Source organism: Mytilus trossulus, chromosome 8 (genome assembly GCF_036588685.1).
Source record: "Mytilus trossulus isolate FHL-02 chromosome 8, PNRI_Mtr1.1.1.hap1, whole genome shotgun sequence".
Lineage (NCBI taxonomy): Eukaryota > Metazoa > Mollusca > Bivalvia > Mytilida > Mytilidae > Mytilus > Mytilus trossulus.
The window spans coordinates 8,655,841-8,725,228 of NC_086380.1; the positions used below are offsets into that span (position 1 = coordinate 8,655,841).

Consider the following 69,388-nt stretch of genomic DNA (forward strand, 5'->3'; position numbering starts at 1 on the left):
TATTACAATGATTTCCAATTTCATTTTTTTTAAATTATTACATTGTCATCTTTTATTTTACATTGTTTACGAGTGAAATGTCGTATTCATTTAAAAAGCTACAGTACATGAACAGCACTCTGCACTTCAACGCAAAGCTTGATGAATTTTAGTTTACGCCGTATTTTATTTTTCTCAAGAAATCTTTTTTTCATCTTTCTCAAGTAAAACATAACTTTGAGTTTTCTATTCTGAATGACAAAATCTCGGAAAAATTTGGTAAAGAATTAATTACAATTTGCATTCTAATGCAATAATAAATCATTACGCATTTGTTCTCGCTGTTCCTTCCTGCATGTATTGACGATAATTTCAATAAAACGGAAACTTAAGTGAGTATGGTCTATACTGATCAAAATAATTGCATTTCTTTTATGATAGACCAAGAGGACAAAAAAGAACTTTTATAAGATTTGAATTCTTGTTTCTGTTAATGTTTTTTTTTATGAATTGTTTTGCCGATTCCCGCCGTGCCTTTCCTTTCCAGACGGCCGTAGCAATTCCAATGGTGATTCCGTTATGACGTCGTTGAAACAACGTTCAATTACGGGAAACAATAGACGACGTTTACGTTTGTTATTACCCCCCCTGTTGGATATGCCCTTAAACGGGAAAACCAACGGTCTAATTTATATAAAAAGACGAAAAACTAGAAACAAACGACAACTACTGTACATCAGATTCCTGACTTAAAGAATTGAGAATAGAAACGGGTAATGTGTCACAGAGGCCACAACCCGATCAAAGTGAAATTAAAAACGAATGCCCCCAATAACTATAGTCTTCAAATCCCGCAACCACATTATGTTTCATTAGAATCTGACATGTTGGCTTCCCAATGAAATCCAACACCAATGAGCACACGTGTTTCCTTCGACAACAATGCGTAGGGATGAAACGCGTAATTTAACTCGTATTTTCAAGGTAGTAGCACACAAATGTAAAATGTTAATGGAATACTTCTTTTATTTAATTTAATATGGTTGAAACAGGCTTAATCGTCCGCCCATGGTACAATGTATGCATATTAACATTTAACAAACACAGAACTGATTAGTAATTTCATAAAATCACTGATTTTGACTAGGTATTTTACAAAATTACGGAAATAATAAGGATCTTTTGTTAAGATTCACTGATTCAATCCAGTGAAAGTGTAAAAAAACAGTTGTATTCATTTAAGAATTCTTTGTACATGTTAAAAAGTAAATATAAGTTAAACTCAAGAAGGTTGAGTTAATTGACCCTTATAATTAAAATAAGTGAGCAATTTTCATCAAACAACTGACATACTGGAGAATATAGTTCAGGCCTATAAGTCGTTTGATCAAGAAAGAGCAAACGTCCTAACAAAAGTTCCTTTAAAAAATTGAAGCAAATTTAAAAATTAAATATGGAACCTGAAAAAGTTATGTCTAAAAAGCCACAGAAAGAAGACAAAATAGACTCTGCTAATTTTTTTCTTATACAATGTTAATATATAACAAAGATAGTTGTAGTGATAGTCGATGGGAGGGAGGAAACACATACGGAAATAGTAAGAAATTGATTCGATTAGAATGTTGGATACTGTGGCAAATGTTAAATGCATGTATGGAAAAGGGTATGTTGCTGCGGCCAGAAAATTGACAAACAAAAAAAACAAATACATGTTGTATTATTGATTTGCAGCTTAAAAAGGTATCTATATTAACACAATAATATATAAGGAAAAAAACTATGTCAGGTAAAAATAATTTGCTTTGTAGTTGCCTTTCTTCTTTGGTCATAGATCAGATACTGTCATATACATGTATTTTATCACAAAGTTTCTATACTTTCTCCTTTCTATAGATACACATCAAATGAAAAGTAATATATGTAGTTAATGTTGTTACATCTATAAAAGTTCTTGAATTAGGAAATGTTACACCATAGTAAAAATAAACGGTATTCATTGGATTGTAGATTACAAATAAATAATTTGCATGAATCATTTCGATCATAATATAAAAAAATACGGCAATTGCAAATACTGCAGCGAAGATAGTGTGAATGGGACTTTTCCTATTTTAGCCCCTGTGAGATCAAACTGGAGTATTGATTGCATGAAATGTTTCTTTTAAAAGAGTGTCTAGGAAAAAATATATTTGATACAATTGTTGTTGCTGTCTTATTTGGTGTCTAATCGATCCACAGTTGATGGGTCGAGTGAGCCAACATGTTAACTTGCTGACATTTACAAATGTCAAAATAATGGAATAGAATAAATAGCATTTACCTAATTTTAATGTGTCATTTCTTATATATGAATTCGGTGCAATCACTAGTTCAATACTCACTTATAAAAGATTGAAAGCAGGAGTTCTGTATGTACTTGGATATGAGGAACCTAACCGTATATTCAGATTCTGTTCATGTATATGTATATAGAATTAATGAATTCGAAATCACCCCTTCGTACATTATACCATCACGAGTTATACTCCTCATTTTGTAAATACAATCTCGTTCCCCTTTCACAAATTATGACCTATCAAACGATACTATTTACTGGATGTTTAATACACGAATAACACGACGGCCGGTCACATGTTGAACATGATCTGCTCACCATTCCACATCACTTGAGACCACTCCCATTTTTTTTATGGGGATCGTATTACTCAGTCTTTAGTGTTCTATGTTGAGTCATGTGTACTATTACGTTTATGTATGTCTGTTTTCTTATTTAGCCTAGGCGTTGTCTTCGATCTGTGTAGACTGTTTATTTGTTATCTTTTGCCCTAGCTCTTTCTTGAACTATAAAAGATGTAAAATATGAATTTTTGCTACATATTTGGCACCTTCATTCTATATCAGAAACATATGCTGTGTAAAACATTTAATTATAATCAACATTAAGAACTTTGAATGATGTGTCCGCAGTTACCCATATTCTCGATCGCCGGTCGTATAAAGCTGCGCCCCGCCTTTGGGAAGCATATGGTAAATACTCAAAACGGGGTGGTATAGAAACTTGTGAACAAAGTTTATGCAATTTTGTATTGTACGCTTGACAAAAGTGTACCAGATTTATTTATTAGGAGTATCTTACATTTAATTCAGATAACATATCAGTATCTCCTATTATATCATCATGTTTAAGTTCAATCTTGATTTTTAGTATTTGTAACAAGTTGATCATGATCATATTATGTTTGTTTATTGGACACGAACAATACAAATATCAGAAGTTTTTTCTCTTAGTTTTTGTAGGTATTATGAAAGCTTTCCTGATTATACTACTTTCCTTTTGTAAAATAAATTGTTTAACATTCTCCTATACAGTAAGATATAATTTTTATCCCGCCTTGCTCTACTCGCCTCAATTTTTAAGATACAAATCCTATGTTTAACATGTGCTTCGAGGAGATTTGTTTTTCATCTAAACTTTAAATCAAAAAAGATCAATGAGACCACTAGTGTCATATTCAAATTATTTTTTTTTGAACGCGCACAATTTCGAAACTTGAGTTTCTAGATCCCCTTTTGATGCAATATTTTATATCTAAAATATAAAAAAATAAATTATATAGAAGATGTGGTATGAATGCCAATGAGACAACTTATCCAAATTACAATTTATAAAAGTAAACCATTATAGGTCAATGTACGGCCTTCAACACGGAGCCTTGGCTCACATCGAACAACAAAATATAAAGGGCCTCAAAATTACTAGTGTAAAACCATTCAAACGGGCAAATCAAAAGTCTAATCTATATAAAAAAAAAAGAAACGAGAAAGACGTATCAACTTCATAAACAAACAACAACTTCTGTACATCAGAGTCCTGACTTTGGAAAGGTGCAAACATTTGTAGCAGGATTGAACGTGTCAATGATACCAAACCGTCTCCCTTTTCTGAAACAATAGTATTACATAACAAGTTAGAAAAACACACGATAAAATATCAATTGAAAGGCTTAAATCATCACAAAACATAAATTAACAAACTATGAACGAATTAATATGATCTGCAAATACATAGTAATAAAATTATTAGGGACACACATTCAAAGCCAAAAGCAAACAAACATGTATATTCATTTTGTTTTATAACGAACAAGAGTATTAAGGAATGTTTTTTCGTGAGTAGGGTATTGAAATGTTTATATTTTCCGAAAAAAAGGTAGGGTCGTGAATTTATTTTCCCGCTTCAAGTCGAGGGCTTGAAAATATGTGATGAATTGTAAGGATTCCTCCCAGGTCCTCCAAGTAAAAGAAAATTGTTAGTCCTCTCTACAAATAAGGTATCAATATAATAGGCATTAAACCAACAAAGTTGTAATAATCCAAATTGTCCAAAGAGAATATTCAGACTTTTTATTTTCCATACCCAAACTTTCTTTTTTTAATTCTATTATAGTTTTCAGAAAAAAATGCAAAGGAATAAAAAAAACGTTGTAAACTGAATCTCCCCGAACTGGACCGTAATTAAGAAATACAAATTTTTTCAAGAGTATACAATTTTGGTAAGCTTCCAGGGTCAAATATTTACAAAACATTATTCTTTACTTGAATAAAATGTGTTAAAATTGTGTAAACATTAGATACTCGAGTCTTTATCCTAAATCATTAAGTAATTTTCTATAGCCGGTGAGGGGTAACTATTGTGGCATTGCTGTAGATTGTGTTTACTCATGGCTCACCATTTCATCTAATACAACTTCTACACATAACTATTATATAAATCAATTACTCCGACAGGTATTCATCGTCCATAAGAAAAATCTAGACCGACCAAATTATCATTTTGTGTACATCTTTATAGCTTAATGTTTGTAACAGAGTAAAAAACAAAATATATTGTTTTATGTACTAAATGATTAAATTACACAAAGAAAAAAAATGCAAAGTGTAGTTGAACTTCTGAGATAGTTTATAATGGTCTATCTAGGCGAGGGAGTTTTTACCATATCACTGGTAACTGACTAACAACAAGGTCAACAATGATATAATTTCTCCTGCCAGTTGTGTTTTTCGATGCATATGGTGTGCATTTCCCTAAGTTATTTAGAATAGCTAAAATGGAATGCTCTCTAAATGGTCAAAACCTACTCGTAATTAATTTATGAGTTTAGACCAACTCTAATTTATCATTTGCAATATAACTGATTGAATGTTTAAATAATAGGTTAACATTTGTAAGAAAGCACATAAATCGGCGAAAACCTTCGAAAATGTGTTTTAAAATCATCAAATCTCTAATTCTACTCTATAAAATGTTTGTTGATAACTAAATTGCCCTTTACCGATACAAAATAAAGATAGGGTCACCGATTTTAATTTGTTTTGACGGTAAACCTTATTTAAAGTGGTATATTGTATGAAAACATATAATAATACGTCGAAATTATCTTTATGTCATCGCGTTGCAGGCGATAAAACGTTGATTTTGGACGTTTTCATTAAAAAAAAAGGTAACACATTGATGAATAGACAATTAGCGAATTCGGTGACCATATGAATACGTTTATTAAAACAGAATTCAATGTTTCAACAAAATATAGTTTTAAAAACAATGGATGGAGTAGAATTAAAGATTGGACGATTTCAAGACAAATTTTTAAAAGTTTTTCGCCGATTGTATGTGAATTCTATACAAATATTCACCCATGATGAGAAAAATCAATCTGTAATCTTTGGGACTATTAAAGATATAAATATTTCAGTTTTCCAACGAGCAAAGGTGCGAGCACAATTTTAGCATAATCTGCGGCAAAACAAATAAAAGCTTGTGTTATCCTTTACCTGTTATCTTCAAGAAGGTGTTTCAGATTTCAAAATATATAAATAAAACAAACTTAAAATCAAATCAAATTTGGTGAACTCTTTTAAACTGTATTGAAGGTTTATTAGAGAAATTAATTATAATTGGAAAAATCTGAGACATCATTTGGCAGGTGCAACTATATTGCACCACAACATTTCAAATATTTTTAGACACAATGAATAACAAACAAGATAATTTCATACAAGTGTTGACATCACAATCTATCAACTTATTACTTAATGTAATAATTATGTCATTAAGAATTATCACCATTTGAAAGAATAATCTTTCATTTTTTTTTTTTTGGTACCTCATTATTAAATGTTTAAAAGCTCAATGAAGACAATAATATCAGCTTAAAGTGATTGAGGCTTGAAAAACTTTGTATTGTGCTACCTTAATATAAAAATATATGCACATCATAAATGTTTATTTGCACCACATATAAAAAATCTTTGAACATATATGTAAATTTGCACTTCTAGAGGTATGTTTGCACATCATATCAGGATAATTGCTCTTCATATAAAATTGTTTGCACATTATATAATGACAAGTGCATATCATATAAAGCTGGTAAATGCAGATCATATAAAGCCTATAAGAAAAATAGGCATAAAAAGACGGTTTGGTGTTCTATATTATAGCAATTATTTTTAAAAAAGGGGTAAATATTTGAAAATCATGGTACAAATCTTGGATTAAAAAAATAATTGATTCAACAATAATTGTCAGCATTGATATATTAAGGTTTTCGAGATACAGTTAAAAGGCAAGGTTTAAAATCATGTTTTACATTCGTAATCTTTGGTTCAAGATGACTGTTTAAGTCACTCTGCGACTGACTGATTCCGAAATGAATAATTAAAAAAAGAATATCTTACGTTATTACTAGCTCCAACACTTCTTATATTTTTTTGTATTTGAGGTAGTGAGTACGTTAAAAAAAAATGGTTCGTAGAAAATTATTCCCTAAACCCACTTGGGTTCGATAACATTAGATTGCCCACAAAGAGAATTGAATTATATCACCACCACATTTTTATATGGTACCGACCAAACTCATTGTTTCTTGTTGATTATTGTTGAGTATGTACAGAGATTTATATACCTATATGAAGTTATTTTCTTTCAGAACGACAGGTCATTCTTTTTCAGAATCAACCCGGACGATACCATGTTTCAATGAAATATGCTCAAAGGCATAAAATAATGACCTGTGTGAGTTCAATATTTTCCTTGATAAAAATGCAATCGATAATCTACTTAAAAATTTTATTCGTCTGATAGTTTTTGTTGCCGATTTGGAAATTTATTTTTTAAAGTTCAATCGATGATAGATGTAAAAGAAACCTTCATTGCCCGCATTTTAATTTTAGAAACAAATAACGTGAAGTTCGGGGTGTCAGGATTGCTCAAAGAAAGACCTCCCTACAGTCGGTCTTTTATTTGATCAATCCTGACATCCCTCGGTGTGTTGTACGACAAGAAAAACCTTAAAATATGCATTATCTATAACATATCGTTTTTTGGCATTACAACTACGGTCAAAATAAACAACACTCTGTTTTTTGTCAATTCCTTTTCTCAAGTATTTTGTGGCATCTTATGCACATTCACTTTACCAATGAATACTACATTGTATTATGTTATTGAATTCGAATCTGTTCATGTGTTGTATTATGACTATTAAATATCAATTGTATTTTAGCATGATGCAGATTTTCATGGTCATTAGTTGTATCTTTGGTCTGATGAGATGTTTTGTCTTTGGAAAGGAAATATCACTACGAGAGAATTGGAAAAGACAAATCAAGGTCGGGTTAGCAGATGGAAAGCATATTGTTGATTTGTTTAGTACCGAACCGAGGTCAAAGATTTTTAATCGAATCAACTTACTGACAAATTTTGTCGGTACTATTGATAGCCTTGCTGCATTTATTCAGGAGTATGATCCAAAAACCGAACAAGAAACGTTTAAAAAATTGAAGAAGACATTTACAGATATAAACGGAAAACTTGAATTGACAAGCGACAGGAGGTTTAGCCAGGATTTTAGGGAAATTTACTTCGAATTAAGAAGCATTGAATTTAGTTTTGTCATCTTAAACAAATTTTTGGAAAAACTTGAGGAGTTGGAATGTATAAGTCAAGCTGAATGTGAAACAGGCATGCAATGGACTATTAAGCTGTTTAAAAATGATTTTGATATAGAAGATCAATATAGGCACATCTTTCAGGCAACATTAAATGGAACAAGGTTTTAAAAGATGTCGTTAATTCAGCAAGTAATAGAAACGTCAGATTGCAATGAAAAGACAATTTTGAAGTTTGGGACTAATTTACTTTTGACTTTTTTTAAAGCTGAACAAATCATGCTTGTGTATGGTAAGCTAGCTAAAACGAACACTAATTCCATATCACAGATACATAAATGGACTAAGAACATGTATAAATTCAGAAGGGCTTTACTAGGAGTTGTAGAAGAATGTTCCTCTAAGAATGTGTGTAAAAAACAGTGTAACAAAGGTAAATGTATCCACCTCTCAAAGGTAAATCGAAACATGTGTTCCTGTCCAAATTACTTTGATGGAGACAACTGTCAAATCAATAATCAAGTTATATTAGCTAGGGATACTGTAGCAATTTTATCAACCTTGAATCAGGTCCCTAAAGTAGGACCTATTATCGATACGAAATTGCAATCCAATTTTTTAACTGCATCAATGAAGTGCGTTAGTTTTGCTTATGAAATGATTCAAAAAGCAAGCTTGAAGAATATAGACAAGCATGTTTTGACAAGTTTTGACCTTGGATCCTTTTATAATACATATCTTAGCTTGTACTACTTGATCAAAGATGCAAGGAAATTAATTAAATGTGACGAAACTGTAAAAACGGGGTATATTAAATCGAAATTAATACATACTGTGTATCATTTAACTAGGGCTCTATTCAAAATGAACTCGTACTTTAATTACCGACAATCTGACAATACATTCCAACCAGAATCATTGTTGGCTAGAGTTATCGATATCAATAAGAACGAGGCTTGCTCAAAACATTTCAGAGCCAAAATTGACAATCTTTGGATACAGTTTCATCTTGCACAGGCAAATGGGTTTTCCATCTTATTGCAAGTCCGTCATATATTGGATAATTATTCTCCCACTGTTATCAGCATATTTAAGCAGCGCACTAACAAACAGATTAAATTTACAACTGAATCTACATGTAGTGCATCAATAAAGCATTCCGCAAATGTTCATTGTGAACAATTTCATCTAATGAAGAATATTAACATTGAAAATATTTGCGTAAAAGGATACGCTCGCAAAGGCACTCGTTTTATCAAATGCCAAAATATAACCTCTGCATGTATACCTTGCACATGTAATACAAAAGGAGCAATATCAACAATATGTAATTCAGAAAATAGGCAGTGCCAGTGTAAAGATAATTTTCAAGGAAAGAATTGCGATATAAATATAGATCAAAACTGTAAGTTAAGTGACTGGACAACTTGGTCTGTTTGTAGTAAAGCATGTGGAATTGGGGGAGAGCAGACGCGCACTAGACATATAGTACTACAAAAAAAGGGCCATGGAAAACAATGTACAGATCATAAGGTGGACAACAAAAAATGTTTCAAACTATGTTGTTCTGGTACTTTTGAGTGTAAAGACAGTTCAAAATGTTTCATAGGAAGTAAATGCCAACCTTGTTACTGTAACCAAAAGGGATCAACATCTGGCATATGTCAACCTATAAATGGTGCTTGTTCATGTAAAACAGATTATGACGGAAGGCGTTGCCAAGGTATTTATCTCATATTTACAAGAGTGTACGCATTTCAATATCTATCATAAGAAAAGAAATCGAATTAATTTATTACTGCAACTGACAACTTTTGATTGTTGATATCGATAAGTTTATTGTTTTTTTTTTTTTATCATATACAGGTTTTTGTTTTCCGAATGAATTAAAAAAGAGGAAAATTTGAAAAATGTGTATAAAGCTTGTATGAATAAGCCTACCAAGTTATCCAATTGTTTTCAGATAGAAGTAGTGAAAGCCAATCAATACTCGTTTTAATGAGATGTTACTAAGAATGTCGGAAAATATTACCTAGGTTTTTTTTTAAATATTTTTAGAATTAAAAAGTTCAAATAAAACTAATGAATAAATATAATTAATCTGGTTTTTGATTTTTATAAATAAAAATCTTATTTTTCCATATCAATCTCCAATTATACATTAGTTTAGGAAATGTAATATTATTATACATATAATATTGGAAAGATTTCCTAAGTGAAAATTTTCAATTTTCAATTTCCCCAGTAATAAAAACACAAAAACAGATCCAGAATATATTCTAATCTCACTTTTAAAACATGTAATCTATTGTCCCAGATATATTGTTTTACGTTTTAAAGGATTGAAGAAAAATATAACGTGAGTTGTATCACTAACATCGAACATATTTCGTAAACAAGATAAAGACATAGTTGTAAGGTAATGGATCTTTATTGGTTCTTTACCATCTAAGACTTTATCTGGCATTATCAAACTGTTGATGACACCTCTAAAATAATTAAAATATTTTTTTTTTGTAAATAGATAACACACACAAGAAATATCCACAAGTAAAGTATTACGTATGTCTTCAAGACCTCTCAGTAAACAAAATGTTATCCAAACACACTTACTGTTGTAATAACTCATTTTAAAAGGTATTTTAACTGACCAACATACTTCTTCTTTACCAAATGTGAATTTATATGTAGGCTACATGATCATGATGGTTATATGAGCCCTATAAAAATTCACAACATATATAGTATGTGTGTTTGGATATCATTTTTTTTACTATGATGTCTTGACGACATACATTATACTTTACTTGTGTATCATTCTTATACCAGTTGGACGGCAAACGATTTAATGGCTTCTAATGTCAAGACATTGGTCACGTGATAAAAGGTCAGAGTTTACGATCTTTTGGTAAACGTGCATACCTCGTGATTTTTGGACTCGTATTGTCTGATTTGTACTCGTACATTAATAAAAGCCAAAGTATTCAATTCAAGATTGAATTAGCTTCCTTATTTTATATAATTATTATTAAAAAGTGTTGTTATAATGTTATGTGACGAAGTCTAAAAAGTGTGGTACTGTGTGTACTGGGGTATTATGTTCGTGCGATGGTAATGTTATAATCTCCACTCGATACAGTATAAGTTTGTCTCTTGACGTTTACCCAACACAGACGATGAATGCCAAGTACATGCACTCTTTACAAGATAATCCAGTGGTTCTGGTAACGTGTAAGTCCTGGACACCTTGGTCACATAAAAGTTTATGGATCCCTGTATAGTTAGACAATTTGCTTAAATAAATCACACTGTAAGGTTGATATTTGTATTAGCATCAAACATATAACAGAGTTCACAATAATAACAGATAGTAAAAGATATTCCACTCCGTAGACTTTATACTACAACTTGACTTCTCGACTAACTACTCAAATCACCTGTCTCTGATTCTCCGATCCTTCCATTTCCTATATCACTCTCTCTCTCTCCTTTTATACCACAACTCCATTCTAGATCTTTCCAATAATCTGATGAAATATGTAAACTAAACGATAACAAACTCGCTGATGAAATGTTTCTGATGTAACACTTGTATATAAAATATAACACTAGGGCACCAGTAATAGGGCACTAGGGCGAATGACCTAAATAAACCTCTAGCATAAGCCATTAACATAAATACATGGTTAGTCACAAAAAGGAATGTAAATGTATTACTTTTTGGAATGATCCTGATGAAATCATGAAAATGCTGACTATAAGAGTCAAGTAAATGATAATAACATAACTAGATGAATTATAAAACATTGCTGAGGACAAAATTCATCACACAGCCCCCTACTTAGCATTGAACTTCCACTGTTCAATAAAAATATAATGCGTATCAAAAATGTGCATATAAAAATGTGAAAAGTACTCAAAATATTCAAAAACGGATATATCTTAGTTGCCCGCATTTGTGCGATAATACTTGGGACGGTTAAACTTTTAACTTTGAAAAATATATGTAGAAAAATCAACCTTAGAAAAATATAAAAAAACACAACCTGAACACAAATATGACTCGACTAGATTATACATACATCTTGCTTAGTGTACCAGAAAAAAAAATTGGACACAGAGCACACAAACACAATTTGGCACTTTTAAAATAAATGGCACAAGACTGCGATTATCTTTTTCGCATAATAATAATAATAAAAAAAACAAACATAAAATGACTATACCTATACAATCATGACAGAATATATTTATTAAAAGTTAGAGACAATGTCTAGCTCCAGAGGTAGGGCTGTACACTGAAAAATAGGCACCAGCAAAAGGGCTATCAAAAATGACAATGATATTTAATACAATAATATCTACATGAGGGTACCAGTATTAGGACCTTCACATTACTAAAAAACAAATAAAAATACTTAAAACCTGTAAATTACATGTACAAAAGAAAAATAACTGAATAAATGTTATATCGTGTCTTCTAGTCTGACTCAATGTCATCATCACTGTCTTCGTCAACCACTCGTACCGTTACTGTGGATGGAACCTTCCTGATTTCTTCTAGGTGAGCGAACATCTCATCTGCCGAATTGACAACAAAATCCTCCCAATTGAAATTGTTCATGTCTATATGGCTGCTAGTTGCCATCCTTTGTTCTCGCACAGTTACAAGTTCTCCTTTGTCATGATCCCAATAGGTCTTTTTAATAAGATTCAATGAGATTATATCAACTTTCATCTCTTTCTGTCCGGCTGACGTACCATTGTTATTTATGTCTTGAATAACTTCATTTACCTCGTGTTTAACCTTCTTTGAACTGCTCGGGCCAGCGGAATTAGCTTCTATTGTTACTTTTATTTCCTCTCCCTCAGTTTTTACATTCCTTTCCTGGGCTTCCTCGCACTTGACTACCCCTCGAACGGGATCTAGTTTCTCTCTAGGAATTAAATCAAACGTAGCATTTGAAACAAATCCTTTTGCTTCCGACTCACTGTATTTGTGTGTACAGCAAAGATGTACTTGCAGATACTCGCGTCTATAAAAATATCTGCGACAACCAATTTCAGGACACACAGTTGCTCTGACATTTTCCTCATGATGCGAATTAATGTGTCTATTCAAATTACGTTTGTTTGCAAACTGTTTACCACAATCGGGACACAGAACTGGCATTTTCACAACTTCTTTTGTCAATTCAAGAACAAAATCTGCCAAATGTGGTGGAAGTTTTACTGTCCTTTTCCCAAATCTTTGCGCAATCGTTCTGCGCAATCCATCCGGTGCTTCACTAACTGAGGAACGTATACGGGCACTTGACTCCGGGTGGATTTCTGGAGTACTCGGGCAAATCTCTGGATTTTCATTGGGCTGATTTCCCGCTTCAGAGGGCGGAGTTAATATGATTTCAGCATCATTCCCACGGTCAAATGACCTAGATTCATTTAAAGTTGCATAATCTTCTAAACTGGGAAAGTCTACCATTCCATCTGATCTGGGGTGGAGTGGAGTTGTCCTCGTCTTTTTCACCTCCATCAGTTTACAAAGTTCTTGAAAAAGAAGGCTCTCATATTGTCTCCCTTGGTCAGAATGTAGCTGCATCGGGCAACCGTATCGTTTTATCCAGCATAGGCACTGGCGTCGGTGTCAAGTATGAAATCGTTTCCACCTACTTGTGGGAATGCTAAAATTGGCGCTGACATTAGTTTGTTCTTTAACTCTAGGAAACTGTCCTCACAGTCCTGATTCCAATGGAACTTTTTGTCTTTCTTGGTTAAATCAAATAGTGGCTTAGCGATCCTGGAAAATCCTTGAATGAATTTGCGATAGTATGATGCAAGTCCAACAAAACTACGTACTTGAGTCACATTCTTTGGACTCTGTATTTCCTTTACTGCTTTTACTTTAGCTGGGTCTGTCTGTACACCTTCCTTGGAAACAACGTGTCCCAGAAACGATATTTCTTCCTGCATCAGGTGACATTTCTTAGGTTTTAGTTTCAATCCTGCATCGGATAATTTCTCGAATACTCTTTCTAAGTTTGTCAACTGGTCGCTAAACGATTTCCCAAATACTACAATATCATCAAGGTATAATACGGCTATCTTCCATTGCAGTCCTGATAATGTTCGTTCGATCAATCGCTGGAAGGTACCTGCAGCGTTACAAAGTCCAAATGGCATTGTCGTAAATTGGTATAAACCACCACAAGGTGTCGCAAAGGCAGTCTTTTCTTGGTCCTCCTGCTCCATTGGTACTTGGTGGTAGGCCATGTCGAGATCTAACGAAGAATACCATTCGGCTCCCTCTAATGTATCTAAGTTTTCATCTATCCTAGCCAAAGGATAAGCGTCTTTTATAGTCTTCTCGTTTAATTTGCGATAGTCCACACACATCCTCCAGCTTCCGTCCTTCTTCTGGACCATCACTGTCTGTGAAGACCAGGGACTATTAGACTTCTCTATCAAGCCTTTTTCCTCCAACTTCTTAACTTCCTCCTCCAGGGCTTGCCTTTTATATATGGGTATCCGTCTAGGTGGTTCTCGTATAGGTCTCTCATCGTTCAGTTTGATCTTGTGGGTTTCCATGTTGGTCCGTCCAACTTCGCCTGGGCGGGCAAAACAATTCTGGTTAGTAATCAAGAACTTTTTGAATTCTTCCTTCTGGCTTTCTGTCAGATGAGTACAGCCTTTCTGATAAACAGGAATCATGTGTTCTGGCATTCCTTTTCCATCGGCTGCTGTAACAACTTCACCAACTCCAATACTATCTCCTGGACCATCTTCTAACTTTAAAATCGGCCCTATTCGTTGTACCGGTGTAAAGATGGCCATGTGTGTATGTTTATAGACAGTAACATCACTTGGTCCAGGATTATACACCCTTGCATATACTGTAGCATTAGCTGCATCCACCAATGTCTTAGCTAACGCAAGGCCATAACGCTCCAGAAAAGGGCGCTCAGGCGTTAGTACTCCCACTGAGCTAGAGATACTGTGACTACTTTTTCGAGCTGTAAGCCCTGACTTTATCACAGCCTCATGTCCCGATGGTACCATTACAGTCTCTAGGGCAATAACCCTACTTGCCCTGCTGCTCCGGTCGGGTCCTTCAAAAGGTATCCGACTGCCTTTAATCACAAAACATGCTTCATCATGGTCCCAATTGCACCTGTAGGTGGTTATAAAGTCTTCTCCGATCAAGTTGTTCCTTACTCCACCAACATTGACCTCATGCTCGAAAACACATTCCCCAAAAGTTATGTGCATTAATGCTCTGCCAAAACATTCCAATCTGTCTCCGTTAGCCGTTACATAGCTACTATCCATAGGGGCTAACACTGGTTTATCCACCAACATACTGTATGTTTACTTGGTAATAAATGTGCTCCTAGCACCAGTATCTATCTTCCATTCCATTGGTACGCCTTCTATCTGGCCAAGTACTACCATAGTAGAAATACTCGCAACTTTTACTTGAGGTTCGCAATCTTCTGAACCCCTATCTATGGCTCCATTGCGCCTTTTAAAGTTAATTTCTTCATTACTAGAACTGTCATTTTTCTTACTTTCAATTTTCCGTTTGGGCCTGTTCCACTTCCTGTGAAACTTCGTCACTTGCACCTCTCCTCTATTAGACCTGCAAGGCGAGACCGATACCTGGCCCTCGGTACCGGCCTGCATTAGTTTAAAGGTTTCATCCCGGAGTCACCAGTAGGTTCTACATTAGGGTTGCTGGTCTCCGGTCGATCTCTTATACGGGCAAAATCGGTTCTTCCACCTCGTCCAAACTGCCTGTTGTACGGGCGTGACCTATACCCTCTATTCTGCTCAGGCGGGTAACTTCTGTGGTGCGCACCATAAACATAACCTCTATTTCCACGACTAGCGACATCCTCCCTTGGGGATTCGCCAGCGTTATTTATCATTTCCGTCCTATTACCCCCGCCTGCTACTTCATACACATTTCTGTTCACCGGCTTATCCTTAGCCAACTCCTTCTCTCCTACCCGCAGGCACTCTTCTTGCATAGCATTAATTACAGCTCCTTGAGGAGTCCTTGGTCGTGTTCTCTTTACAGCCAATCTAAAGTCATCGGACTGTCCACATTTATCTAAGAATGCTTTAATGGCATTTTCCTCTACTATGTCAGGGTTATCTGGGTAGGCTCTCCTATACAAATCTTCCAATGCCTGGCCAAAATCACGTAGGGATTCTCCAGGTTGTCGTTTCCTCAGCTTTGCTTCAGCTATATAGTTCTTCTTCATTGCTGTATGCCCAAATCTATCCCCCATCTTTTTCTTCAATCTGTCATAATCTCTTTGGATCACTAAGGGAGTACCATACGCGAAAGTCTCCGCTTGTCCGCGCAGTGTACTGAGTAACACTCTTCTGGACTTCTCTGGTCTCCAGGAATTCAGTTCAGCTAAGTTCTCGAAGTACTGCAAAAACTCGTTCCATACGTCTGAGTTTGCTCCACTAAAGGTTCGCCTTACTGGATATTCTTGTACATGAACAGCTCTCGATACACTCGGCTCCGGTTCAACTCGGGAAGATCGGGCTTGGTCGGGCTCTGCGATTACGTCTGGCCCATGCCCGTCTTGGTAAGTTGGCTCCGGACTAATGTGCTGTCTAGTGGTTGGACTCTTCTGGTTGTCGGGCATCGTCTGAATTTCCTCAAAGGTACAGTCAAGATTCCCCGTCGGTGATCCCGGTTCGCACCAATAATTAGGGCTTAAGGAATCAACCTCCGAGGCTCTGGCCTTGACTTCTGGACATCGTGAACTCCAGGTTAAAGGATCCTGTCCTCTATACACAGCGTCATCCTGGTTTTCGTCTCCGTCATAGGGCATTTCTTGATAGGAGGACATATGGTAGCCCTTCCGTCTACTTTGGTCTCTCTTGCAGGATCTCCACATGACTTTAACCAAAATCATGCCAACCATCACTGCAATAATTGCCAGGAGGCCCTTCATAGCATACTCCTGGGAAATCTGGACTGCCCTGTTCTCTGGGAAGTTTACCCACGCAAAAGCTATACAGCCACAAACCATGATCAGGAAACTAATCCACCATAACCAAAATCTTCCCCAACCATTGCCTTCTGGTTCGTCGTCGGATCCGTCGTCCCTCATAGAAAAAGCACGCTGATCTACTTCATTCGTTGTTAGGGTAGGTTCTCCATTTTGACGTCTAGGTCGAAACTGGCTCCTTCCCATCCGAACTCCTGTAGAGGCCCAAGGTGACGGCAACTCCCCAATACCAGAATCATGAGTGAAAAGTCTACTTCTTACCTCATCAGGTGTTTTTGTCTGAGTGGAATTCCTTCTAGTAACCCTTGGTGTATCCATTATGAAGATAAAGTTCAACACTAAAACGTTATATAGCAGAATTGTCAAGTCACACAGAAATCCAACCGCTGCCACCAATGTGACGAAGTCTAAAAAGTGTGGTACTGTGTGTACTGGGGTATTATGTTCGTGCGATGGTAATGTTATAATCTCCACTCGATACAGTATAAGTTTGTCTCTTGACGTTTACCCAACACAGACGATGAATGCCAAGTACATGCACTTTTTACAAGATAATCCAGTGGTTCTGGTAACGTGTAAGTCCTGGACACCTTGGTCACATAAAAGTTTATGGATCCCTGTATAGTTAGACAATTTGCTTAAATAAATCACACTGTAAGGTTGATATTTGTATTAGCATCAAACATATAACAGAGTTCACAATAATAACAGATAGTAAAAGATATTCCACTCCGTAGACTTTATACTACAACTTGACTTCTCGACTAACTACTCAAATCACCTGTCTCTGATTCTCCGATCCTTCCATTTCCTATATCACTCTCTCTCTCTCCTTTTATACCACAACTCCATTCTAGATCTTTCCAATAATCTGATGAAATATGTAAACTAAACGATAACAAACTCGCTGATGAAATGTTTCTGATGTAACACTTGTATATAAAATATAACACTAGGGCACCAGTAATAGGGCACTAGGGCGAATGACCTAAATAAACCTCTAGCATAAGCCATTAACATAAATACATGGTTAGTCACAAAAAGGAATATAAATGTATTACTTTTTGGAATGATCCTGATGAAATCATGAAAATGCTGACTATAAGAGTCAAGTAAATGATAATAACATAACTAGATGAATTATAAAACATTGCTGAGGACAAAATTCATCACAGTTATAAATTCACGAGTGAAGTGAAAACATTTTTCTGAAAATTTGCGTACAAAATGTAGGTCCACGGAAAATCCTTAACTATTCCTTAAATAGGTTTGGTAACGTGTTGAGGGGTATAAAATATGAAGTAAAACCATTTTTTGGTTGCTAAATCACTCTATCAGATCACAAAAACCCCGGATACGCAATTGTGTCAGATTATTCGTAGCGAAGCGGAGATCAAAGGGAGATTACTCGGTACGCGCATCGTAGGATATTGCAAGTTCACAACAGTAAATTCCAGTAAAATTATTGATTGCAGATACATTTTGAAGATTTCGTGAATGACTTTTCAATATTCCATGTTCCTCTACTGTTGTTACATTAAAATAGTCATGGAAAGGTTGAATATGACATTTTTTTCACGTACTTTCAGGTTATTGAACACTTCCAAAGAAGACATTAATACATAATGTGGCATTTTACTGACTTTTCTCTGAAACTTGGATTTTAATATTGTATATTCTCAAACACCCTTTTGGTAGATAGAAGGACACAAGAGAGGTTTATCAGTCATTTGTCAGCAGAACTTGTGTTGCAACAGAACCATTTATATTGAACTTTTCATTACATTAAAACAAAAGGAAACATAGTCTTCAAAATTTTGAACATTGCCATTGAATGAAAATAAAATCAATTTGATGTGGACAGCAGTACATGTACAATTTTTGTTTTATTATACCTGCTTTAAAATACAGTGGCGGATCCCAGGGGGTCTGGTGATTGGAACCTCCTCTTTTTATGGAAGATTAATGCATTTGAATGGGATCATATAGTTGGAACCCTCCTTTTTATCCTTGGTTGAGAATACCACCACCCATGTTTAAAATTATCTGAATTCCCCCTGAGATAAGAAACTATATAAGATGTACAAGTTCTGTTGCTTGCCTTAATCAAGAGAAAAAATCTAAACATCAAAAGAACCAGAAAGGGATTCAAAACATAATAATCAACACAAGATTACTGAACAAAAGCTGTATTGCAATCTGATATCATGCAGTTATCATAATCATTATTGCTATTATATGTATTATTTCAAGTTTTGCTTTGTTTTTTTTCTTCTTCTTATATTTGAATTCATAAGTCCTGCAACCAACTGTTGAGTCCTTTCAATTAAATTATTGATTGAATTATAAGCTAAGCTGACCAGTAAATAAAGTTTGAAAATGCTAAGTTGAAATACAATAGTGGTATTAAGTCATAAAATATACTGAATCAACTTCAAATTTAATCCAAATTCATATTTACCTGATCTAAAATGCATAGTCAATTGAACTTCAAAAACAATAACCTGAGACTACTACAATGTATAACATAGATATTGGTCACTTCCCATGTTATAGTGGTCAAAAACAAAACTGACTTAAATACAGTATGTTCAGAAATTTTTTAAAGAATGGACAACAATGATTTATTTATTTTTCTGATATCAGAAATAATTTCATAGTATCAAATCAGAATGCAAGTTCTATTTATTGAGATAATCAATTTAATCGCATTACTTACTTTAATAAAAACCTAATGATACTATCTGAATTAAGTCATGACTTAGCTTGTCAACATTTCTCTTACTTTAAATACTTAAGTTAACCTGTTAGTACTAAAATAAAGAGATGTGGTATATGATGAGATACGATAATAGAATGAACTTCAAAACAGTGTAACTGTGGCCATTGATTGACACATCAAATTCATCCATTGACTGGGACAATTTACGTGAACGTTTGTCTGTAACGACCACTGTTAACGACGTACCTACGATAGACATTTAAACTGTGGGGTCACCAAAGGTTTCTTAACGCCTTTAATTATAAAATAATTCGAAAAATTAATCAGGAATAACCTTTATGTTTTGATTTATATAATTGGTATAAATCAAACATCGTTTTATTTCTGATTAATTTTTCGAATTACTTTATTAAGATGTTGAGAACCTTTGGTGACCCCATAGTTTAAGTGTCTTTAAAAAGTACATAGTGAGCAGTGGTCGTTACATACAAACGTTCACCTAAATTGTCCCAGTCAATGGATGAATTTAATGTGTCAATCGATGGCCACAGCCACACTGTTTTGAATTTCATTCTATATTTTTATTCCAATTTAAGGGCCCATGACGAGCAGAGTAATTCATTACAATGATGTTTTATAATTGACACAATAATTTTGATATAAATCATATTAATATGAATATAACCATCTCGATTTTTAGATTTTAAACCACAGCCAGATTAGAGCTACACATATAGTAGAAAAATTAAAGGCATAACAATCAAATATATTATTAAAGGCAAATATTCTCAACATCTTAGATAAAACAGTGTCTGTACTATACTGACATTTTTCTCAGTTCAAAACATTTATCATTGTTAAAGTTTTATTAATATAAGTTGCAACACTTTTCAAGTCCTCTAGGGTTTCTTGAATGAAAAGGCAAGTTTGTATAGCTTTTCAAAATTTTTACAACCTATTAATATATTATCATAAAATTCTTTTTGTTAAAAAAGTTATGAAAGGGACACTGAATTTAAATATGGGATAACAGTCTAGAACTATCCACCAGAGTCCAAGTGTCTGTTAGCAGTTAAATTACAAGTCACCTTACAGACATCAACAATGAATACATTTCAAATTCATTGTTTTTAAGCAAATGAGGAAAAAAAGAGTCATACTAGCTTTTGTCTTATTACATGTACAAGAGAATATAAGAAATAATAATATAAATAAGGAAATAACTTAGACAAAAAAGACAGGACTTATCCACTGGACTATATGTAAAGTATTCCCTTACTAATCATTAGAAGAGCTGCTGTATACTTAGAAAAAGGATGTTGAGGACTTGGCCCATCAATCAGCATTAATTTTTAGACACTATATATATATATAGTGTGGTAAATATTGCAATCTGCCCTATTTATTCCAACCTATGAGATGATAAGTATTAAAATAGATATCCTAGGGTGGGAATTAAACCCATGTATGTCCATTTACTCTATATTGTTCTTCATGTACATACATTGTACATGTTAAATATAGCAAATGCAAAAACAAAATATGCTGTAATGTAAATATTAGGTTTCAAATATTATACGGTAATTTGTAAACATCATTACAGCCTCATTTTTTAAAGACCTAGTAAAGGAAGTTCCTAGACCTTAGACGTATTTCTTAGGCAAGTGTATTATATAACTCTTAAAAGTATCACACGACAGTGGCGGATCCAGGGGGGGGGGTTCCGAGGGTTGGAACCCCCCTTTTTTGGCCGATCAATGCATTTGAATGGGAACATATAGTTGGAACCCCCCCCCCCCCCTTTACTCTGGGTTGGGACCCCCCGTCCCCCTCTTTTTAAAATGGCTGGACCCGCGCCTGCATGATAATGGTAATTGCTAAGTATTTAGTAACAACAACTTGCAATTTAGGTAAACAAACATCAACAATCCCACGGTCCAGGTGTTTGTCTCAAAACGACCCATCAGGCTAACTTACACGAATTTTTGCTAAAGCAGACCATTAAATATGTCTGGTTACCTTATAAGTTCTATAAAGAATGCATTTGCTGTAATGACTTGTGTATACATGGATATATAATGAAGATAGCATTGATTTTTTACCGTAAATTTTGAATACACAACATTCCCGGGGTATCCCCACAAAACACATCGCTACTTTGTAATGATGGCTGGTAACGTGTAGCCACTTTCTTACGGTAAATGTAATTGGATGATTTTCAAAGATCAATAATAAAAATTGCTAATAAATGATTGGATACGAAAATGTGTCAGATTATAAATAGATGAAAAAATGTAAACATTGAAATCCGCCATTTTGACGTAGGAAACAAACTAATTTTCGATCTTGGATTAAAGGACATTGCGCACATTGCCAGCTTTTCATGCATAACCAGTCATCTGCAAATATATCTTTCAATTTGTTTTTTACACTTACTTTTCTATGTTTAAGTTAATTTAATGTTTTAATTTACTACAGAACGGGACATCGTTCTCAAAGATGCCGTAGAAAAAAATATAGGTGGCGCTGTTTGAGGGCGTAAATATTTTACATACTGGTCCTTTTTGTGTCGACAAGTTGACCTTTATCTGTCAGATTCAGGCGTTTGCCGTCCAACTGATACCTTTGACAGGTATGTCCTTCCACAAAATGCTTAAAGTTTAATAGATGAATCTTTCTCTCGCCATGTATATCCAGAATTTTTCAATGTTAGGTAATAAAAACAGCATACATAATGAATAATAGAGATGTGCCATTTTGTACATAATACAAAGGGAAACTTCGTTCAAAGCAATCTTATTTATTATTTTATTGCATTTAATAGAAAATGGAGATAATGTGGCCGAGATTTTTGCAGATATTTCAGCGATTTTAATACAAAGGTTTTCGTTATGAAATTATAGACATAAATTACACATTTGCTTGCTTATATAATGATGTGCTAGCATTTATTATTTACAAAAAGTCTAGGACTTTACATTTCAAAACAATTCGTGCTGGTCATAACGTTGAGCGCACCATTGAAGGTGTACTTAAATTGGTCCATATCTATATTTGTTTAACCACAACGTTTATTTGTCCGTCTGTCATAGTAAATTAAAATTAGGAGCTGTGGTGTGATTCCCAATGAGACAACTAGCCATGAGTTCAATTGAAGTTGGTGTAAGCAAATGTAGGCAATCGTAGAGCCTTCCACAATGAGAAAAACCCATATAGTCGGCTTTAAAAGGCCCCGAGAAGAACAATATATAACAATTCAATCGAGAAAACTTACGCCCTAAGTTTTGCGTTTTAAGGTCAAGATCGGAACAAATTGCGAGTCAAAGAGGAATGATTTGTTATTAGTGCGCACATCTTTAAGAGTAAATAATGTCCATGAAAAACCTTATTTAATTCTGATTAAGTTTTGCATTAAAACACAAAATCTGATCAACTACAAATCATAGAGGAATGATATCTTTAGATCGTACATCTGTGATAACAGCAAAGGGCCTTGAAACAAAGTTGGTCACCTCGACCTATAAGTTACGCATGAATAATTATGATTAAAATTTGCGTAAAGGTCCAGATGAAATCAACTACAAGTAAAAGATGAATGATACTAGTTAATGAGCACTTCTTTGATACGAATGAAGGTCCACACAGGTCCTCTTCTTGTTCTTCTTGTTCTTATTCTTGTTCTTATTCTTGTTCTTCTTCTTCTTGTTCTTCTTGTTCTTCTTTCAATTTACATTGCAGTTAAAAATAGCAACTTTGTTTTCTGCATCTCACACTGGAATGTGTCAATTGAATTGAATTGCACGCTACGGTAGTTGATGGCAGGCTGATCCATAATCTGATGGTGTATGGGAAGAACGAGTTCTAGTATAGTTGCGTTATTTTAAATGGAACAAGAAATCTTGCGTTGTGTCCTTTTTTATCACTTTTCTCATCACTTGGCGTCCGTCGTTTGACGTCCGTCGTTCGTCGTCCGGCGTCGTCTGTTAACTTTTACAAAAATCTTCTACTCTTAAACTACTTGGCCAAATTTAACCAAACTTATCTACAATCATCATTGGGGTATCTAGTTCAAAACATGTGTCCGGTGACCCGGTCAGCCAACCAACATGGCCGGCATGGCTAAAAATAGAACATAGGGGTAAACTGTAGATTTTGGCTTATAACTCTAAAACCAGAGCATTAAAAGCAAATCTGACTAGTTAAAATTGTTTATCAAGTCAAGATATATCTGCCCTGAAATTTTCAGATGAATCGGACAACCGGTTGTTGTTTGCTGCCCCTGAATTTTAAGGAAATTTTGCTGTTTTTGGTTATTATCTTGAATATTATTATATTGATGAAATGAAAACAGTTTTAAAATGTTCAGCAAAGTAAGATCTACAAAAAAGTCACATGACTAAAAATAGTCAGTTGACCCCATGAAGGAGTTATTGCCCTTTATAGTAAATTTTACCATTTTTTCTTAAAATTTTATTATCTTTTACAAAAATCTTCTCCTCTGAAACAACTGGGCCAAATTTAACCAAACTTTGCCAAAATCATCATTAGGGTGTCTAGTTCAAAAATGTGTCTGGTGAACCTGCTTGCCAACCAAGAAGGCCGCCATTGCTAATAGATCATAGGGGTAAATGTAAATTTTGGCTTATAACTCTGAAACCAAATCATTAAATGCATATCTGACATGGGTACAATTGTTAATCAAGTCAAGATCTAACTGCCCTGAAATTTTTACATGCATCGAACAACCGGTTGTTGGGTTACTGCCCTAGAACCTGTAATTTTAAGGAAATTTTGCTGTTTTTTGGTTATTATCTCCAATATCATTATAGATAGTGATTATCTGTAAACAGCAATGAAGTACAGCAAAGTAAGACCTTTTTACAAAATTCTTCTGTTCTGAAACTACTAGGCAAAACTTAACCAAACTTTGCCAAAATCATCATTGGATATCTAGTTTTAAAAAATGTGTCCAGTGATCCAGCATGCCAACCAAGATGGCGGCCATGGCTAAAAGTAGTACATAGGGATAAAATGTAACAGTTTTCATAAATTTTGGTTAATTTTTACAAAATGTTTTTTTCTGTAACTACTGGGCAAAGTGCATCATAGATAGATATATTGTTAACAGCAAGGTGTTCAGTAAAGTAATATGGCGTCACAGGGGTGGGCCAATATCTACGAACACATCATCATCACCAAAACACAATTTTGTCCTAAATCCATCTGTGTCCTTTGTTTAATATGCACATAGACCAAGGTGAGCGACACAGGCACTTTAGAGCCTCTAGTTGGTTGCTGCTGTTGATTGTGCGGTACATTATTATGACTTTGTTTGTAGCTCTGCATTCTTGCAGGGTTGCTCATTGCAGTTGGTGTAATAGGTTTGTTACACTGGTGGTTCAATGGTAGTCATCAGTAACAAATCTTGTTGCCCTACGTTGTACTATTGCAAGGTTATGAATGTTGTTGGTAGTGTGTGTGGATCCCAAATGATGCTGGCACAATCCATCTGTGGTCTCACAGAAGTCTTGTAGCAGAGTTCCTTGGTCTTGCGTGGGTATTAGTATATATTTCTGTGAAAAAAAGCCCTAGTGTTGTTGGATTTCCTTACTACTTGGTCTATGTGGGTACATCATTTCAGTTTTTGGTGGATGTTAGCTCCCAGATATTTTGCAGATTCTACTTTCTTTAAGACGTGGTTATAGATGTTACATGGTCGTCATTTATATAGAAGGAATATGTTGGGACCCACGACGCTGATCTTAGGAACTCCTGATTGGACAGCTAGGTGCAGTGTTGAATCTTTCGTTTTCGAGGACGACTTCCTGTGTTCTTTCGTTTAGAAAGTCTTTATACAGCTATTAAGACTTCCCGTATTACATAGGGATGTAATTTATGCATTTTAAAGTCGTCTATATATGTGGTACCTAGTCGAAATGCCTTGGAGAAGTTCAAAAGAATGACATCTGTTTTTGGCAAGATCTCGTTGTTGTTATTGACGTTATTATTCTTCCCACAAACAAGCTTGTCTTGTTGCTATAAACTGTGGATTTCGGTTATTGTTAAAAGCAAAATGTTTTCCCTATCCCATGTTAGCATTCTTGTCAGAAGTTGTAACGTGTAAATTGCATATTTGAATATGTTTCGTTATCTGGAAACTTTAATTTTTGTGGTAGATCTTTATTGTTTCTGTTGGGCTTCTTTCTTTTGCATATGTTTCACTCACGGGGTAAAAATCGAAATTGGATTTTTATATATTGCATAGTCCGAATTATATACTTTAAAAAAAATTTCATTTAAAAAATACAATGTAGTTATTTTTCACTAGAAATACTTTTCCATGCATGACTTTTTGATACAATATTGCAAATCTTATAATGTTTTATTAAAATTAAATTTCGAATTACATCGGTGACCAACAGAAATTATTTTTTTTTCCAACCAAAATTCAATACATAGCTTGCTTCTGACAGGTTTTATGTTCTCCTCGAAAAATACTGGCTCATGATATATATAAGTTGCAGTCCCGAGTAATCTGAAGATGTAAATTTTAGGATAATTGTTCAGAAGTGCACAATTATGTATGTTTTTTTAATATTAAGGGAGCAATCATTTAAAAACTTCAAGTGGGAAGGGGGTTATTTCTTTGTATTGTTTGAGTCACAGCTGAACGCGAACAACTTGATTTAGTTTTTAAATGCTATCAATCAAATTATTTTGTTCATAATTTTACACTAAAAGGTATATCGGAAAATCAGTATTCAGAATATTTTTTTGTCCTCTGCTTTTACAGAATGTTTTTTTTCATCAATTAGTGAATCAGAATATATATTTAGGTAAAAAAACAAACCCCCTTCTTGAAGTTAAATGGTCGTTCTCTTAAAGTGTGAACAAATTAAGGTGTGATACCTATCATTGAAATATTAAGATAAAATAACATTAAAAATGCCCCTGAAGTGGAATAAATTCTTAGTAAATTGGTCTTACTTCTTAATTTCCTTGTTTTAATTCAGAGTTTACTATGTTGTATAGATAGCTGTTTTTTGTTGACGACTGTATGACTCTAGTGTTGTCTTTGTCGTTGGATTGCTGCCTCATAAACGCGTATCCATATCTCTTCTTTTTAAATGAATATGATAGGTATGAGACATCGTTCGTAGATTGAGTAGATCGACACGTTTCATGAACGCAAAATATTTCTATCCAAGTGCAGAATCTGCTGTCGGTGGTTGACTGGTTGTCATTTATCCATGTTCGTTTTTTTTAAATTTGTTTTAGATCATTGTTTGCGACGATCGAGACGCTTTATTCTTTGTTGTTCCCTAACATAAGCCATTGTGATATGTATGAATTATTAAAAAAAACTGTTCACTTCGGAGAAATAAAAAAAAGTGGAAAAAAATAAGACATCGAATAGAGGAAACTCCCAGTCATAGTTTTGGTGTACAGTCATGACATATCTGCATGATGTGATGAACGGACATCGCGCAAAGGTTCCCGGCTGAGGTCGATCTGAGTCAGATATATATATGTAAAACGGCACTGAATTTTGACTAATAAAAGACTTTAAGTGGCATATAGCTTTTGGTTGTTCAATATGCAATGAACTCGAGACATAGGGTATACAAATGCCGTTCATACTTTCATTACTATATCAAACATTGTTTTTGTTAAATTACAGTATGCCGTCAGTACTTTTTAATGCCCGCGTCACACTGTCCCGATTTTTATGCCGATGGCAACACGATAGTGGAAATTTTTAAAATCGGGACTGATCGTATCAATATCGGGCTATTCGTAGTGCCACTTTTTCTAGCCTTCGGGGACAACTTCGGGAAGGGTTCTAAATTTTTAACATGTTAAAAAATCCCCGAAGTTGCGTCCGATGTTGAGGGTTCAAATTGAGTTCGTATCACCATCCTCACTATCGTAATGTCACCGGGAATGTATCTTTGCACATCGTATTGCATTCGTGTTTCCATCGTTTCCATCGGGCAGTTTTGACATTACGATGTCTGCACGAATGATTCACGAAGATACCCGAAGGTCTTACGACGGCAACACGATTTCTGAAGACCTCGTAATCCCGTCGTGTTGACATCGAATAAAAGTACAAAGGCGACAAAATGGAACTACGACGGCAATAAATCCAGCTAAATGTAAGTTAATTGTCGCGCTAAAATATATTTAAAGTGCCATGCGCGATATGCACTGGTCAGTCTAATACGACAGTTAAGAAAGACGTTCACAAAACATGGAGCTCATATCATATGATTATATGAGAACAAGAAAGGCGACAGTGTTGATTCTATTAATTCAAATGGAACAAGAAGCGCAGCTATTACAGGCCCAGGATTTATTTTTACAAGTAAAATATTATTTTTTGTCAATTTTTCATATCAAGTAACATAATAAAAATCATAAACGCGCCTCGTACACCAACACTGCATGTACACGTATATAGGAAAACCAACTTTTTCTTCATTATTCTGATTTTTTATGTATCGTCTGAGTTGTTGTCACACGAATGTTTACTCCATAACCATTTTGTTTTCTATATGTCATATTTTGCCGCATTTGTTGCTTTCCCCACATCCTTCCTTTAGTCTATATTATTATGAAATTCTCCTGGAAAGAGCTCTTTTTGATTAAAGGGATCAATGAACCCATTACCTTACCTTTAAGATAGATCAGTAAACATGGGCATAATTATGGATGATTATTCAGACTAGTGCACACATTTTACAGTTCAAACAAGGCAATGCCGAGCGTGGCATCCCCTCGTATGTAACATATTGGGGACAATTATGGACACTATATTTGTATATGACACATGCAGAAAATGGTAAATTGAATATGCATATTTGATACATAAACTATTTTTTTAGAAATCAACCAAAACATTCAGTTTTTGGAAAAACCTTTAATATTGTCTTTAGAACCAGCAGGTAAAAAAATGAGAAACCAATTTCCTGTTTATTATGCTATTCAAGGAGAAAAACAAGTCCATCTGCATGACCTTGACCTTTGGCCTTGAACGTTAAAAATGACAGATCATTACAAGGAGGAACAATATACCAAATGTGGTTAAAATATTTTGAAGCGTATTGGTTTCAGAGTGTCCACAAGGGTGATATTGACTTGTATTACAACTGCCACTGTGACCTTGACCTTTGAACTTTAAAGTCAATAGCGCTTAAGATATTCTTAACGAGTAACACCATACCAAGTTTTGAGCATTTTGGTTCTAGAGTGTTCATAACAATTTTATCTACACGCAACTTACATGTAGTAGGCGAGGGGATAATAAACTAAGTTTTATAAGAATTAGACAAAAAGATCGATTTCCCGCCATGTATGGCAGACTTGTACAGAAACGATATGTTGTCAAAGTTCTGTTCGTATCTTTTAGGCATCGTATGGCCATCGCGCCATCATCGTAATCCATCGTGTAGCCTTCGTGATCCATCGGGTAGGCTTCGGCTGAGATATGAAGCTTAAATACTCGTCTTCGGTTAACCTTCGTATGTCCATCTTTTGCTATCGTATATAATTTCGGCACCATCGTATAGACTGCGTTATTCATCGTACTTGCTTCGGTCACTTTTTGGTATTTTAACGAGATCGGGACAAATTTCGTACGAACTTACAATTTTCGCATTCGGGTGTCCATCGTATATAAAAATCGGGACAGATGCATGACAATATATTAATGATAAAGTGTGTATATATTTCTGTAAACGAAGTTGCCTGTATACTTCACTAAGGATTATATTTGAGCGCAAGGAGTTCTCTATTTGTGAATCAGTTTATTAACCCCTTTGAACCCAGAATCGAAGTTCAAGATGTTAACATATTAACGGATTTTTTTTGCGTTGCGTTTACATCATTGAGGCCATCTATTTTTATTGCGGGGTTTCACATATTTAAATCGGAATATAGAAAAAATGGAATGTTGTTAGCAGAATCAAATAGAAAATGATGAACATTTGATTATTTTCAGCAATACATAAATTGGATTGAGGGTCTGTGACCTTGACCTAATTTTCATTTTTTTTTGGACAAAGGAACTCAAATCCAAAGAACATAGGCCTATATCACTTATGGTTTACCAGTTAGATATGCATACATCTTATATCAATTTGACAAATGCATAAGGGGGAATAACTCTCATATAGAGTCTCCGGATAGCTTCGTTTTAAATAGCCACTCTAATCCTGAAGACGGTACTAGCAATTTGGTGAAATACATTTGTCGTAATCGTTTACAGTTGGCCACAAGAAAAACAGTGTTTTGGGAGATAACTGTTACAACGTAAAGTGTTCGGTTAAGCAGTGTTTGTTTCAAAAGCGTATAAACTGCACGATGTCATATATAAAATATATAAGTCGTAAACCAATTCAGAGAACAATTAATGGTCTTTCCACCAGTAAAGATCTATTTTTATATTAAAATATTAAAAATCTGTTTAAAATGTCAGTTCCTATGGCTTAATGATGTTTGAATATAAATTTTAAGCAAAGGTCAAAATGTAGAACGTCCTATTAGCCTATGACACTGACTTCAATTTTAAGGTCACAAACCAAGGACCTCAAATCAAAAGCCCCTAGGTCTTTACTATGTTTGGTTAATGAGTTGTACCACTTAACGCGCAATTATAAATATAAGATGGGCGAAAACTCTCATTTATTGTCTACGCAACCTTTCAACCAAAATTTATAACTTACATTATGTCGTAACTAACATTTAAGTAAAAGTAAGTTTTCGCTTTGTTATACGTTTTTTTTTAAAGTGAAAATAAGCCAAAATCAAAAATTTAGAATATGATCTTGACTTTTGACCTTGATATGATTTTCATTTTTTCTACCAAGGATCTCAAATCAAAAGACCCGAGGTCTCTATCACTTGTGGTTTACCAATTAGAAATGCATATCAAATACATAAGGGGAAATAACTCCCATATGGATTCTCTGGATAATTTCGGTTCAAATGGCCAACCTAATCCTGAAGATATAACGAGCAATTTGGTAAAATAAATTTGTCGTAATCATTTACGGTTGAGAAGGAGTAGTGGCCACAAGAGAAAAAAAAAACAGTGTTTGGAAGATAACTCTTACAACGTTAAGTGTTTAGTTAAGCAGCGGTTTTTTTTCAAAGGCGTATAAACTACGATATCATATCTAAATATATAAGTGACATCTTATAATACAATAACACAGCGCAAGAAAAAAAATTTGGCGGAAGAAAAAAACAATAATTAAAAAACAATTGTTCATAGAACAATTGAAGGTCTTTCCACTTCTTAAGATTTATATTGATACAAAATATTCAAATCGGGTTAGAAAGTCATTTCCAATGTCAAATGATAGCCTACTGTATGCCGATTCCAAAATATATGGTTTCTACACACTTGTTTTTATGTTTAGGGGTAAATATATATAGTTGATATCAATCGAAAAAGGAAAACGAAATGCAACACAATAATTGTTTTATTTCCAGAAAAAACAGATCAGCCCAAACAACGTCCGATTGATTGCGGAGATGTCAAAACAAAGAAAGGAAACGGAATCTACAAGATATATCCCAAACATTCAGTCATTGGATTTGACGTTTACTGTGACTTTGAGATTGACAACAGCGGATGGACGGTAATATTTACATTTATCGCTATTTTGTGCATTTTTCCTTTGAACTTTTTTTTGTGATAATTTTTCATATCATGCTACTCGCTTGAGATGGAAAATTATCTCTGGAACTAAGCAGGTACGTGGCGTTGCTAACGAAATTGACATGAAATTGACAACGTTGTCATAGGTAAAATAGCGATAAACAGATTATCATTGGTCATCTCAACTCGATTGCCTTTCTCGCTTTCGCCGTCCCGGCTCAAGCGAGAAAATCAATCTCATTGAGATGATCCACGATAATCTATAATTATTTTATAAATAAAGTTAACTTTAAATATCTAATACATCCAGTGGTGATCCATATCAGATCGATAAAAGATTAATGTGATAAGAATTTGAAAGCTAGTTTTGTTTTAATGTTTAAAGGCAAAAAGAGGTAATGATTCAGATAGTTTTTGAAATTGTTTATAATAGTCAAACTTAGATGGGTGCTGGGCTTTCATTCAAATAACTGCTTAAAATCAAGTCTAGACAAGGTGTACTTTAAATATGACATTATTTAGCGTGTATTTGTTATGAAATAAATTTAGTGAAACGTTTTGTGATTCAACTAGGTGAATACGAATATGTATCCCCCTTACAGAGCTCTCCACCCCTGGAACAAGTATATATACCAAATCCATCTTTTACATTGTTATAAGACTCTGAAGAGGGATTACTAGCCATTGTATGCATATGTGTGGTAGGAATGAGCGCCTAGAGTATGTCATTATTACTTGCTTCCGGTTATATGATATGGTAAAACAAATCAGATAAAATATATGTTGCTGATTAAATAATAGTATATAAACACTTATCAGATGAAAACTTTTTTCACAGATGCGATTAAAACCATTGGCGTTAATGCATTCATACCGTTTTTAAATTTGTTGAGGGACGAAAGATCACATAAATAAAAAAAGTACTGACAACGCCATGACTCGAAAAGAAAAAGACAATAAGACAAACAATAGTACACAAAACACAAGTTAGAAAAACTAAGCAACACGAACTCCACCAAGAAATGTGGTGATCTCAGCTGCATTTAGTACAACAAAGCATGATCGCTGTAGTTTATGTAAAAATATGAAAAGGGTTGGATAGTGGATCACTCAGCTGCTCATCCCTACTACAAAAAGATCAAACTCATATGCCAAAGACAAACTGTAATATTTTGGCAAAGCTCGACAACAATTTCAGTCGTTGTATTTTTAAACTTCCACCTACTTGAAATACGTTATAAATGGTATAAATAGTTGTAAATGGAAGATTATACTCTTTGTTGAACGTTTTCTAGATGCTGATATAAACCGATATTGAAATACATTCTGAGTGTCCAGTGCTAATGGCACAGTGGATAAATCAACATTGTTATCACAAACGAATTGACATCTTTCTGACATTTGACTTTTTTGTCCATTTGGGACACCGATAGTTTGTTCTATTAAACATTGATACCATATTGTTTATTCTTTTGTATAGATTACAATTTATACAAAATTAGATGTCGAATGTATGAAATAATTGGATTATATATATGTTAGCGGCAATAAATGAAATTAGGCATTAAGCTTAATTCCTAGGTAATAAGCTAACGCCTAGGCAGTAAGTCTATTGCCTAAATGATGTTAGGCATAAGTCTTAAATCCTAGGATTTAAGGGAAAACGATACAGTTACAAGTGCGGTAAAGCGTTGCTAACGTAAAATGTTATTTTCGCAGCGTCAAACTGTGATATATCGGGAAAAGATGCATGTTTCGACTGATTTTTATTATTCAAATTGATTTAATTTAAAAACGAGTGAATGGACCCCTATTTTTTAAAACGACATTTTGTTTCATTTTGCAGGGAGATTATGTGAATCAAATTTTATAAAACTGTAAATAATGCATTTTGTTTAATGTTGATAAATATATAGCCAAAAATTACGTTTTTTCTCAATTCATTACCATTTGAGAAAAATGAGTTATTTCTGAATTAAAAATGCATACATTTTTAGAATACTTATAAAATACAGAAATTACAAATTATTTAACAAAAAACAATTTTTGTTTATCTTTTAAAACCAAAAAGTTATGGTTTTCTTTCGAAAGGGAAAATACGGCCACAAATCCGAATTTTTAGCAAATATAAAAAATTTCGACCTCATTTAACTCAAAAAGTAGCACCAGAAGGTTTATTTCTTATTACATATTTGATTTAATCAGGCAAAAAATAGCCTATATGGAAATTTTCATCACACTGTAAAATACGGGATCAAAACTGTATCGTATGCCCTTAAGCTTAAATCCTGAAAAATGTGTGCAGGCATTAAGCTTAATGCCTAAAATATAAGTGCGAGTAAGTAAAAGACAGTTACTCATTTAAAAAAAAATATTTGTTACATAATCACATTATGAGAACGGGGGCATGTTTATCGAAAACGACATAAGATCGGTCCTATAAAATATACTTAGAACAGAAATTATGACAAAGTTAGGACCGACTTACAACATGTCTCAGCGTGTACATCGAAGATATCTTAGAATTATCTTAGCTAGGATGTCCTAACCGCTGTCCTTGAGTATTGGCGTAAAAGATAAAAACAAATGAAAAACAATGAAATATTGTATCAAATTTAACCAACAACTTTAATTTAAAAACCAAAAATAATTATTAGCTTAAAATTAAAGTGTAATAATTTGATAATTTTGATTTCATAATTGTACAATTAAACTTTTTATAACAAAACATAAGTAAAAAAATACAACTTCGTTTTATATTAGAATTGAACAAACTAACGGATCTGAATTCGAAGATTCATACTAAAAAAGTCAAAAGAGTACTTCAACTAATTTCTTTTTTAACATATATTTGAATATGAGCAAAAGAAACAAAATCTAATTTTACCGATGAAAAACTATTGGGTCCAGTTTCATCCAAAATATAAAAAAGAAGATGTGGTATGATTGCTATTGATACAACTGTCCACAGGAGACCGGAAATAGAACTACAAATAAAATATGTTTTTTTTTATATTAAAACGCGTAAAGTAATAATCATGATAATTTAAAAATAAGAAAACTTGATAAAATCATTTTGTTATGGAACTGTTAACAAAGAAAAATTATTTATCTTATAAAAAAAAATAGAAAATGGCCACGGTGAGCAAAAATCATGTCTTAATTTTGTCTACTTTTGACCAGTATCAACCAGCTCAACTAGTGTAGTGTACAAATTAAATATTATAATAACTCTATGAAATCTGCCCCGGGTCTTTTCTTTGATTAGATACAATCAGTTTTTTAAAATCTTTTTAACATTTTGTAATACCACAAAAACAAGAAAAAAATATGAGTTAATTCTGTTTTTTAACTGCTAAAATTACTAAATAAAGTTACTAAATTTGAAGATCTGTCAACTAAATGTATATTTATACATGTCATATTAGAAATGAAAATTTAGAAACGATTTTATATTAAGAATTAATCACCAAGTATGCATAAATTACAGAGTTTACCTATTGCCTAAAATTATGTTCGGCAATAGGATGAATAATCATCATCAGGTTTTAGGAAATAAGCTTAATGCTTGAATATTTCAGGCAATAACTTAATGCCTAGGTGTTAGCTTATTGCCTAGGATTTAAGCTTAATGCCTAATTTCACTTATTGCTGCTAACATATATAAGTGAATATTCACAGTTGCAAGTTTATAGAATCACTCGAACATGTGTTATGTTCCAATGGATGGACAGAAATCGTAAAATGCAGATAACAATTATAAATGTAAAAAGTAATATATATTTGAATTTTTTTAGAAATTGTAAATAATAACCAGTGTACACCAAAACAAAATATACCTTCTCTTACTTACAGTTTTATTCGTCTTAGAACAATTTTTGATACACGCATGTTTCCTGGTTTGAAATCATCTATACATTCTATTAAAAAGAATATTCAACTGTTTTTTATAATGATATTCTATATCAGATGTTTCAGAGAAGACTAAACGGGAAGACAGATTTTTATAGAGGTTGGAATTCGTATGTAAATGGATTTGGAGATTTGGAGGCGGAATTTTGGTTGGGTAAATATTTTTTGATTTTTTAAAACTAAATATGACTTATTATTTTAGAATTTCGACATTAGGATACCTAGTACCATGTTCTAAATAATGTTGTATATACAGCTTACAAAACATGAAATATGTGTTACTGTCATGCTAATTAAAATTTATGATATCACTCATGTGGAGTCATGGCCTGTTAACAATCAAATCATGAATGATCAAGTTGTTTCTGTCCTACAAGGCTGTTTATAACTTTTAAAATAAGGAAAAAAAATTACAAGTTAGTTACTTGTTTAAATACAGAAATGATATGAAGGTTTGACATAGTTATTTATGGCAAAAGACACTTATCATTTGACCGTAGCGTTTCTTAGTGACAGCAGAGATACCTATGTAAAGTTCGCCTATCAAAATGGAAAATAAAGAAAAACGGAATGATTTCTTTGTCATTGTCAGGAACAGTCTTGTGTCCAAGAAGTGTTAAGCTCGATAACTGAAGATAAAGATGCCCAAAATTGCATAAAATTTCAATGCAAATGTCTTTACTTTATATTCTAGTGGCAATAAGTGAAACTATTCGTTAACCTTCAATTCTATTCAGTAAGTTAAACCTAAGTAGAACGTTTATTGTCCAATAGAAATACGCAATATTCTCAATTCTTATAATTCAATATGAACTCTTGAAAAATATGCCCAGGATTTAATTTTGATACCCACAATGTCAATGGGAGTAAGTGAACAGACATTTATTTAAAATTACGAAACATTCGGTACAAAACAACATGTGAGCCATTCATAATGTAGATAATATTTTCAGTTACATGTTGATTGTCTAATAACGCCTAGATGGACTTTCTGTGATGGTACATTAAAAGGTCATATTCTTGTGAAATTTTCACAAGAAAAAACCTTCAAATCAATTAAACCACATTTTCAGATCGCACACAAATATATGTTTTCCTACTGTCCGTTATTTTAAGTAACAGTATTGCACGTAGGACAGTGAAATTGCACTATCTGGATCTGCACTTTGTATATGCATTCGTAAAATAAGGGATTCCACCAATTGATAATTGATTATCGTAAAATCCCTACCAAATTCCGTTTTGTTGTAAAAATGTTATTGTACGTGTTTTATACAATCACTGAAAATATGAAATCCTAAATTACAGGACATTAGTTTAATTTGAATACCAGCTATGCATTATTCAAATATATTAATTGAATAAATAGTACCAGGATCATAATCTAGTACACCAGTATATAAGACTCATCAATGACGCTCATATCAAAATATTTATAAAGCCAAACAAGAACAAAGGTGTAGATCATTGAGGAACCAACATTCCAAACAGTTGTGCCAAATACGGCTAAGGTAATCTATGCCTAGGATAAGAAAATCCTTAGTTTTCGAAAAATTCAAAGCTTTGTAAACGGGAAATTTTATAAAAATTACCACATAGACATCATCCATTTCCCTTATTTACATGTACTATAAATAAAGGACAAGCGTACATATACAAACACTATATATTTAATGAATTTATTTTTGCTTAAAAAGTTTGGATAACTATTATAAATTTCTCATCTTTATGGTAGCTAATCATATTTTCTATTTATATATATATATCTACATTGTTAAATGTGATATCAAGCTTCTTTAAACACGTGTTTTCAACAAAGTAAACTCTTTTGATCCAAAGAGTGTAAAAATATAGACAATGCTATTCCTATTGTGTAGCATGGATGTGTATCACGATAGCTTTGATATGATAAAAACAAGCGAAGGTTAACAAATATTCAATGTGAACTACTTTTGTCTGATTTGTAACCTATCACTTGAAATGCGGGTTCAATATGAAGTATTTTTATGTTAGATCAGAATGGGAATGGAAAAGGGGAATATGTCAAAGAGATAACAATCCTACCAAAGAGAAGGTAACAGCCAAAGGTCACTATTGGGTCTTTAACGTAGCGAGAAAACAACTGGAGGTGGTCATCATCTGGCCCCTTAATTGAAGTATGCACTATTTCAGTGAAAATGGACGTCATACTAAACTTCGAAATATATAATTGAACTAAAATTAAAAAAACACACAGGATTAACAAAGACCAAATGCTTCTGAATTTGGACAGACGCAAACTTACGGTGTAGTTAAATATGTATTGTGAGATCTCAACCCTATCCCCTTACATCTAGCATGTCTAGCCAATGTAGAATAATGAAACATACAGCAATAACCGTATTTTAGTAAAACTCAGTTTAAAAGAAGTTCGAGTCCATTGTCAGAATAGGTAATAAAGGAAACTAGGCAAAAAGACGATACAAAATTCAACGAAGGACTACTAGCAGTTACTGACATGCCAGCTCCAGACCTCAATTAAACAGATTGAAAGGTTATGTCTTCATCATATGAAAATCAAGCACAATCCCTCGTGTTAGGGTTTTTTAGAATAAAAGTATTTATTCCGATGCAAAGACCCTATATATAAGTGAATCAATATTAATACCAAAAAATGCAATTCTTAATAACCTGATAACCGTATCGTAATTTTATCCCTTCGTAATCAGTCTGTTTAAATGTTTGATTAGATTTAGAGGTGAATACCGACATTTTGTGCTTTGTAAAGAATATAACTATAAATATTGTATGTGAAATATCTGAACGTATAAGATGTCTGCATGTTGATTTAAAATTACTAAGTATGTTCTTGTATCGATGATAAAATTTGATAAATGTTTTGACTAGTCAATTTGTAGTTTGTGATATTGAATACCCTGGTATAATAATTTTTCAGTAATACAGAGAATTGTTTCGCAAAAATCAAATACAATGTTACATACACGAGCGAATCGAACAAGTTAAACGAGTTTGATGCGAGCTTTTTTCCTGTTTATATGCTTTAAAATTTCCACTTTATATACAACTGAAATAAGTTAGATAGAAGTCTCAAAAATACCATTCGAATTGATGGTATTCCAAATGCCTTAAAAATAAGAAACGACCTGTGTAACAAAGAATAAGTCGAAATCAACAGATTAAAAGATTATGACGTTAAAAATAACAAGTACGAGGACGACTTAACAAATGAAGACAATATACTAGTAAGGTAAAAATTGTAAACGAATAGATTCAACTTAAAACGTAACAAAGTTTGATGATTCAAATACTATTTTAGTCTGGTAAGCATGTTTTTTAGTAGTTGAAATCTTCTTCAAACTAGCATTCAGTAACAGGTAGTAATATCGGCTGAGGTCTTGGTATCTTTGGTTTACTGTTTGCAGTTTTTGGATAAGTTTCGACAAAATAAGATCAGCACTCTTTACATAATATTTTTATTGTGGCTGTTTTATCATTTTATAATGTGGTGGTGTCGTACACTATTGTCCCAAGTGATAAGAGGGTTAAGTAAATCCGAGGCACTGTCCTGATTGCTGTCTGTTCATTCAGTTTTCGTTTTTTTTAAATTAAAAAATCAACAAAGACCAGGCTCAGTGTTCGGTTTGTCAGACGCGCGATTCAATTGAATACGATTCAATAGTGGCGCTTTAATAAAACAAATCAAAAGACCAAACCAAGGAGGAAGTTCATGAGCATTTAATACAAACAAATCCACAAAGTATATAGACAAAGCCTTGTTTTGTTGTAATGATTCTTATATTTAAGTTCAACAGATTTTCCTCACACGCTTATTCCACAACTCTCATTTAGTGATCTGTTTTAGGCAACCAAAAGATACATACATTGACTAAGCAGGCCAATTATGAACTAAGAGTAGACATCTCCGATTTTGATGGTTACAAAGCTTATGCCAGATATATAACGTTTTCTGTTGGTGATGCCTCTACCAACTATATACTAACTGTTTCTGGTTACAGTGGGAATGCTGGTAAGTTATGATTTATTACGAAACAATAGCAATAAAAAAACCAACTTAAAATGGATTACCCGAAACCGCAATGACAACACCCTTATGTGCTTAACCATAGAGACATTTTTTGTCAATGTGTACCAAGTACATAATGATGTGTAAAATATACAGTGTAAGCTATTCATTTGTTATCAAACATTTTGAGAGTTGAAATTTCTCCAATGTGGTTACTACTTACAATTGATAGTCCCTTTAACACAAATAGATCGTATTTGTGTTTTTCATCCATTTTATGAACCATTCTTTTTATTATCGAAACAACTAATATAACTTCGTTCTTCAAATCTGGCATCTTCTACGGCAAATTAAACGATAGACTTTAAGACACATTTTTCTTTTTGACAAATTAGGGCATGTTTGTTCGGCTTAAGTAGAATTAACACAGGACACCGATGCCTGTGCAAAATATATGTTTTCCTTTAGTGGTCGTTATCAGGTATGCTCAGGTAAACAGGTTAGAGTAGCCATTCACGTAGTGGTTTGTAAAATCTAATCTAAATGAAAATTTTGTCTGCAGCTTGATAATGTTAAGTGGAACCGTGCGAGTAGTTTCTACTTCTGCCATGCAGCTACGTCTTTTTTGGCGATAGTTTGAAATTTTAAAATACTTAATTTACACTATATTTGTATTATTTGTGTACCATTGTTTGTCTGTTTGTCTTTTTCCTTTTTAGCCATGGCTTTGTCAGTTTATTTTCAATGTAAGAAATTTAATGTCCCTCTGGTTATTTCCGCTCCTGTTTTACAACACTCATTTTACACGGACACACTGTGTATGTCTTCTAATAAAGCGAAAACTCTTATATTTTATCTTAAAATTGATTTGTGATTTCTGGCGTGTCAGCAATATTTACATCTGTCAGGTATCCACTTCCTGTTTGCTGATAGTCTGAAATTTGACACAACACTTTGTACATGGACTTGTTTTCCGACAACTATTCTTTGATTATGATAAAGGCGAATACTTTTAAATTTGATCTGAAGCTGGTTAAATATAGATTCTTACATTGATACCAGTGGATTATCGGATTTATCCAATTGAGATAGTTAAATTAAAAATTTATGATCTAACTATAGAGAATGGATAAATCCGATAATCCACGAGTAACTATGTGAGAATCTGTGTCTCTAATGATATAAAATTAATTTTCTTTTTTTGTTAAGGGTGCTATAAACAGTTTCGTATAAAAAAAAAACTAGGGGTTATTCCCCAACTAAAAAGAGACATGGAAGGAAGTCCCTTTTTATCAACATAATTGGTAAAAAGTATCATGTTTTTTGTATTTGGTTGTAAAGATATGTTAATTAACTTCAATTAAAACAGGTTGAATGATTAAAATAATTTAAAAAATTAGATTAAATATTCATGTTTTGAGGGGAGACAACACTCTAAACAGTCGGTTTTTTTGGCAGTGAAAATTCAAAACTTATTTGCAGCCACTGTAGCTCTTTTCGGAGGAGGCGAACGTAGCCTGAAGCATGAATTTTTTGAAAGACCAGGTAAAAATCTATGAAATTCATACAACTTTGATTATGAAAAATGTGCAGGTATCATGTCTTCAGGGGTGTGCACATGACCTGATTTCAGGTTTTTTAAGCTTAAATTAGGCAATGTTTTTCCCAGTTTCTCTGGATAAAACTTTTTTATACTATTAAAAGTACACTTTTTTTTATTCCATTATAAACTAGAGAACATTCTGATTCCAGTGATATCTAGTTTTATACAGGTATCTTTATTAATCAGTCCACCACTAAGGGTCACTTATACATGGTCCCTCAAAATATGACGTCATAGAAAAAAACTGTTGATTGCACCCTAAAGGAAAATTTCCTTCGAGTGCCTTTCACATTTCACAAAGTTGTCAATTTCATTAACACCTGTTAGCATATTTTGATTCATCAAGTTAGCTAAAAGGTTTATGACCCTTAAAATCTTCCAATGATCTTTTGAGATCACCGGCAATCGCACGTTGATTAATTTGTTTTATACAATGGGTTCGGAAAGGGATAAATTTCCATAGAATTAGAGAAATTGAGTTTATATGGTCATAGTATTTATGCATTTTAAAATCCGCCATGCATCTACTGCGCGTTTGTCTATAGTTCTTTAACACTCTTTGTGCGAGGAAAATGTGGCAACGTTTTTTTTGTCTTCAATGAAAGGGAAAGCTTGATATTTAGACCAAAGCTTGATGATGTGTTACCTTAGAACATGTACTTTGACCTACAATGCCGTCAGTGGAATTACATTTTATTGAATTTGACTTATAATTAGGTATATTTAAACTTATAACATTATTTCGTCAAAAACAAGGCATGTATACATATCATAAAACTATCAAGATGCCATACAGTTGGAAAACAAGTTGCCGCACTGTAAATATGTCAACAGCAGCAAGTTGCCGTACCCTATGCTTGGTTCATTTTTACCGATATTCTTTAGAAAACGTCTTTTTGAGAGCAAAGTTTAGTAATATGAAGTCACACTATCATAATCAAAAGATTTGTCAGGAAAAAGAATGAAAATTTGTGGAGCAATTTTCTGGAGGGCGATTGAAATCTTATGGTATCAAGTGCACCGTTTCGGAGTATTACACAAAAAATTTTGTTTGTTTGCTACTTGTTGGTATGAAAAATTAAAGCTTTATACATCAGTAAATCGTTTCCGAAGCGATAACGATAGAAATGGTCTAAATTAAAGGAATTCTTTATTTGTTTATTGATTTGTTTCTTCCTCTCCGCTTCGTTGGTACCCAATTTCCGGTGGCAAAGATATACACAGTGACTAACATTTATTATTTTACACAGCTCGATCTGTTTGCATAAAAAAACGCCTGTTCCAAGTCAGGAATATAACAGTTGTTATCCATTCGTTTGATTTCTTTTTGCTTTTGATTTTACCATTTGATTAGGGACTTTCCGTTTTGAATTTTCCTCGAAGTTTAGTATGTTTGTGATTTTACATTTTGCTTTATCAAAACTTAATTCTTAAGTGAAGTAAATTTTACAGGCTTGTGAAAACATGTTTAAAAATAATGTTCTTTTCTGATGTCTTGATTTTTTAATCTTAACAGGAGACAGCCTGGAATGCCATAATGGTCAAGCCTTTACTACCAAAGACAGGGACAACGATTCAGGGACAAACAATTGTGGTATATACAGACAGGGTGCATGGTGGTATAAAAACTGTGGATATTCAAGCCTGAATGGGGTATATATTGAAGGAGGAAAGACAAGCTTCAAAGGAATATCTTGGTACTATTGGAAGAATAACTGGTATTCAATGAAGTCGTCTTCAATGATGATTAGGAGACTTTAATTGTATACGCATGTAAATTAATATGTGTTATAATAAAATATTTATTTGAAACATTTTATATTGCATTGTATAATTTGTTTGTTATTGAGCAGGAAATAATTGCACGTCCTTTGCATTTTAGGTATGCTTTTGGTATTTTTGACGATCTAAATTCTAGTATGAAACTTGCTTTGATACTTGCTAATCGTCTCGCTCATGTTACATCTTGTTAAGTCTGTAGGTAAAACATCAGTTTAAAGATAGCTTACATTTTATCGCACTCAGCTAGTAAACGTAAAAGATAAACGAATTTGCATTTAACAAAAATCATAGACATATCAATAACGATAGTGAAGACTGGTTATAGTAAAATAGTGATGATATCATTTATCAGTTAATAAAGGAGGAGGTTTGACCAGTTGATGTTTTTGGTCCTAGTCAATATGTGTTTAAAAAGTAATTTCAAACCTTTCAAATAACCTACTTCAGATGTTTATACGACATTAGTCTGTCGGATATTAGTACTTATATTTTCTTTTTTTTCTTTCATATTAGCATAAAGACTTTAAACTTTTGAAATTACGTCATAAATATCAAATCTGCTTAACAGTCTCATTTTAATATCTTGTCATTGCTGTTTTGATATGAGCAACAACTTCACCTATGATTCAAAATGTATTTTACAAAAATATAATTTGTGTAAAATTTATTTCTAGGTGATAACTGTTACCAATATATATTTTGGCAAAAAACATATATTAAATAGCTGCTAAAGGTATGTTATGTAAATGTGAACGTGTATTACGTCAAATGTGACTTCACAAGTGATCTTTATGCAGTTATGTGCCCAAACATATTCATTTTTAAATATAATTAATATAAATTTGACAACTTTGCATATGTTTTCTCTGTTGCTATGTCATAAACTAAAAAGGCTGTTATTGTACCTCTTTTTCGTTTTTTGTACGAATAAGGCCATTTTTTTTCGTCAAAAAGGGTTTTTTGTGACACAGTTGATGATCAAAATGAGAGATCTCAATACGGTTGCTTTATGTGATAGTTGAAATTTGCGGCAACAATTAGTTTAGTGTTTTAAATGGTGTTATAACAAACCGGTAAGAGCTGTATGTTGATTACGCGTAAAGTATAATCCAAGTTTACGACGAATTGTTCTGCTTATATATACTGGTATAAAAAAAAAAGAAGGATTTGTATGTGCACAGCAAAAACAAAACAAAAACAACAAAGAAACAAAGCTTTTATTACTGTTCCTCTTCTTAAAGTATCATCTGGATGGTTGTTTCCATGGACATTCATTTTGTTTCCGGTTCATCTATATAAAATGACAGATAGACGCATTCTTTTTTATTTCTTGCTATTGTCTGTCAACTGTTAGTTGACTCAACTTTAAGTCTATTGTTTTCTTCCATATATACATCCGGTCGATGACATTTTGCTGTTGTCTGCCTCTGATTTTCATTTATTGTTTTAAGCGTAAAGCAAATTGTTGGTTAATTCATATGAATTGTTTAACGTTTTGGACTGCCGGGGTAATATGACCCTTTCCACACTGTATTGGTTTTCACTTATTGTTTTAGTCCGAACGGTATAGTTGTTTTCATTCTCGTCATTAAGTCTATTGACTTATTTTAAACATTGGTAGTGATACCACATCTCCTTGTTAATGTAATTGTTAAATAAACAAGTATCGTCGACGCAGCATCGCCATTCCAAGAAATTAAGAGAAGGATTTATCACAAGTGTCTCTTTTTTATGTTTTTTTTCTAGCGTTAAAATGATAAGGCAAATTCCACACGTTTTTTCATATGGTAAAAAATGTTCCATAGTTAGGTTCAACACATAAATATCTTCAATAATTAATAGTCTATAAGCATCAAAAACATAGTATGGATAAAGAAAAGCAACAGTAGTTGTTCGAAAGTCATAAAACCGAGGAAAACACATACACTATAAGAGGAAAATAACAAAACAACAGAAACACTGAAGTGCAACAATAAACTAACGACAATGCAACACAGACAGAAAAGAGCTATAAGAAAACATCTGCCATTTTCCTGACTTGGTACATGACATTGTGAGAAAAATGGTGAGTTGAACCTGAGTTTGCTAGCCAAACCTCGCCCCCTTTTTTGGGAATGTTAAATATACAGTGCAATCTGGTTCCTAGTGTGTCGGATTACACATGTTACACTGTAACACCAAATAAACAACATTAAAAGAGGGACGAAAGATACCAAAGGAACAGTCAAACTCATAAATCTAAAACAAACTGACAACGCCATGGCTAAAAATGAAAAGGACAAACAAACAACAGCACACACAGCACAACATAGAAAACTAAAGAATAAACAACACGAACCCCACCAAAAAAATTAGGGGTGATCTCAGGTGCTCCGGAAGGGTAAGCAGATCTTGCTCCACCCGTCGTGTTGCTTATGTGATAACAAATCCGGTAAATAGTCTAATTCGGTAGGTCACATTCAATTGCGGGATACAGTTAAAACAATGAATGCAGGAACGTTTAGGACAGAGAACGTTTAGGACAGAGAATGTTTTCCTCTTATAATTAATGTATCCCTCAGTTTTAGTTTGTTACCCCGATATTTTTTTTTTACATCGATTTACGAGTTTTGAACAGCGGTATACTACTGTTGCCTTTATTCAAATACACAAATAAACTAAACAATAGTACATTTTGACATACTAACAACAGAATAAAAACAAAAACGTAAAACGTAAAACAACCAAGGAAAGCACACAAAAACAGCACAAGAATCCCTGGTTTTAATATCTTGTCCTTTGTATTTACAAATCATACAGATCTTTTTGTCTATTTACTAATTATTTCACTATATTTTCATTCCAAAACAAGAGATTCAAATGTCATCTGTCCAATGGATTTACACCAAGAAGTGATGCTTATTTCTTATTGGGTAGAAAGAACATGTTTTAACTTGTACCGCATTAATTCCTGTCTGACTGAATACAAATAAATTTCAGAAAGGAAGGAAAGCCTAAGGTTTTGATTTTAATAGATAAGACGAAATTTACTGTTTGTTATCCCAAAAAAAAATTGAAAAAGCGAAAAGTTTTATACTTCTTTTTATCTATGTAAACTATCCTAATTGTGACGAACATCAGTTATCATCATATAATTTAATTGAGGATGTTACGCGTCTCCTGATTGGCTGACGTTGTTTATTTTAACATCTCATAGACATAATTTTTTCATGTGACTGTGACGTTTTCGTCATTTTTTCATAGTTTACTCCGGTTCAAAATAGAATTTTGACAGATATATCATGTTATGGAGGGGTATTTGCAAAAAATACCAGTCGAGGGACTGTAAAATTACCCGAGCCGCATGGCGAGGGAAATTTGGTTCCAAGACTGGTATTTTTCGCAAATACCCCTCCATAACATGATATATTTGTTTAATTACACCGAATAGATTTTGATTATATCTCTCTGAACAGGTCAAAGGAAATCTTTTGTTTTACTAGAAGTAGTAAGCTGTCATCCATAAACATGTTTATGCATAATTAGCATTTGTGTATAAAAACATAATCTCATTAGGAATTATACCACAACAAAAATGTTATGTGAATAAACTAAATGTGCAAGATTGATAAACATTTAATTTTGATAAATAAAACACTATGCAAAATAAGTAATTCATGTGCAATATAAACAGAATCATGAAAAAAACAGTGTCAACTATAAATGTTCAAAACATGAACTTTATGAAATATTGTAAATGGTGACATAACAGTTATTCAACACAATAGGGTGCTTATTAGAAGTGAATAATTTCTGTTGGTTTAGTCGGAAAGAGGGTGTAATTCAGCCTCTCACTGTTGAATACTTTGAACAACATAATCATACTGAGCTTCAGTTAAATCTGATTCAGTGACATCCAATACGAAATTATTTATATTTTCATTGTTATTGTTTTGCAGTGAATTTCCAACTGCATACAACGAAATTGAAGCAGACATGTCATGCTTCTGCGCAGTAGATGTGTCACGAACATAGTTAGTTAATAAAATATGAAATTACTATATTGATTTTGGAGGAATTTGTGACACATTTTCACAGTATAAATGGAATTTGCAAAAAGTGTCCCATGATGGATGACAACAGGTAAGTGAAGTATTGCATTGGAGTACCAGTTAAAGAACTATTTTAAATCTATACGAAAATGAGTGTTATTGTGACGCTGGTTGTCAGCTTCAGCATATTTTGAAATATGAAGTTATTTTCTATGATAACTTTAACTTCGAATGTCATTGCGATTTTATTTTTATTAGTTCATGCACAGAATATCTAAATATATTTACAGTCCACTGGAACCTATAAAATAAAACTCATCATAATGACTTCATTAATCAAATCATTAGTCGTTTGTTTATTCAACAATTGTCTGATGATTGTGAACTAAGGTAATGCCACTCGTAATCAGTGTCAACTATAAATGTTCAAAACATGAACTTTATGAAATATTGTAAATGGTGACATAACAGTTATTCAACACAATAGGGTGCTTATTAGAAGTGAATAATTTCTGTTGGTTTAGTCGGAAAGAGGGTGTAATTCAGCCTCTCACTGTTGAATACTTTGAACAACATAATCATACTGAGCTTCAGTTAAATCTGATTCAGTGACATCCAATACGAAATTATTTATATTTTCATTGTTATTGTTTTGCAGTGAATTTCCAACTGCATACAACGAAATTGAAGCAGACATGTCATGCTTCTGCGCAGTAGATGTGTCACGAACATAGTTAGTTAATAAAATATGAAATTACTATATTGATTTTGGAGGAATTTGTGACACATTTTCACAGTATAAATGGAATTTGCAAAAAGTGTCCCATGATGGATGACAACAGGTAAGTGAAGTATTGCATGGGAGTACCAGTTAAAGAACTATTTTAAATCGATACGAAAATGAGTGTTATTGTGACGCTGGTTGTCAGCTTCAGCATATTTTGAAATATGAAGTTATTTTCCATGATAACTTTAACTTCGAATGTCATTGCGATTTTATTTTTATTAGTTCATGCACAGAATATCTAAATATATTTACAGTCCACTGGAACCTATAAAATAAAACTCATCATAATGACTTCATTAATCAAATCATTAGTCGTTTGTTTATTCAACAATTGTCTGATGATTGTGAACTAAGGTAATGCCACTCGTAATCACTTAATTAAATCAAATCCTGATTTAAATTAAAGTTACGTAATCAACAAGGTCTTGTTTGGTGTATATAATAATGATTAATTGTATTTGTTTCAGGTTGCATCAAAGGTTTCTATAACACTTAGTTTTTATTTTGTAATATTGAATATAGTAAATTTTACCTTTGGGTTCCCGTTTGAATGGTTTAACACAAGTAAATTTGGGGCCCTTTTTAGCTTGTTGTTCAGTGTGAGCCAAGGCTCCATGTTGAAGGCCGTACATTGACACTCACACAACATCTTCCTATATAAATATATTTTTCATAAATTTTACAATATTTTGAATAGTTGTGTGTAGAAAAAAAAGTTGTATGAGTATCCATTATTCTTTATTGCAAGAAAATAACAAAACAATGACACAGACTTATCACATCAAATCTACAGGGACACATTAAAAATTCTACCCTACTCTATTTTCCAGGAATAAAATTCATACAATGTATATCATTAATGTGAAACCCAGTTTTACTATTAAATCGGACCTGCATGCAGATAATATTAGCAATTACTTGGTGTTATTAATGGTGTATTGATGGTCACAGTATGGGTTGCATGTATTTTTTTTATGTATGATTAAGTGCACTTATATTATAAGAACTTATATTAATTATTTAAATAGCAATAACTTCCATTTTTCTCTTGTTTGGTGTATGAAGACGATAAGGGTTATACAAAAGATTATTTAATTGAATAAAGTTTTCCTTAATTTGGAAGTTATATCATTGGAAGCAGTTTTGTTGAATGATGATATTAATATAACGATGATCTGTTTTGGAGGTAGGGGGAGCCAGAGTGCCAATAGAACATGTTGAAAGGATAGGTGTTGGATATTTTCAAATGAGCAGAAAAACAGAACATTGACACTTTCTGTCATCACACATATAATTGTAAAATGTCTTCAGCGATATGAATATTTCAAGAATAATATCGAAAATATCAATATTTAACCATATATAAAATATATTGCTATATAGTATTATTTAATTTTGCAGGTTCAATATAATGATAAAGATGGCAAATTAAACCAAGAGTCAAAGTTGTACAAATTGACTTGTGAGGAGGTGAAAACAGATTTTACTGCTGGATATTTTGTTTTTGAAGGTATTATGATTAATTTAAGTACAATGTCTCATGATGTACGTCAAGTAATGTGCATATTTTTTCTTTTACTGTTTAATTTTTAAAATGATAAGGTAATACATCTATAATGGTAATGTTGACCCAACTGAAGAACTACAGAATATTATTATTCAGATTTTTTTATATACATGTATTTAAATTGTATTTTCTTTTCTTTTCCAGAACATGCATGAAACAGACTATAGTAATAAAAGTGGTGAGTGAAACATTGAGTTGTTCCTCTTTGTATGAAAAAATTTTTTGAAAACATTGAGTTGTTCCCCTTTTATTCATTTGTGCTATAAATAACAAAATTGAAGAATTGTTTTCTCAGTAAGGCAATAACATCCAATCAAATGCTTGCTTGTATCAATCTTTAACTGCATATAGCTAAATAAGAACACTTATTTCATGGTTATAGTTGATATTTACAAATTTAGGTAGAAAGGTTAAAATGGGATATGCATGGTTTACTTGGTGTTGTCTTCAAAATTTGTTGATTTTGATTGTGACATGTTATGGTGATGTCCTGGACATCAAAAATGTGTGTAAGGTCGAGCAAGACTTGGATTATATCCCTACTGGATATTCCTGTACCTTTTCTAGAACTCATTACAGTCAAGTCTATGTGTACCAGGGTAAACTCATCAAAACAATAAACTTCGACACGTTTAACATAAAATCCACTTTAATTGTGTTTGGGATAGTCGATCAGGTTAAGATTGATCGCGGATCTATGGAATTATGTCAAAGAATTGATGCAAAGAACCCCTCCATTGTCATTGTAAATGGACAAAACTGTGAAAATGTAAGTTTAAATTATAGGTTTTATTGTTTTTGTTTTTATAACTAGCTGTCCCCATAGTCAGTTTGTATGTATGTTGAACAACAACAACAACAACAACAATACTTTATTTTAAGAGGGTTACACAGTTAGCTATATAACTAATCTTCCCTGAGGCCCTCATCATGAGAAATCAAACAAAATGCAAACATATACATTGCATACATTAGTATAAAAAGTCAAGTATGATAATAATGTTTAATACAACTTGATAAAATGTGATGAAAAAAAAATAAACATGATGACATGATCAGTTTTTAATATCATTGATATAGATATTCGAAAGTCTCGTATAGCATGTTCAAACTAAAAAGTACACATGTGTTTCCAGGTATCATGGTGTAGTTCTCAACAAGCAATTCTCCCCAACTCCCTATTACCCACATAAAATGTTGAGGGTCCAGTGAAAAACACATTAGAACATGTTAGAAACGGTCAGGTAGTAGGAAACAGACATTTCGAGGTCTTTTGTAGCTGATTTTGCGGTATGGGCCTTGCTCATTGTTGAAGGTCGTACAGTGATCTATATTTGGTCTCTTGTGGAGAGTTGTCTCATTGACAATCATACCACATCTTATTCATAATTAATGTTTACTATCTCAAAAATGCTGGAGAGGTTTTTTCTTAATGTTTCTTACTTTCTTTTTTCTCTGTGAAAGTTCAATAGACAATATTGTTTAGTTTTAAAAATTGAATACAAGAATATGACCCTCTGAATGTATTTTCATTAAATGTTGACACATATATGTATCAATTGTGACATTTTGCTGCATCTATATATTATTTTTCTGTTATCCACAGCTACTGTTGCATAGGTACTATTTCTGTACTAAGAATATGTAGTACTTGAAATTTATTTTTAATATTCAGTACTATTTTCTTTCTTTAAAATTATTGTAATATTTAGGTACCTGTATTTTACAGTACTTAATTTGTACTTGAAATTAAGGTACTACAGATTTTTGGTCTACTACCTTTACATTTTCAGCATTTTGAATGTTTTTCTATTTCAAATCTCTTAAAATTATGATTTCCACACATGGAATATTGTATTATTTCTGTACCAAAATATTTAATACAAATCAAGTACTGTAAAATACAAGTACCTCAATATTACAATAATTTTAAAGTAAAGAAATAGTACTAAATATTAAAAGTAAATTTCCAGTACTTCATATTTTTAGTACAGAAATAGTACCTATGCAAAAGTAGCTGTGTATTCAAAAACAATTAGGAATAAGATAAGTTAAATATATATTTTATTTATATTTTGTAGATGTTCAGTTCATCACAGGACTCCTCATCAGTTGTATTGACAGGTATGCTCTCATCTATGGATATCTCAGCTTTGACTGCATCACCTATGACAGCATCAGCTTTGGCTACATCAGCATCTTTTCTATTTGCATCTACATCTTCATCAACATCCGCACCAACATGTGTTCCTTCCTATATTGAGGACAAACAGGTAAGCACTTACTTAATAAACATCTGTAAACATAAATATATTTGATACAATTCATCATTCACATATAATGTTGCGAGAATAGTATTTTTAGATGAAACAGAGACTTTGTCCTTGTTTTAAATTGTCATTTCATTATTTTTTTTCATGTTTTTATTTCGTTTGCTTTTTTTTGTTTTTTTTGTTTTTGTTTTTAGAACAACTGTAGATATGTGTGTAATGATTCAAGTGCTTTCTTCGGGTACTTTAACCCCGCTTGAAACTTATCTCAACCATTTAGGTATAAAGTGGACAATACACACACATTCGAACTGATAAACCAACAGTTTCTTGTTTGGTTTCCATCCAAATTCCAATATTCTTGAAGGAAAAAAAAAGAAAAGAAAAAGATTATACTAAAATGTAAATAGGTGTTGAAAAAATATATATATATGTACCTTTGCTACTGATCTGTTGAAGAACTATCAGGTATGATGGGTTCTGGAAGAAGCTCCTCTTCACTGTTATCACCACTATATACATTCATCTCTGATACATTGATTATAGCCCTGTGTTGACACAGTGGTTGCTGCATATATGCTGTAGCCATTTCATTTCTGAAATATTCTTTAGGTGAAAGTAGTTATCAAAAGTACCAGGATTATAATACATATACTTATGAAAGATCAGATTTTATGGATTTTGGGATTAACAGCATCTCTCTTAGGTTAGTATACTATTTATCATGTTTATTATTCATTTCCATATTTGTTTTTAAGTATGGGAATAAGGTGATTAACCTCAATTCTTAACATGCTTTTTTACTGTTGGTATTAAAAAATGTCCTACTCGATCAACATGTTTAACCGATGAGGTATTTCAATGGAGAATGAAAAGATTTTGTTGTTATTATTTACATGCATTATATATGGTATACATTTGTACACATGTAGCTTACATTTAGACAACAATCATACCAAACATACCAAACATACATGAAGATTGACATGAAAAAGGAAAGAAAGAATTCTATAAAAAAAATTCTTCCCATATATATACTTATCAAAGATTATGTTTTTTCTCTACCCCAGAAGTGTGTTTTCTCTATACAAAACTGATCAGTGATAATTTAAAAGATTAAATAAAACAGAAAGTTGAAGAGCATTATTATAATTGTTGTAGTTTTTTTATTTGATAGCAACAGTAGCCTTTACAACATGGGAAATTGTAAAATGTATCAAAAAAAAAAAAAAAAAAAAACCATATAGGGGACAAACAAGACAATAAGCATTCTCAGAAAGAATGGGAAAATTGAGGGGAAAGAAAATGAAAATGAAAAGCTCCATAGAAGTGAGTAGTGATGATGAGGATTCCTTTAACTCATGCCAGGATGCTGATAGTGTCTAAAATGTTTTTACATTTGCATTAAAATACAAACACAATAGTTAGCAACCCTATAACTCATCATTATGATGTTATCTCTGATGGTTGGTATTCTGAAAGGCTGTAGATGGGTCGAATGGATTTTTAATGTACTGAATGAAGATCCTCAGGGGAAACTAATTCAACCTCAAGGATAACCCATGCAACCTCAGGGGCAACCCATGCAACCCCCAGGACAACCAATTCAACCTCCGGCTCAACCCATACAACCTCAGGGACAACCAATTCAACCTCAGGGGCAACACATATAACCTCAGGCACAACCCATACAACCTCAGGGACAACCCATAAAACCTCAGGGGCAACCCATGCAACCTCAAGTGCAACCAATTCAGCCTCAACAACAACTAAGAAGGTCACAAAGAGTACGCAACCGTGTAAATAGACTAAATATTTAAACTTACCTGTGCGTCAGCATACCATCTGCTATGGCCATGATCCTTAATCCATGTTATTCATTTTCTACATGGAGTTTTTCGCCTAGCAAATAGCACGACAAAACAGTTCTAGCGTCCTTAAAGTGTAACATCAATCTACTAGTAAACACATCACTGTGTAACAGTGTGTGGTATAAGGCCGCAAATTCTCTATCTACAGGAGAAGTGTTGTAGAAACTCCACTCATTGAGTGCCACTACCTCTTGTTTGCTAACCCTGTCCTGCTCGCACAACCCACAGGGAACATAGAGCATATCTAACGATTCTATGTACTGCATGGCAATCAGTGTTTCGTCGATGAGTTCAGTAAATTCCATTTTTAAGTTTATTTCTGGTGTGTAAGTATGAGATTTATATAGCCTTTTTTTAAGAGGTCAACCTTTTCTTAACTAAATTTTAATGGATTTTTTGCAATGGAGGTGTGTTTAAAATGCAAATAAAGTAAGGCAGCAAGGCAATATGAAAAAATAAATGTTAACCGTAATTCTAATCAACTTTCACATTTATATTAACTAGTAATGTTTAAGGTTTCTATTTCCTCTTCAATCGTATATAAATCTAAGTTAAAGGGTTGCTGACTGTTGTACTTCTATTTTTATTGACAAATTATTTTGATGCTATGTATATCTTTACATTGACACATGTGTTTTCTTGTTTATGATCTTATTAATTATGTGTATATCTGTGATTTTTATTGTAGTAGTTAGATTATTTAGATTTGTTTTTAACGACATTCAACTTTTAGCTAACATTGTTAGTGTTGAAATTTAACATGATAATAGCAGAACTTTCTTTTTGGAAGCCTTGGTTAAACTTTATTACCGGTCATTTCTATTCAGAATTTCATACACATATTATTGTTTCTAAGACATATTAAAATTTATCATTTGTTTCAATATTCATATTATCATGATAGTATTGGTTTTGGTTGAATGATTTGCATATCTGTGATCTTTGTTGTGGTTGTTTTCATTCATCTGCACAATTTCAAACATTTTTGTTGATTGTATTAACTATACTTTATTTCAATAAGGTTTGTAAAGTACTGGTTTCTTGTAGGATGATTTGAAACAAGTTGTAATTTATTGCTTTCATTCAACAATTTTCGAACTTTTATTATTATAAAAAAACAAAAACCTGAATCTTCCCATAACTTTTTTTTCATTTTCATACATTCTATATTATTCCAGGTATATTTTTCGAGTTTCACTTTTATCATATTTACATTTCAAAACTTTTTAATTGTGTTGATTTTATACAAACATACTCTTTTAAATGTTTAATATATAATAAACTATTATACATTGTCGTTTTTTTTTATCTTGTTAAATGTTTTTGCATTATAGTATTAATTTTGTGTATATCTGTGATTTTTGTTCTTGATAGTGATAGTTTGCATTCAACTTTTATCTCCACTACCTCAAACTTTTATATATATATAGTATCAAAATACACTCACAACTAGTCATTTATTTCTTTGCATATTACAAGCACTACTGATGAGAATTAAATGTTTGAAACATAATTTCTAGTGTATAAATGTGTGTCCTCATTTTAATAATCATTTCTCATGCATTGATAAAGTTAATAACTAGTCATTCTTTGTTTGAATATTTTTTTGATTCCCTTTCGTTGTTTTTCTAAAATTAAATCTTAGTAAGTATGGTTTCCTACACTGGACAAATACTGGTTTTTGTTGAATGATTTCGTATTTTGAATCATTGTAAATTTTTGATTTTTAAAAAAATCTTAAATACTTTGAAAACAAAAGTGTTCACTGAAAATGATATTCCAAAGTTTCTTTATTCAAGTTATCATTCAGGTCAACTGTTGTCATTAAATTTCAATTTTTCACCCCTTTTCATTTTTTCCATCTTCAATATTTTTTATTGAAATGTTGTGCTCATTTTATATGAAAATATACCTTTACATGTTTTAGATATCAAAATACTGTTTGTTAAAAATTTACATTAATTTTATTGAATGAAAATAAAAATTGTTATGAAAATGTTTTCATTTATTTCACAAGCTGACTTTGAGGTTAATTACCCTATAATTGATATTTCACATGTTTTGATGTTTGGTATGTTGTAAGAGGTTTATGCTTATGTACCTGCTGAGTCAATTACCTACTTTTAATAACACAGATTTTCTAACCTGCTGTTTTGTTTTAAGTGACATATGGTGCAACATGTATATGTTCTTTGAAAAGAGAAGCCATCAACAATATAATTTCATTTACATCCGTTTCAAATGAACTTTTATTACTTCAGGTGCCATCAGAACTGAAAATCCTGGAAAAACTTGTGTTTCTTTGTCCTCGCAAACATTTGGAAAGATAATTATTCTAAATCAATGTGTTTTTTGTAAACATGACCAAAAAAAAAATCCTGAGAAAAAGGTTGAAATTTAGGTATCAGGTAACTGTTATCAGACATCTTGTATATTTGACCTTAACAAAATAGTCAGCCTCAGTCAAGGATCTAAAAGAAATCTATGGAAAGAAATGAATCACAGACAAAACTTTTAATTTTATTCAATATTTTTATGAAGTGTTACATTTAATGCATTATCTATGGACTTGTCTTTGGCATTCTGAAGTCTCTCCAGGTAGTTCCACTGGTTTAAGTTTAAATACAGTCCAATTGAAGTAGCTTGTCCTCTGTGTGAAACCTTCTTTTGTCCAGTATAACTGATTCTTGATACCTGCACACCCTCACATATAGTTCGTTGTCTGGTAACTCAAATAACTGAATGCAATGAGTGTCATTCCAGGGAAAGACTGACTTATCTAATAGCTGTATACATCCTGTTTTGTTATATCCTTTATCAATTTTATATAAAGAACTGGTCACAACCAGTGTCGTACATATCAGGGATAACATGATGCAGATTCCAATAATTTTTATTATGCCTAGATGAAAATCGTAGTTGCGATATATTGAAATCAAACTGGATCTAATGCTTGCATACTGACTTGATGAGTTATCAGAAAGCATGTTAACTGTTGTGTAATTGTTGAAATATATGATATTGTCCGACACAATAACCCTTTTTTAGGCAATTCTATCAGAACGTCTCAATGACAGGGGGCTGGATGACACCAACAACCTATATTTTTACCTCTAAGTTCACTCAATGATTCAGACAATGTCTTGCCATTATATACCGTGGTATCAGTTAATATGTATTTCCTATATAGCTGGATACATTTATTGCGTCCATATGTCTTTACCTGGAAAGGATTCTGCCATTTACTGCCTTCAACATAAGATGTCATACCTCTATTTATATACACATTATTTGAATTGGACATCCAATGCTGCAAGTCTCTATACCCTGACTGGTTCAATATTGACTTCTTTATACACACCAATGTTGCTATTTAAAATATATGGAAACAGCGCTTAATTATATTACATATCACTGAAACATTAACAACCTCACATACTGCATGACGTCACATATTCCTAACCTTCAACATTCCTTACATACTGAATGACGTCACACATTCCTAACCTATTACATTCCTTACATACTGAATGACGTCACACATTTCTTACCTACAACATTCCTTACATACTGAATGATGTCACACATTCCTAACCCTCAACATTCCTTACATACTAAATGACGTCACACATTCCTAACCTACAACATTCCTTACATACTGAAGGACGTCACACATTCCAAACCTACAACATTTCTTACATACCAAATGCTGTCACACATTCCTAACCTTCAACATTCCTTACATACTGAGGGACATCACACATTCCTTATCTACAACATTCCTTACATACTGAATGATGTCACACATTCCTAACCTTCAACATTCCTTACATACTGAGGAACGTCACACATGCCTACCCTACAACGTTCCTTACATACTGAATGATGTCACACATTCCTAACCTTCAACATTCCTTACATTCTGAGGGACGTCACACATTCCTAACCTACAACATTTCTTACATACTGAATGATGTCACACATTCCTAACCTTCAACATTCCTTAGATACTGAATGATGTCACACATTCCTAACCTTCACCATACCTATCATACTGAAGGACGTCACACACTCCTAACCTAAAACATTCCTTACATACTGAAGGACGTCACACATTCCTAACCTACAACATTCTTTACATACTGAGGGACGTCACACATTCCTAACCTACAACATTCCTTACATACTGCATGACGTCACAGATTCTTAATCTAGAACAATCCTTACATACTGAATGACGTCACACATTCCTAACCTTCAACATTCCTTGCATACTGAGGGATGTCACACATTCCTAACCTTCAACATTCCTTACATACTGAAGGACGTCACACATTCCTAACCTACAACATTCCTTACATACTGAAGGACGTCACACATTCCTAACCTACAACATTCCTTACATACTGCATGACGTCACACATTCCTAACCTTCAACATTCCTTACATACTGAATGATGTCACACATTCCTTACCTTCAACATTCCTTACATACTGAATGACGTCACACATTCCAGACATTGCAATATATTGCAAGAAAACTATCTAAAATCCTCAATAAAACACTACTCCCGGCTCGTAGTCATCTTCAGATTCAATATCTGATGCAGTAAAATCACCAAGTAAAAGATCAAGATTGAGATCACTGTCATCCCGAGATAAGAAGTCACTTTTAGAGGACATTGTGAAGTGAAATTGGCGACGTTTTATTTTTGAACATATATATATAATTTGTAGGGCTTATTTTTATTTATAATGCACCCATTGTTTTTACCCCTTTTGCCGTTCTTTTCAAAAGAATTACTGAATTACTTTTAACGATATTGTATCTCTTATATGATTGCCGCTAATTACATTGTTTGTAAAAACCTGATCAAATTTGATTGAAATGATTGTCCCTTGTTATTAAATAAGGAAAGACATTCTCATTAGTTTTATATTTGGAAAAGAATTTGATTAGGGTAAAAACCCAAGTTCATTACAAAGCATACTAGTCTTAACAGTGGCGGATCCAGGACTTTTCTTAAGGGGGGCCCGCTGACTGACCTAAGAGGGGGCCTGCTCCAGTCATGCTTCAATGATTCCCTATATAACCAACCAAATTTTTCCCACGAAAGGGGGACCGCCCCCCCCCCCCCCCCCCAGTCCCCTTTCCTGGATCCGCTTATTCTAGACTGATCCATTAACCTTCATTTGGAGAAAAAAAAACGGTAAAAAGTGAAGCCTTTTTCCATTTTGTTTTAAAATAGCTTTTAGTGGAATCAATCATTAATGAAAATTAAAAAAATGCACCTCTTTTTATAGGTAGGTTAAACAGGTAAAACATTTGTATATTTGATTCCTTGATTAGATATAACAAACGGGACCTGTTTCACCTTTACAATTTCGTTTGTCGGATTTATAAGAATTATCTTAACACAATCCATTCTCAATCATAGTCGCATAGCTAATTTTAAAAACTATTAAACATGTTTATTATGAAAAACTATTAAAATATGTTTATTATCAAAAACTATTATAATATAATAATTATTAAAATAGGTTAATCATAATAATATTCATATAATATGAATAGTAGCATTGCAAATAATATTTCGCTTTGTTTTATTCAATTTTAATTGAAAAATTACATGTCGTCTGCTAACGGTAAAATACGAAACTACGTTAAAATAACGTAGCCAGCTTTTTTGAGTGTAACTGGTTTTATAGGGAAATCGAGAGTGACCAATCTCTATGTTATATAGTAGTCTCACCCCGAGTGAACACGCGGCTTGAATCCTTATTGTTTCATATGAATGTTGATGAATTGGTTCACACTTTATTGAATATTTGTTTTGAAAAAAAAAACATTTAAAGAATATTTGGCTGTTTATACTATATATGAACAACAGAGGGATCTTGACTTGATTTAACAATATTCCGAAAATCAACAAAAGAAAATAAATCATAAGAACAAAGACTGGTCAGCTGGGAGTCAGAATAATAAGTCAGAGTAAGGTGACATGTCTTCCTGTGCAATGTAAACTTCTGAACTAGTCCAAAGCAGGGGAAATCTTTTACGTTAGTATGTTTATGTTCTCGTCCTAAATATACACACTAATTTGACGCTGGACGTTAAACAAAAAAGCTCGCGCATTCGTGAATTAATAATTTATTAGGTCACGCGTTGAGAATGTTAACATGTTTTAATTCTTTGATTATTTTTACTATTTGCATATTTCATATCAATTATACTGTCAATTTTTTTTTACAGGTATGCACAATACTTCATCGCTAGTCGGCAGAGGATAAGAAGATTTTCGCGTCTTCATTCCTGGTTTAAAGTTGGTGCTGTAACTTAAAGGAGATGAAAGGATTTATATCAGTAATACTTAACAAGGGCCTCATACGTAAACCATCCATTACAGAATATTGGAACATCAAATTTCAAAGCCAGGATACTGTTTGGTTTCGTAACATGTTTTCTAGAAATCGATTTCAGGACATTTTAACATTTTTTCATATTGTAGATAATACTACAATACCTAATCGGAACGACGATAATTTTTCACCTACATCAAAATTTCAGAGCTTCGTTGATCTTTTAATCGACAGTCGAAACAACATTACAAACCAAAACAGAACCTAAGTATTGACGAAAGCTTAATCGCATCTAAAGGCCAGTCATCAATAATACAATATATTCCTTCAAAAGCGGCAAAATTTGTAGTCAAACTCTGGGTATTAGCCGAGGCCGTCAGTGGCTATATTTGTCAAATCAGTGTTTACAAAGGCAAACAGTATGACCCAACACCACAAGGAATGTTAAAGGGTGCTTACGTAGTCAACAAACTGTTAGATGCCGCAGGATTGTTCAACAAAGCTTATCATTTATTTACTGACAGTTTTTTTTCTCCTCAATTAATCGGACTAACGAGCTTTTAGCAAAAGGAACATTGTTTACTGGAACATTACGCGATAATCGGTAAAATGCCAAACACAATAAAGAATCCTGTTTTGCAGAAAAGGAAACTCAAAGCATTCATATCAGTCAAGGAAGAATTCTGTTATGTGCATATAAAGAACGGAATGGTCAAAAACCATTTAGAATCATATCCTCTTTTTCTAAAGCAGCACAAAAATTTATAAACCGTCTATGATTTGCTCGTATAATAAATTTATGGGGGGCGTAGATTTGACTGACATGATGACAGAGAGTTACAATGATGGACGAAAAACGTTACAGGTTTGGGAAAAAAAGGTTGTTTTTAATCTCATGCACCGTATGGTTATTAATGCATACATTATTTATAACGAAAACACATCCGATAATCCGAAACTGTCGAGATTATCCTTCACACAAATGCTATAATTGAGGATCTCACTAAAGATCATATGGTGCTAAGAAATGAAAACCAAGACACAATAGACAAATTAAGAACAAATACGGAATCAGAAAGTTGCCCGGTCATAGAGAAAAAGATTGCGATGTATGTTCACACTGAAATGGTTACGGGTGTCGAATGAGGAGTAGGACAGTGTGTCGAGTTTGCGGTAAAGGTGTTCAAAGGGAGTGTAAAGACAATCATTTATGTGTTGAATCATGATTTTAATATATTTTTGTTTCTAATCAAATGTTTTTATTTTATACCAGGTGTTTAGACAACCCACTACAATTACATGAATAAGTCATTTATAATGCACCGAATCCTCATCCCTCACATAAAGGTGGCTCTGTACTAGAAGCATGACAAGCACTTTTAAAATTACCCTACTTAACCTATTTCTAGGCGGTATCTTTTTTTTTATTAATTTTATCGGTCATTCTATTTGAATTGGAATTCTCTCATTGAATGTTTTATGCTTGTTATATTGTTTGATATCGATACAGCGTACTTTTGAAGAATCATTATTCCATAAAAGGTGCACATGCAGTGCATCAAAATGGTTTCAGTAATTAAACTTTTTGACTGCTATCATTATTAAGTGAAACTGTGACATTTCTTTGATATGATTTTTTTTATACAATACAAAAAAGAAAAATCAGCAGAAAATCCACAGAAAATCCAAACAAATTAAAAATTGCATAAACGTATGGCCAACGCGACTTAAATGAAAAATTGAAAGCACTTTGCATGCATAACGCAACGTGCTATAGCCCCTCCCACAGTTCACAAAAGAAGCGACGTCACTGAAACCTATTGTTCGACGTCAAGAAAAAAACATCGGCCGAAAATCGTCCCGTGGCAGTCAACGTAGTATTTACAAATCGGCCTAAAATCGGCCCATGGCACAGAAAACGTTAATTAAAAAAGATTGTAGGGTAATGCATTTGATGGGGTTGAGAAATCTTAACCACAGAAAGGGGCACAGTGACCCATTAAGAATCGCTGCAATTCTAAGAAAAACATAGGTATTGCACACCCCAGAAAAATTACTAGAACATTTTTAATATAAACACCTAATCGATAAAGACATAGTGTTACGCCCCGGTGATTTGAAAGCTGATATTATTACTGTGGTCTCTTTTCAACACTTGATGCACGCAGATGTCTGTTGTTGTTTTCTGGCTCGTATTTTACAGAAGAAATAGTTTACTTTGACTTTATATTTTATACTGACTTCTTTAAATCTATGTATCGACTTTATTGTTACGTGTAATTGTTTATTTTGTATTTGTTTATACTCAATTTCAGTATAACGCGCCAAATGTAACGTTATGTGTTCTTGTTTACGAAGAACTTGTGTATTACGTCACACATGGTATAAAATAAGGAACGCAAGTTCCTACATTTAATTTCTCTCCAAAAACCTCCATACAGTTAGCAGTCTCTGAAACTAGAATTTGCTGCACCAAGTAAGAGCACTTGGTGATAATGTAGTGCACCAAGTAGATTTGCTGCACCAAGTAAAGTTGATTGGTGAAAGTATTTAAAAGCAGTGCACCAAGTAATGCTGTGCACCAAGTAGATTTTCCTGCACCAAGTATGCAAAGTATTTAAATGCAGTGCACCAAGTAGATTAGCTGCACCAAGTATGCAAAGTATTTAAATGCAGTGCACCAAGTAGATTTGCTGCAACGAGTACGCAGAGTATTTAAATGCCGTGCACCAAGCAGTTGGGAAGCAAGTCCTTCGATACGGCCGTTGTCGTCAAGCTCTGTCAGCAACAATAGCAGGGGGAATTAATTAGGTGGCGCTACAGTCGTCCGTAACGTCAAAAAATCCGCCAAATCAATCGGCTAAAAGATTGACGTTTAAAGTATTTTCTTCAACTTGTCATGCTTTTATTATAATTAAATTTTAAAATTTGTAGGTTTTGTGATCAATATAATTTCTTTACGACATACAAACATTACAAACAAAAGCTTTTTATTGCTATTCCTTTATCCTGTCCGTTCTGAAAAAAATAGCCATCTTTTTTGTTCGCCAAAAAAATCGATTTTTCCTAATTTGACGTTTGCGTATCCAAATACAGAAAACGGTTATAACCTTAAATGAAACCGGGAAACCTATTTCAAATTTCTACACCATTTTGAAGCCATCATTTTTTACTTGTATACATCAATTTTGGTGACCACCAGACATGTCAATTTGTATCTGGTTTTAGCTACGTTTCTACTTCAAAACAGTGAAATTAAGCTTCTTTTCATTGTATCTGTTTCAAAGTGCTCTAAAATACTGATTTTATTAATAGTCCAGCTGATTCGTGCATAATTTCAAAAGAATTGTGGGTTTGATGATAAAAGCATGAAACTTTGCACAAAGGTTAACATGTTTATGGTGGTCAATTAAGGCTATGGACCCACTCTGAAAAATACAAAATGGCGGAAATTTTCAAAATGGCGGACAGATGCTATAAATTGCACAAATTTTTAAAAAACAAAGCAAGGAAATTTGAAACTTTATCTTTTTAGAGAAAACACAACACACGAAATCATTTCAGACTAATGCTATCACCATTTCGAACTATTAAATAATTTTCAAAATGGTGGACATTTTAAAAATGGCCGCCAAAACAATATTTTTAAATGCACAAAACCAAAACTTTTCTTAATACTTTAACTATTATATTCTATCAAATTCTACTTCAAAGTTCAAACACATTTCTTCACGGAAGTAATAACACTTCTTCAGTTGTGAAATTATATCCATAATAGATTGGCCATCAAGTGGCTGTTATATTCTACACCACATTGAAAAAAGTGCCGTACATAACAGCATGGCCTTCATACAATTGTATCGTCCACAACGTCCATTTTCAATTTTACAGCCACACTTTATCAGCTCATTACAAAAGACCGAAGCTTGTTGCAATGATGTCTAATCGCGTATCCACATCTGTGTTTTGTCTTTCTGCCACCCCGTTCACTCGGTGAATCTGTTTGGGGAGATGGTTCTAGACATTTCCCCAAACAAAGCTTGCCGTGTAAACAGCTCGTTTTGGATGTTCTAGTAAAGAAGAAAGTTATGTATTGCCCTTCCTTTCCTATTGAAAAAGATCTTGCCGTGTTGTTCACCTTCGTATATTCACAAGTTTTATCATACATCAGTATAGCATATCACTCTATCAGAAGCATGAAATTGGTAACAACATTTGGTATGCTATTCTATTTAATGTTTCAAACACAGGTGTAATATCTTCAAAAGAAGTCCAGGTATCCGAAGCAGTTTTCTTTCCTTTGACAGCAAACGACGATACTTGATCACAACCTGAAACTCTCAAAAAGCAATCCAAAACTCATCAACCTCAATTTCATTGACAATAGAACAATAGAACAATAACTACGACATCCGTATCAACAGTCTGCAATATAACTCGGTTTAGACTATCTCCTACAGCATCATTACACACATGCAGCATCATCCGTGTACTACTTCTTCATATGTGCACGGTGATATTTACTTTTAACTTTTGGTAATCTGCCTAGAACATCAGTTCCTTTCGTAGTTATCAAACTGTTTTTGTTCATATGCCCTCTTGCTGAAGCTACTAATTGTTCAGCTAAATATATTAACAGCTCCGTTTCATTGTCATTAGCCCTCCCAGTTTGCTGGAACTCTTGAATCTGGTAGGACACGTCTTCTCACACCTTTGCCTCTTTTACATCTTGTTAAGGCTTTCAATCTATTTGAGAAATACTCATTCAAAGCTAAATCAAATTGACTTACAAAACGCAACTGATCATGTATGTAAGACATGAAAATGTCATTGAAATATTTTTCAAATGTATTACTTCCACGGGGTTTCAATATATTAATGATTGCTGCGCCATCTATGACCAAAAAATCTGCATTTGGTGCCTCCTTGACTAGCACTGACAATCGTTCCAATGGAACTAACAGGTCAGATTTCGATTGTAGACATATTTCTCCAAAATGTGAAAGAACTGGAGGATATGATTGGTTGCCATGTCAAAAGAATTCATCTGAGTCATCTTTTCTTACTTGGCATGACACATATAATTGTCAAAACAAAGAACAGTTTTGCTTCAATGATGTCATCTGCTGTTTGTCTTTTGTTTTGGTCTTCGGTTGTTTTTGAACAGCAAGAACTTGGTTTGTTTTATTGGTACATAGAGCGACTTTGATCTTTTTTCGAGTCTTTCAGTTACAAACTGATGGTTGTGTTCTTTTCCAAGATTTTCTACCATTCTTATAGTCTTACAAACACGTGAATCAACAATGTCTCGTGTACTAGTATCTAGAATCAGCAACACTTCATATTTGCTCCTGAAAAGGATTGCCCATTTTCTAAAAAATGGCACTCAAAGCTTTACTTGGTTTGAGAAAGCTGCTTGTTTCTTTTTTGTTTGTTCATGATGACGAATATCAGCTTCTTAAATCTAATCTCTTTTGATCCATTCTTGTGAAGTTTGGAATTTGTTGATTACTCTTGCCATTTCCAGTCCAGACACCATCCAACGCTGAAGTTGTGCCATATTTCCAGCCAAGCCTTCTCCTTTGACAAGTTTATTGTTTGGTTGTGTGCTTGATCTATATCAACAGACGAAAATTTACTATGCGAGTTATGCAACACAAACTTGCAATTTCCAAATTATGTTGCAACACTTGGGGCTGTTTCGTTCAATGTGATCATATCCCGGACATGTACTGGAAGCCACCTTGCATAGTTTGAATGGTTGAAAGCAAAGAACCATGGAATAATCTGTGGCATAGAATCTTTGTATAACTTGAGGTTCACTTCTCTTAATGATCTTAAAAACAGCAGAATGTACAATTAAAAACCCAATTACCAAAAGTGAAAAAGTGGACTTTCAATTTCTCTCAGCTAACGTCATTCCTCAAAAGTAACATCAATATCTACTTCAGGGTTGCGTGCTTCCATACACAGCCAGTATGATCGTGGCATAAGACTGTACTGTACACTTGCAGTTACCTCATGGACGTGTCGTGTTCTAGAGACATTAGACGCTCTCAAAAACGAATCTGCTGTTACTGATGGTGCTATGTTCGCTTGACTGAAGGCACTTGTCCAACCACTATTTTCTAACCAATCGCCTATGGTTCTAAGCGCTGCTATTTCTATGTGAACACCTCCAAACAGGACTACAATTTTTTTTTTCAGAAAATATATTTGGCCAATTTCACTGAACCGAATTCGCAAGTGCATAGAGAGGCTTATCACATTTGATCACTGGTATCTGTCCAGGGTTTAGAAATTAAACACATTGTTTTGCTATATTCACTGAATGTTTGATCATTACGATCGATTTAGCTTCTTCCTGAAACATGGGTAACAGTGATCTGATATCTAAAAGTATCTTTTGTGGATTGACTAGCATGGAAAGCTGAAAGGAATATTAAATGTTTTCAATGTGATCTGCTTCAATTTTGGTATTCACATGATCAAGTCTCCTGTAACATTATGTTGTTAACTTTATATTGTGTTAGTAATAAGCCGTATAGTTCTAATACGCATGTGCGCATACAGACAGGAGAATATGCAATTAAAATAGCAAAATTAATTAGATGCTTTGTGTAGATCTCCTGAATAGAATTAACGGTACCAATTTTCTGGCATCAGATGCGCATTTCGTCAATACATGTCTCTTCAGTGATGCTCGTGGCCAAAAGATTTGAAATCCAAAGCTTATATAAAAGATGAAGAGCTATATTCCAAAAGGTCCAAAAGGTGTAGTCATATCCGTGAAAGGAATCAAAGCTTTGCATGAGGGAGAAACATTCCCTAAAGACTCGCTATAAAAGAAAAAATCTTCGGTCATTGTCATTGTTGCAGAGCCAATACTTTGTTGTGTTAATTTACTTTTAGTCCCAACCTGCTCACCACTCTCTCCTTTTCTCTTCTGCTTTTCATGCCTGTCAATCTTTAACTGTAAACACTTATTTCTACATGTTTTGTGCCATTTTGCATTGTGCATCTGCAAGTTTGAAGCCAAACCATTTTCACCAATAAAATGTTCTAATCTAATGGGAATCGGAACCATTCAATTAGCTGACATAGTTTAAAATTGTTTCAAGTGTTTTGTATCCTGTTCCTACCTCTTTCTCAGATTTTTTGCTATTAGTAGGACACTGTAAATTTGCTTTAGTCTTTTCTTGGCAAAAAATACATTTTTCCAGATATTATGATGGTGATGGTAATTCAGGATCTACAATTGTATACCGTTTTGACATTGCTAACAGTACTAGTTTATATCTCACAATATACAGCTAGAAGACTACCAATACCTTGAATGACAAAATAAATTTTATTTGTTCATAATGCAACCATGTTACCCTACATTTAGACCAAAAAGAATCTTATGGTAACCTAGTATTAGTCAAATTTGTTAATTTTGATACATGTTGGTGGCCATCTTAAAAAAAGCCGCCATTTTTGAAATTTCAAGGTAGGTTCATAGCTAATAATGTTTAGAATCCCCCTCCCTACTACCATGCCAAATTTGATGCTTTTATCATGAACCTAACAATTATTTCACCATTCAGCTGTAAATTTTGATAGATGATGGCGGCCATCTTGAAAAAAGCAGCCATTTTGAATTTTCAAGGTGGGTCCATAGCTAATAATGTTTAGAATACCTAACCCTACTACCATGCCAAATTTGATGCTTTTATCATCAAACCCACAATTATTTCACCAATCAGCCGGACTATAAAGACACGAATGAAATTTTGATTAAAAGTTGTGTATTTTCACAATTCCATACGATACTTGTATTTTAAAGTAACCAAAACCCCTATTGATCCCCTACATAAATTGACGGTGACATTGTTTTCTTTTTTCAACATACGTCATGTAACGTTTATAACAAAATATGTGTCAGGGTCATGTGCACAGTAAACATTTACACATTGGAAAAGTGAAACAACAAACAAAGATATTCTTTATTGCGTTTGAAACTAAACGTCTTGGAAAATTCTGACAGATCTGACAAATTATTGATAGCCTACTGTACTGTATGGATGGACAAAAGCACAACAATAGCAATAGAAAATACATTGCAAAGAAAATTTCTGTAGGAAAAAAACATATGAAAAAAGGAAATGAAGGTCAGTTAATAAAATCTTGCTTAGATTATTATCTCTTTGCTTAGTAAGCTATAGTAATAACAGCAAAAACCAGCTTATCAAGCCAAGTCAGCAAAACAAGAAGTTAATTCATAGAGATATGTTCTTACGAAATGGAATATATAGCAATTCTTGTCAAATTTAAGCATCATTGATCATTATTGAAGTAAAATGCACAACATTTGTCCCACCAGTTTCATTTCATTTCCTATTACTAGTATTCAGGTAAAGAATATATACAATACTTTGTTTATAAATATGTAATTAAAGCAGCTGATACAGCAACCTGTTCAAGAGAAGAAGCCCCATTTTTTCAAAAAAGTTTACTTTCATAATCTATAAAATACCCTGAGAAATAAGACAAAGGGCTACTGTACAAGCTAATCTAGCTAGTAAGTTAATTTTATAATAATAATGATTCTGAAATTCAAAATTGTGTCACTTTCACTTATAATTTAACTCAAGCCTATGTTTCTTAGTAAAATACAGAAAAGGAATTTCTGTCAATATTTTTGGTATAAAACTTATAAATCCCTTTTCTGTATTTTACTAAGAAACATAGGCTTGAGTTTAAAGGCTCTTTTGATTTGAAGAAATTTGTTGTGACTCTTGGTCACACTTTATAGAATATAAAATATATATGGTCAGTACTATTTATTTAATAATTATATCAATTTTCAGAAAGATTATTCAAATTGTAAAAAACTATCATGTTTTATTGCATTTAAATATTATCAGAAGTGTTTAAAAAAATTCTGCTAGGAATGATCCCACATATAAAAATTACATGTAGTATATTTCATCCGCCAGATCTAATTTCTTTCAATATAGCTAGTTTTTTATTTACATGTAGGTGTCATTATCCACATTTCTGAATTGTTGTTTTTTTTACTTATATTTTGTCTTTTAATTTTTTACATTTAGTCCTTCTCTGAAAAATAGGGAAGTATCTTTCTTTATATTATCATAACATAGTTATAAATCGAGTTTCGTTTATTTTCTTTCTAATTTTTGTAGAGTAAACTCCTTTCTCAATTTTTATGCATTTTCCTGGGTTTTTTTATTTGACTGGTGATAGTAAGGGGAGATAATCACTTGCACAAATCGGCATTAAAACCACCGCTTCGTTTTGAAATCAATTTGACGTTTGCGTATCCAACATTCTTTTGCCGAGATATTCATATCGAGTGTTTGTCTTAATGAGATGCTTTATTAAATTTAAATTCAGCCCATCATTTTCAGTTTCCTCGTAGATATTTAGATTTTTCGATCAGGAGACTTGACAATTTTCACCCAAACTCCAAGTTTGCAGATAAAATAAAGAATAAAGGACTTTGATTTGATGCGTGAACTTTGACGAGAATAAACTACGGATACTCAAGATTATTTAGGTCAATAGGTTTTTATTACGACAATAGTATTTAGTGAGTTAATATGAGGTTTGTCTCGTCCGTTTTTTTACTGAATTTTCACGGTCACGTGACTCTATTGTTGCTGATAAACTTGGGGTCAAACCGTGACCTGCTTTCCAACTGCAAGTAGATTTGCTGCACCGAGTACGCTGAGTATTTGAATGCCGTGCACCAAGTAGATCTTCTTGCACCGAGCAATTGTTTTATTAAACTTGGTGCAAGTAATACACCTTGCTGTGTGACTTATTGT

At 33.1% G+C, this 69,388-nt stretch overlaps 1 protein-coding gene across 1 annotated transcript; it reads left to right on the forward strand.

The window, feature by feature from the left end:
• Positions 1-6,992: 6,992 nt before the first annotated feature.
• LOC134728241 (uncharacterized) lies at positions 6,993-42,706 on the forward strand. Its single transcript, XM_063592780.1, has 6 exons — positions 6,993-7,054; positions 7,545-9,652; positions 31,180-31,328; positions 35,318-35,414; positions 39,123-39,287; positions 42,404-42,706. Exons 2-6 carry the CDS (start codon positions 8,104-8,106, stop codon positions 42,646-42,648), a joined length of 2,205 nt encoding a protein of 734 aa, XP_063448850.1. The 5' UTR covers positions 6,993-7,054; positions 7,545-8,103; the 3' UTR covers positions 42,649-42,706.
• Positions 42,707-69,388: the final 26,682 nt, after the last annotated feature.

Coding starts and splice junctions, on each gene's coding strand:
- LOC134728241 (XM_063592780.1), top strand. CDS start 8,104: ATGTCGTTAATTCAGCAAGTAATAGAAACGTCAGATTGCAATGAAAAG. Junction 9,653..31,179: donor TGACGGAAGGCGTTGCCAAG/GTATTTATCTCA, acceptor TTTTATTTCCAG/AAAAAACAGATCAGCCCAAA. Junction 39,288..42,403: donor TGGTTACAGTGGGAATGCTG/GTAAGTTATGAT, acceptor TAATCTTAACAG/GAGACAGCCTGGAATGCCAT.